Source organism: Coregonus lavaretus (genome assembly GCF_964263955.1).
Source record: "Coregonus lavaretus genome assembly, contig: HAP1_SCAFFOLD_3073, whole genome shotgun sequence".
In the NCBI taxonomy this organism is placed as follows: domain Eukaryota; kingdom Metazoa; phylum Chordata; class Actinopteri; order Salmoniformes; family Salmonidae; genus Coregonus; species Coregonus lavaretus.
Window position 1 is genome coordinate 1 of NW_028160835.1, and position 69,239 is coordinate 69,239.

At 44.9% G+C, this 69,239-nt stretch overlaps 2 protein-coding genes across 2 annotated transcripts; both read left to right on the forward strand.

Moving 5' to 3' along the window:
- Positions 1-192: 192 nt before the first annotated feature.
- On the forward strand, positions 193-19,347 carry LOC311121398 (serine/threonine-protein kinase WNK2-like; the record flags this gene model as incomplete). Its single annotated transcript, XM_084195896.1, is given in 18 exon segments — positions 193-353; positions 782-1,002; positions 1,004-1,307; positions 6,113-6,448; positions 7,512-7,561; positions 8,275-8,437; positions 8,524-8,640; positions 9,290-9,460; positions 9,822-9,873; positions 10,482-10,580; positions 10,962-11,737; positions 12,131-12,182; positions 12,329-12,402; positions 12,641-13,278; positions 13,599-13,831; positions 14,107-14,325; positions 18,160-18,458; positions 18,628-19,347. Coding segments are annotated over 18 exon segments (4,286 nt in total), but the record flags the coding sequence as incomplete, so codon positions are not given.
- Positions 19,348-26,257: 6,910 nt separating this feature from the next.
- On the forward strand, positions 26,258-38,304 carry LOC311121400 (peregrin-like). The gene is made up of 16 exons (XM_084195897.1): positions 26,258-26,446; positions 27,785-28,563; positions 29,419-29,608; positions 29,926-30,213; positions 30,440-30,957; positions 31,119-31,353; positions 31,671-31,802; positions 31,949-32,077; positions 32,183-32,582; positions 32,741-33,049; positions 33,222-33,491; positions 33,669-33,816; positions 34,040-34,173; positions 35,846-35,958; positions 36,128-36,282; positions 38,074-38,304. The coding sequence occupies exons 2-16, from the start codon at positions 27,830-27,832 to the stop codon at positions 38,255-38,257; spliced, it is 3,939 nt and encodes a 1,312-aa protein (XP_084052023.1). The 5' UTR covers positions 26,258-26,446; positions 27,785-27,829; the 3' UTR covers positions 38,258-38,304.
- Positions 38,305-69,239: the final 30,935 nt, after the last annotated feature.

The following is a 69,239-nucleotide window of genomic DNA, read 5'->3' on the forward strand; positions in this document are numbered from 1 at the left end:
CTCTCTCTGTGTTTCGCTCTCTCTCTCTCTCTCTCTCTCTCTCTCTGTGTTTCGCTCTCTCTCTCTCTCTCTCTCTCTCTCTCTCTCTCTCTCTCTCTCTGTGTTTCGCTCTCTCTCTCTCTCTCTCTCTCTGTCTGTCTGTCTGTCTGTGTTTCGTTCTCTCTTGTTCGCACTCTCGTACTCTGTCTGTAGAATCTCCCTGCGGTCAAAGCCTTCCCCAGCACCACCAATCATTATGTAGTCTGCCTGCCCAGGCACTGCCTCCTCAGCAGCCATTGGCTCAGGCCTCTGTCCCTCTGCAGTTGCAGCCACTACAGATGTCCACTTCTCTGCCACCAACACACCTTTCCCAGGTAACCCCTCCCTCTCAATTTCACTGCTACCTGGGATGGATTGTCCTTTATTCATTGTCTCTCTTTTTTTGGTACCATACTGTATGTAGCCAACTCTATGTACGTAGATGTGCTAATTACATTTGGCCACTAAAGTTGATCTTTTTAACTGTTGACCTCTCAAGCTTAGAGGACTTTGGTTCTTAGTTGAGTATAGCTTGGGGTATCTCTTGCTTTGTGTCTAATGGCATACTATACCCAATATAGTGCAGTGCTTTGGTCAAAAGCTGTGCACTATATTAGGAATATGGTATTTTTTGCAATTTGCCTTTTGCTTGCCTGATCGGTTTGCAGTATAGAACATAATTGGAAATGCTAATGGGTTCCATACTCCAGACCCTGGTGTCTGATTGCTTTCATATTCTACCCTTTTCTTCTCCTCCTCCCAGTTTCCCTCACCGTATCCCAACATCCAAGTGGTGACCTCTCTGGCTGGATGTGACTCCTACCCTCACCCCTGCCCTGTTCCCCAGTCCTACCCCTCCTCCACTGCCCCCTCTCTGCCCCCTCTCTACCTCTCCACAGGCCAGCCTGCCACTCTGCCCCCCTCTGTCTCGCCCCTCGCCACCCTGCATATAGGGAATGCTCTGGTGCCGCCCACCTCAGTGCCCTATACCCTCACCCAAAACCCTGCTGGCCATGGCAGCACCCACACTGCCACAGCACCTGCAGATGTACCCCGCTGTTTTGCAACAGTGTGTTATGCCACACACACAGCCACACACACAGCTCCCCACTCACACACACCCTGACTCACTGCCTGAACAACAGAACACACAACTGCAGAATACACACCACAAGAACCCAAACCCTGCTGCCATATCCCTACCTGTTCAACACAACACACACCCCACATACTCACACCCTGCCGCTGCACCTGAGCTTGCTCTGCACAGCTCGCAGCCATTAAGACAGGTAAATATGCAGTGCCTTCAGAAGGTATTCATACCCCTTAATGTATTCCACATTTTGTTGTTACAGCCTGAATTCAAAATTGATTAAATATATTTTTTTCTCTCACCCATCTACCCAAATACATACATACCTAATTTGCATAAAGTTTTCACACTCCTGAGTCAATACTTCGTAGAAGAACCTTTGGTAGCGATTACAGCTGTGAGTCTTTCTGGGTAAGTCTCTAAGGGCTTTCCACACCTGGATTGTGCAATGTAAAATTCTTCAAGCTCTGTCAAGTTGGTTGTTGATCATTGCAGCCATTTTCAAGTCTTGCCATAGATTTTCAAGTAGATTTACATTACCAGTCAAAAGTTTTAGAACACCTACTCATTCCAGGATTTTTCTTTATTTTTACTATTTTCTACATTGTAGAATAATAGTGAAGACATCAAAACTATGAAATAACACATGGAATCATATAGTAACCAAAAAAGTGTTAAACAAATCAAAATATATTTTATATTTGAGATTCTTCAAAGTAGCCACCCTTTGCCTTGCTGACAGCTTTGCACACTCTTGGCATTCTCTCAACCAGCTTCATGAGGTAGTCAACTGGAATGCATTTCAATTAACAGGTGTGCCTTGTTAAAAGTTAATTTGTGGAATTTCTTTCCTTCTTAATGCATTTGAGCCAATCAGTTGTGTTGTGACAAGGTAGGGGGGGTATACAGAAGATAGCCCTATTTGGTAAAAGACCAAGTCCATATTATGGCAAGAACAGCTCAAATAAGCAAAGAGAAACTACAGTCCATCATTACTTTAAGACATGAAGGTCAGTTAATCCGGAAAATTTCAAGAACTTTGAAAGTTTCTTCAAGTGCAGTCGCAAAAACCATCAAGCGCTATGATGAAACTGACTCTCATGAGGACCGCCACAGGAAAGGAAGACCCAGAGTTACCTCTGCTGCAGAGGATAAGTTCATTAGAGTTAACTGCACCTCAGATTGTAGCCCAAATAAATGCTTCACAGAGTTCAAGTAGCAGACACATCTCAACATCAACTGTTCAGAGGAAACTGCGTGAATCAGGCCTTCATGGTCGAATTGCTGCAAAGAAACCACTACTAAAGGACACCAATAAGAAGAAGAGACTTGTTTGGGCCAAGAAACACGAGCAATGGACATTAGACCGGTGGAAATCTATCCTTTGGTCTGATTCCAACCGCTGTGTCTTTGTGAGACGCAGAGTAGGTGAATGGATGATCTCCGCATGTGTGGTTCCCACCGTGAAGCATGGAGGAGGAGGTGTGGTGGTGCTTTACTGGTGACAATGTGATTTATTTAGAATTCAAGGCACACTTAACCAGCATGGCTATCACAGCATACTGCAGCGATACGCCATCCCATCAGGTTTGTGCTTAGTAGGACTAGCATTGGTTTTTCAACAGGACAATGACCCAATACACCTCCAGGCTGTGTAAGGGCTATTTGACCAAGAAGGCGAGTGATGGAGTGCTGCATCAGATGACCTGGCCTCCACAATCACCCGACCTCAAAACCCAATTGAGATGGTTTGGGATGAGTTGGACCGCAGAGTGAAGGAAAAGCAGCTAACAAGTGTTCAGCATATGTGGGAACTCCTTCAAGACTGTTGGAAAAGCATTCCTTATGAAGCTGGTTGAGAGAAGGCCAAGAGTGTGCAAAGCTGTCATCAAGGCAAAGGGTGGCTACTTTGAAGAATCTAAATATTTATATTTGATTTGTTTAACACTTTTTGGGTTACTAGATGATTCCATATGTGTTATTTCATAGATTTGATGTCTTCACTATTATTCTACAATGTAGAAAATAGTAAAAATAAAGAAAAACCCTTGAATCAGTAGGTGTGTCCAAACTTTTCACTGGTACTGTAAGTCAAAACTGTATCTCGGCCACTCAGGGACAGTCACTGTCTTCTTGGTAAGCAACTCCAGTGTAGATTAGGCCTTGTGTTTTAGGTTATTGTCCTGCTGGCTGAACTCCAGTGTAGATTTGGCCTTGTGTTTTAGGTTATTGTCCTGCTGAAAGGTGAATTTATCTCCCAGAGTCTGGTGGGAAGCAGACTGAACCAGGTTTTCCTCTAGGATTTTGCCTTTGCTTAGCTTCATTCCGTTTCTTTTTTATCCTGAAAAACTCCCCAGTCCTTAGTGATTACAAGTATACCCATAATATGACTATGCTTGGAAATATGGATGGTGGTACTCAGTAATGTGTTGAATTGTATTTGCCCCAAACATAACATTTGTATTCAGGACAAAAAGTTAATTGCTTTACCACATTTTTTGCAGTATTACTTTAATACCTTTTTTCAAACAGGATGATATGTTTTGGAATATGTAACTACAATGTTGTTGATCCATTCTTAGTATTCTCCTATCACAGCCATTTAACTCTGTAACTGTTTTAAAGTCACCACTGGCCTCATGGTGAAATCCCTGAGCGGTTTCCTTCCTCTCTGGCAACTGTGTTAGGAGAGACGCCTGTATCTTTGTAGTGACTGGGTGTATTGATAAACCATCAAAAGTGTAAATAATAACTTCACCATGCTCAAAGGCATATTCAATGTATTTTTTTATTTGTATCCATCTACCAATGGATGCTCTTCTTTGCGAGGCATTGGAAAACCTCCCTGGTCTTTGTGGTTGAATCTGTGTTTGAAATTCACAGCTTGATTGCGGGACCTTACAGATCATTGTATGTGTAGGGTACAGAGATGAGGTAGTCATTCAAAAATCATGTTAAACACTATTATTGCACACAGTGAGTCCATGCAACTTATTATGACTTGTTAAGCAAATGTTTTATCCTGAACTTATTTAGGCTTGCCATAACAAAGCGGTTGAATAGGTATTGACTTGACATTTTAGCTTTTCATTTTTAATTAACTAATTAAATTTCTAAAAACATAATTCCACTTTGACATTATGGGATATTGTGTGTAGGCCAGTGAAAACAAATCTCAATTTAATCAATTTTATATTCAGGCTGTAACACAACAAAATGTGGAAAAAAATCAAGGGGGTTGAATACTTTCTGAAGGCACTGTAAGAGGGCTGGAATTGAACAAAGGTTTTTGTGGTATAACGGGAGTCGGGAACCGCATCTGTGTTTTTGCATACCTACAGTTGAAGTCGGAAGTTTACATACACCTTCGCCAAATACATTTAAACTCAGTTTTTCACAATTCTTGACATAATCCTAGTAAAAAGTCCCTGTCTTAGGTCAGTTAGGATCACCACTTTATTTTAAGAATGTGAAATGTCAGAATAATAGTAGAGTGATTTATTTCAGCTTTTATTTCTTTCATCACATTCCCAGTGGGTCAGAAGTTTACATACACTCAATTAGTATTTGGTAGCATTGCCTATAAATTGTTTAACTTGGGTCAAACGTTTTGGGTAGCCTTCCACAAGCTTCCCACAATAAGTTGGGGGAATTTTGGCCCATTCCTCCTGACAGAGCTGATATAACTGAGTCAGGTTTGTAGGCCTCCTTGCTCGCACATTCCTTTTCAGTTCTGCCCACACATTTTCTATAGGGCTTTGTGATGGCCACTCCAATACCTTGGCTTTGTTGTCCTTAAGCCATTTTGCCACAACTTTGGAAGTATGCTTGGGGTCATTGTCCATTTGGAAGACCCATTTACGACCAAGCTTTAACTTCCTGACTGATGTCTTGAGATGTTGCTTCAATATATCCACATAATTTTCCTTCCTTATGATGCCATCTATTTTGTGAAGTGCACGAGTCCCTCCTGCAGCAAAGCACCCCCACAGCATGATGCTGCCAGCCCGGTGCTTCACGGTTGGGATGGTGTTCTTCGCCTTGCAAGCTACCCCCCTTTTCCTCCAAACACAATTATGGTCATTATGGCCATAGGACATTTCTCCAAAAAGTAGGATCTTTGTCCCCATGTGCAGTTGCAAACCGTAGTCTGGCTTTTTTTATGGCGGATTTGGAGTAGTGGCTTCTTCCTTGCTGAGCGGCCTTTCAGGTTATGACGATATAGGACTCGTTTACTGTGGATATAGATACTTTTGTACCTGTTCCCTCCAGCATCTTCACAAGGTCCTTTGCTGTTGTTCTGGGATTGATTTGCACTTTTCGCACCAAAGTACGTTCATCTCTAGGAGACAGAACGCGTCTCCTTCCTGAGTGGTATGACGGCTGCGTGGTCCCATGGTGTTTATACTTGTGTACTATTGTTTGTACAGATGAATGTGGTACCTTCAGGCGTTTGGAAATTGCTCCGAAGGATGAACCAGACTTGTGGAGGTCTACAATTTATTTTCTGAGGTCTTGGCTGATTTATTTTGATTTTCCCATGATGTCAAGCAAAGAGGCACTGAGTTTGAATGTAGGCCTTGAAATACATCCACAGGTACACCTCCAATTGACTCAAATTACGTCAATTAGCCTATCAGAAGCTTCTAAAGCCATGACATCATTTTCTGGAATTTTCCAAGCTGTTTAAAGGCACAGTCAACTTAGTGTATGTAAACTTCTGACCCACTGGAATTGTGATACAGTGGATTCTAAGTGAAATAATCTGTGTGTAAACAATTGTTTGAAAAATTACTTGTGTCATCCACAAAGTAGATGTCCTAACCGACTTGCCAAAACGAGTTTTAATGACTCCAACCTAAGTGTATGTAAACTTCCGACTTCAACTGTAGCTATTATTTTTGTGTGTATATTTTTGTAGACATGATAATGTGAACGCATGTTCATGTGGCGTCCTCCCCTACTATAATATATTTAGTGTGTTCCCCTCTACCTCAGCAGGTCCAGCAGCAGACCCAGCTTCCAGATCCACTCCCCCCCTCCCAGCCTACCCAGCCTGCAGTTTTCTCCTCTCCCATACATAGTGGGCTGGGCACAGTCACTGTCGCAGCCCAGCTTGACCTGAAGCAGAACGTCAGCCAAACCCAGTCTCAGCTTCAGGCGCAAGGCCACAACCAGAGCCAACCCCAGGTTCCAGTGCCGCAGCCACCTGTCTCCCAGACTGCAGGCCCTGGGCCTGCCATCACCAGCTTGACTCAGCAGAACCAGGCCAGTGCCAGCAGCAGCACAGGGACCACGGTCACCTCGGCACAGCCTCTAACAGAGTCCAATCTGGAGGTATGGAGGACTGACCTGACCTATACGTCCACACCCTAAGCCCTCAAATCTCCCCCCTCTCAGTCCTTCAAATCTCCCTTCTCTCAGCCCCTCCGACCCTCCCTCTACCTGTTCCTCAAACAACATCACCAATATCCCTGCACGCCAAATATCCTCCCCAACCATCCGTTGGTTAAGTTGTGCCTTTTTGGTTGCGTATGCTCCTAAAATATTTTGCTGTGCGACCTGGAATTGTTATTTTGGAGCACCAGTGCACCTAGAAAAAAAATCACCCAGATAATAATTGTTGTAATGATTAGGCTTCGCTGTGCCACTGTTTCCGAGTTCCCTAAAGAAAAAAAGTGCTACAAATAATAGGCTTGTTTCTAGCCCAAAACTTGTCCCATATTATCACGCATAAACCATGACGTGGGCCATTCTAAAACTAATCGCGGGACATTAACCATTTGTTTACACCTTATTCAAATCAAATCAAGTTGTATTTGTCACATGCGCCGAATACAACAGGTGCAGACCTTACAGTAAAATGCTTACTTACAAGACCTAACCAACAATGCAGTTTTAAGATAAATAAGTGTTAAGTAAACAATAGATAAGAAAAAAGTAAAAGCAGTAAAATAACAGTAACAATAACAGTAGCGAGGCCATATACAGGGGGTACCGGTACAGAGTCAATGTGCGGGGGCACCGGTTATCAGTCATGTTATCTCATTGGCTAACTAGCTAACAACCTGGTAACTTTACCAGTATATCTAAACATTTGGGGGCACAGAATGAAAGGATAGCTTCTTTTCAGGAGATCAATAATCATAGCAAGCTGACAGATCTCTTGCGCGTCGTCACTCTTAAATAGACGGTGTAACATTTTAAATGTAATGCATCTCAATAGGAAATTGTGCTTTTTACACGTTGTAGAAACTTAATATTCCACAACTCTCCCTCATGTCCGTTTCTGACCTAACTAATAATGACACATTCCATGTTCCCACTCTCTGTTCACAGCATGAACAGCCCTTCATCCTGTTGGACTGACTTTGTTTGTTTGTTTTTGTTTTGTCTGCAGGATCCTGGTGCAGAGAAGCAGGCTTCAGGGGCCAGCTACTCCTACGACAGGTAGGATGGCTATCTTCTGATGGCTATCTGGTGCAGAGATTTGGTGGTGTGGTAGGAGACTTTTTCAGTGATGCCTATCATCCTCCTCTCTCAGGATGAGGGTAATCTAACAACCATGGTAAGAGGTTCGGTGGTGTGGCATCAGTGGTAGTTGCTTAGCAACGGGCATCCCAGAGACCTCACTTAGGGTTTTGGTGAGTGCTAGCAGAGAGCGAGTGTTGCCCAGGCTTGTTGTGGTGGTTGATGAATGAGATGAACAGAGGGATTGAGTGTTGTGTACCGCAGGGAATGCAGCCTGGTTTTCTGGGCATGTGTTCTGAGCTGTTCCATTGTCTAGGACTATAGTATATAGGCCTACCAATTTGGCAACGGGGAAATCTGGATACTGTTTCTGCTCCCTAATTGAATTGTTAAGAACTGTGTGTAACAAGACCCTTGTATCGTTTTATGATGAACAATTTCCCTTGAAGCAGAAAGTGTGTGCAGGCTTTCCCTCATTCCACCACCTGGTTTAGTTTTGATTTTGATATGCATAGATCGTTAACTTTTGGTGCACAGCTGACCCTTAAAGTGCATATCGGAGAAGTGTGCACACTGTTCAATGCTCTGGTTTAGTGCAGGATTTTAGGACTGTCTCAACCCATTGCATTTGAGTTTATGCATGAGTTGGTTGATTTTTCCATAACATGGTCTCCCGCTCTTCTGTAACCCAGTGTGAACTCAGATGCCACCTCAGGGAAGGAGATGAGCGACGGTAATGAGGGGACACACGGGTCAGGGAAGGGCGAGGGGAAGGTCCGGAAACCCCACCGCCGCTCCACACGCACCCGCTCACGCCAGGAGAAGATCAACAAGCCCAAACTCAGCATGCTCAACGTGAGTACAGCACACACATACAGAGTCTAGGATCAATCTGCACACCACACATCCATGTCTCTGACCTCTGTTCCTCCCTGGTACAGTTGTGTAACACAGGGGATAAGATGGTGGAGTGTCAGCTGGAGACCCACAATCACAAGATGGTCACCTTCAAGTTTGACCTGGACGGAGACGCACCTGAGGAGATTGCCACTTACATGGTACCATTAGTGGAAACACTTGCAATGGCACATAAGCCATGAGAATTGTGGATAAAAAAAAGTATTTGTTCCTTACATACACTTCTACAGGCTTTTGAAACACAAGCACAGACACACTGACTGACACCCCCACACACAAACTTGTGTACTCCTGAATATCCTTATAAACATCCACTTGTGACGTGGGGCTGCTGCACCTACACAGATGCACAGAGTAGCTCCAAAAAATTTCCACGACGCCCCAGAGCTACCCAAACTGTGTGTGTGCTCTCTCTGCCTGCTAGCTCTTAGTGAGGGAGATGCTCTTTCATGTCTCAAGGCACTGAAACTCCCTATGATGCTGTTCTTTTCCACTGCATTGCAGCAAAACTCTCTCCTCTCTCTCTAAAAATTCCAGCCCTGTTCATTTTTTGTACGTGGATTAATATTTTATTGCACATAATTTTTTTGTTTCATTCCCCCAACATCTATAGAGGTTTCCAAAACTGATGCCTCTGGCCCAGTTTTGGAAAGGCAGGTTTCAAACACTTTTTAGTGACTTATTCAATTCACGTAGGCCTAGTCCAATATTTATCGAAGAAAAGTATTTTTATTATCAACTTTTAAGGGGATCTAATACTGACGGATGGTCTCTCTCTCGGTCTGTCAGGTGGAGAATGACTTCATCCTGCTCCTGGAGAAGGAGATGTTTATAGAGCAGCTGAAGGACATTGTGGACAAGGCTGAGGATATGCTGAGTGAAGACACTGAGGGGGAGAGGAGCTCTGACCACGCGGGCAGTCCTCAACAGAGCCACGGAGCAGTCATACTGGGGGGAGAGGTGAGGAGGGGGGGACAGGGGATTTAGGGCTAACAGAGTTGGAGTAAAGGTAATGGTGCAGGATGGGGGAGAGTTGGGGGGATTTGGGGATAACAGAGTTTGGGGGAGAGTTAAGGGTGCAGGATGGGGGGAGATGGCAGGTGGCATCTTTAAAACACTCTCAAGATGACTGTGAGCAGGGCTGCCAACAAACCACTGCCACGATAGAACCGTTGTTGCTGATGAGACACTTTTAGCTAACCTAATTTGTCATTCGGGGGCCAACATGGTGACATTGTTGAGAGAATCCTTTCAAGCTTCATTGTCTAGAAGTTATACTCTTTTAGCACCAGCCATTTATAACGATACTCTCCCTTTCTAGGGTTCAAAGACTGCTACACCTAATTCACCACAGCTTGTTTACCAGCAGAACGGTAAGGCTTCGTTACCTCCTGGCCACATTGTGTGCAGGCTTTTGCTCAAGCCCAGCTGTAACACATCGATTCAGAAAATCAACTAATCATGGTCTTCAAATGAGTTTTAATTATGTATGTTAGAGATAAGCGGGAACAAAATCCCTGCACTCGCTGAGTTCTTCCAGGACCACTAATCTTCTAGCTTATCTCAACCCACTACAGATGCATTACATAGCACATTACAGCCTCTCTGTGAACCTCAGACACAGCAGATTAGAATGTTCTGGGAGGTTATTGTTGTCAGGAGTGGAGATGATGAGGGTGACTGGTTGTTTCATAGGGACTTCAATCTCTCTTTAGCTCTCAATCGCTCTCTTTCACATCTCTCTGTCCTATCGTCCCTCAGTCCTATCTTTTCATGTCTCCCCCAATCAATCTCTCTATCCCCCCATTCTCTTCCTCTGAACATAATTTGATAGTTGATAGACATTTGTGAGCATCTCTCTTTTTCTCCCTCTATTTGCAGTTAATCTGAATTTGAGTGCATGTTTCTCATTCTCTAACTCTATTCTGTTGCTAGTAGATCTGTGTCTATGAGTGTGTCTTTGTCTCTGTGTACTTGGCAGTCCTCCACACTGGGAAGCGCTGGTTCATTATCTGCCCCGTGGCCGAAACGCCCACACCAGACAGGGAGAAGACCTCATCAGACACCTCTACAGCCAAGGGTACACACACACACACACACACACACACACACACACACACACACACACACACACACACACACACACCTGGGTGAATAAAGCAGCATATTAGTGTCTTTGTGTAGTGCTGTGTGTGTCTGTGTGAATGAACTAATGAGTGTGTGTTGTATGTGCTGTGTAGGGGTCAGTTATGTAATGCCAGTGTTGCAGTGGCTCTGAGCTGTGGTGAAGGGCAGGCTTTGTGCTCCAACTGACAGAGCTCTGATGGGGGAAGACAAGTGATGATGTAATACCCTCACACAACCACAGGACATCCATCTCCTTGACGCCACTCTTTTATTTCATCATTTCTCTTTCTTTAACTCCTTCTCTTCTCTCTCTTCCCTGCTCTCTCCGCTACAGAGGCTCCTGTTACGTCATTGTCTAGGTCCAGCTGCAGTACTACTCCTCCTGTTCCTGCCCTGACCACCATAGCCCCTACTCCAGCCCCCTCTGCCCTCCCTGCACCTCAGAGCTCTGCCCAGCCTCAGGGCCCCAATGTGGGCATGGCCAGAATGCAACAGCCCCAGGCCTCTGGAACCAAATCCACCACCACCAATACTACCACTGCTGCCATGGGCCGCCACGCGCCCTGTGTCTCCATGGTAACAGACATCCCATGTTGCCCCATCGTTCCACCTGTGTCCCTGGACGTGAATGGGGCGGGACATAAAGGGGCAAGCGGCACTTCCTCCTGTCTACCCAATCAGGGGGCCAGCCTGTCAGGAGACCCGCCCCCTCCGCTGGGCTCCCACCAACCAGTGGTCTTGCAGCAGCCCTACGCCACACCCAGCATGGTGGGTGGAGGAGGTGGAGCCACAACACCGTCACAGCCCCAGAGTCCCGCCCAGCAGGCCTTCCAGCAGCAGGATGGACCTGGTGGATCCGGGAGTGGAGGTGGTGGGGGCCTGGGGGAGTCTGACGGAGAGGGCCCCCCCAGGGTGGAATTTGTGGACCGCACCATCAAGACTCTGGATGAGAAGCTGAGGAACCTGCTGTACCAGGAGTACGCCCCATCTGCTCCCTCCAGCACTGCCTCAGACCTCCAGGGCTCTAGCACAGAGGGGGTTAGCTCTCCCCCTGTCTCTGACAGCCAGACCACCACAGAGGAGGGGCTCCCCAGGAAGGGAGAGCTGCTGGTAAAGATGCACTGTGTGTGTGCGCATGCGTATTCCGATTAGGGCAGCCGCAGCGTTTGATCTGATGTCTGGGTCTGTGTGTGAATCCCTCATGTGAAATTGATTCAGCCATTGACTGTAATCACTGCCAATTATAACTCTGCCTTTAGTGAGACTGATACTACGTTTAGCAGAGGAAGTAGAGCTCAGGGTTGCTGGCCAGATAATCCATTATACTCTGCACCCATGGCAGTTTGATCTCTGATGGGCCCTGATGCGGGTTGTGTGGGTGGGATGGTAATTGATATATTTAGACACGGCAGGGGTCAGAGAAGGACAATGGCTAGACAAACACCCTGTAACCCTCATATACTATTGACCAAATAGTTTCCCCCCCTTTCTTTCCGCTCTCAGCCTCAGATCCCTGAGCGTACAGATAGTTTGGATACCCTGAGAGACTCTGCAGGTAAATAACATCCCAAAACACACTTTTTATATTAAATTATATTATCCTATGTATTGTGTGTCTATTTGGATTTGTATCCATTTCTGACTATTTAGGGTAGACCCTAAAGTGATTCAAATGTTTTAATGTTTCAATATTTTGTCAAGCCTGTAAAGGAGTGCTGAACAGAATAGACTTTATGGGCAGTTCCAGTTCCTATGGCTCCAAGAGCCGTTTTCAGGTAACTTTCTTCATCTCACTTTACCATAGCTAAACATTCTGAAATGAGAGACAAACTATCTTGAGTAAACCAAAGTTGACTTTTATTTTATTAAATGGAATTATTCTTTTGACGTATGTAATATTGTTCTCAAGATTTAGATCTAGTAAACAATGGAATCAGTTTATTCAATACGATATTAAATATTTAAATAGTTTATTAAGTTTCAATTTGATCATGGTCTTAACTCCACCTCCAGATCGTCCCCACTCCTCCGGATGTCATCCGTCGTTTAGAGAAGGGCAGAAGTCGCAGCACCTGCAGCTCCACGGCTCCCTCTAGTGGCTCGGGGGACTCTCACGCTGCAGCTGAGGGGGAGGGACGGCGAGACCAGGGGTGTTTGGCCGTGGGCAGGTTCTCAGTGATAACCACCGAAGAGGGGCCGGAAAACGCCCCCAAACCTCACTGTAGCCACCGCTACTCAGCCCCCCCAGACTTCTACCAGGACACCTCCAGCCCCAACGCCACCCCCACCCTGCTCCCACGCGCCCGCACTGCTGACGCTGCTACCAACTACTCCTTCCACTTCGACTCTGAGTCGGGGGAGGAGGACACCAGTAGTTTAGCCCCTCCCCCTGCACACCACAAGCCTCCGACCCAAGCACTCTCGGAACACAGCGGAAGTGACCTCATGAAGAGGGCGGTGGCCTTCCTGCGCCGCACGGGCCGCAGCAGCAGTGTGCATAGCTCTGATTCGCCGAGCCGGCAACCCGTGGTAGCGAACGGCCACGCCCTCTCGCCGCCTGGACCCGGCCACGCATCGTATGTCAGCAGTGACAACGATTCTGAGTTTGAGGACGCGGACATGAGGAAGGAGTTGCAGAGGCTGAGGGAAAGGTATGTGAACACACACACACACACACAAACACAAACACAAACACACACACACAAATATGAATTCATACATGCACAGGGTCAATGTTAACCCATGGAAATATAGCAAACTATCAACCACTGTAACCTTCATAGCCCTGGATAGGTTTGTAGCCCATTAAACACTGCAGAGAGGTTTAACTGCTAGTTATTATTATTACTACTAAGTTAGTGACATTTTAAAATTGTACGAGTCAATATAAACAACAGTTCCTCCCCCAGTTGGAGAGAAATGGAAAACATTCTTCTATATTATTGCATGTACATTTTATCTTCCTCCCCAGACACATAAAGGAGATCTCAGAGCTGCAGGCGTTCCAGAGGAGTGAGATAGAGCGTCTGTATAAAGAGCTGGGGAAAGCCCTGCCGCCTGGTTTAGGCCTGCTGCACGCTGCGCCCCCTAGTGGCCGCAGACGCAGGGCCAGTAAACACAAGCTGAAGGCGGGCAAGCTGCTCAACCCCACGGTGCAGCAGCTGAAAAACAACCTGAACGCCACCACTGCCGGTGAGAGGAAAGGTGTGTGTGGATGTGTCAGACTGTGGTAAGAAGAGGGGAGAGAGGTGTGATTGATAGAGGGGGATGAGGATAGGTGTGAGTGAGGAGGGAAAGAGTGAAAAATGTGAGTGTGAGGGGAGCGAGAGAAAGGTGTGTTTGTGAGCAGTCCTGAGAAATGGGAAATGAGTCTTGAGGCAGATTTGGGAGGATTGGAAATGTGGTAATAATAAAGAAAAATGTATCCCCAATTCACCATAAAGCTGGCTCTATGGCTTATCCAGTATTTCTCTCTGAAGGTGAGAGTGCACCGGGCTTGTCTGGCTCTCCAGCTAAGAGCTCCATTGTGTCTGACGGCTTGGCCCGCTCCAGTGGCAGCAGCAGTAGTACCAGCAGCACTCTGCCCAGCACGGCCCCAGAGCCCGTCCAAACCCAGCAGCCCTGCTCCCTCAAGGGCTCCCTCTCCTCTGACAGCATCTATGGTGGCGGCATGGCCACACACGAAGGCCCAGGGCAAGGTACCTACACATACATAAAGGACAAGGTATACACACTGTGGCATAGCACACACAGTACACATCCACATTGACGAATATCACACACATTTGGTGCATATCCGTACCTAAGAATGCGTCACACACACACACACACACACACACACACACACACACACACACACACACACACAGGATTCAATCAATATACCAAAAGCAAACACGCCCAAACACGTGTCACTCACTGAGGTGTGGACACATACTCAACACACTCATTTGTCCTGAGGAACACCTGAACAAGACCAACACAAGACCATCAGCTTAATCTGCTGTAGTATTCTAAACTCTAATATTCTAAGCTGCCTACATCGGAGGTCTCATAAGGGGACATGGTAATTGCTGCATTGCAAATAGTCATGTCTGTCAGTCTTTCATCCAAAGCAAATTTTTTTAGGCAAATATACATAAGGTGAGAGTTGCACCACACATGTCCCCTGTGCCAAAATACTGCCACTTACTGCATGACTGCTGAGGTGTCAATGGAAGCTATATTCAAGCACTGGTCCCAGATCAGTTTAACTCTCCTCATGGTAAAGTTCCGGATGGATTGGGGAAAGGTAACCTGCTCTCAGACCAGTGTATAGTGACAACTTGTCCCTATAGTGAATGTGAGGGCGGTCTCCTGTTGCTGGTTTAGCCCATGTGGCTGTACCCTGTACTGGTGCTGCTGCTGTTAGTGGTGGGGGTTTCTCATCCCAAGTCTCTGTGCACTTTTACAGAAGTGTCTCTCTTTGTTTCTTCTCTTCTTCCCTGTTATATTAATTTTGACAGGCTGGACGGTATACCACCAAACATCAGAGAGAGTGACCTATAAATCTAGTAGCAAACCACGTGCTAGATTCCTCAGTGGACCCGTGTCTCTGTCCATCTGTTTGTATTTGTTGTTTTCTACTTTTCCTCACACATCCCATCCCTCTCTCCTCTCTTTATTTCACCTCTTTATCTTTTCTCTCGACCAGATTGTTCTTTTGTATGTTTTTAGATAGTGGATCCTCCCCCCTCTTCCTCACGCTCTTCACCACTCCCTGTCCCCAACACAAGCATATGTTGGCCATTTTGTGTCCCTAACACAAGCCATTTTTTGTTTTGTCTTCATAGCTTTCTCCCCTCAGCCATAAGTTGTTTTGGGTTTAGACCTCCCTCCATACAAACGCTTTGTGCACTGCTTTAAACAGACTCCAAAAGCATCCCAGCTAACAACAAATATTCCCACAACTTTAGAGAACCTTCCCTTAAGAGTCTCATTAGGTAATTAACTAACGTTTTCATAGGAATGTTCCCGTGATGTGCAAGTAATATTTCCAAGAGAATATTCCTTTAATGTCAAATAGAACTTACCCCAGAACGTGGTTACCATGTTCTCAGAATATAAGATATTAATGTTCTAGACACGTTAAATGAGTATGTTCCAAGAATATTAATGTGTCCTGTTTTCTGTGGGTTAGGAGAATATTCCATCAACGTCCCACCAAACATACACAGCAACCATGTTCTGTGTATGTTTGATGTGACGTTGATGGAATATTCTCCTAACCCTCACAAAACTGGACACAGGAATGTTCTTGCAACATTCTCATGAAACGTGTCTAGAATATTAATATTGGCAACCATGTTCAGTGTATGTTTGGTGGAACGTTGGAATATTCTCATAACCCTCTGAAAACTGGACACATTAATGTTATTGCAACCTCCCATAAAACACGCCTAGAACATTAATGTTGTATATTCTGACAACATTGAAACCACATTCTAGATAAGTTCTCCTTGACATTAAGGGGATGTTCTAACTTTAACACCAAAACATGGTAAAAAGGTTCTCAGAAGGTTTTTGCTAACATAGTTAAAAGGAACATTCGATCTAACGAAAAACTGGACACTCAAACATTATGGGAACATTATGGGTTACATTACAAAAATATTCTCTCCTCCCTAGAATTGTTAGCTGGGATACTGTATTGTCATAGAGCTAGTCTTCTCCAAACATGGGCGATGCTAGATCCGAAACCTGAGTGAGAGTGTATCCTATGTGTGTGTGTTTTCATTTACTCACTTCCTTAATTATATATCTCGAATTGAGGCGCATCGGCCCACAACCCCTCTGTATACCAAGAGAAAAGCCAGCCCTCCCCCTGATAGCCCAGCCAGGTTCCAGAGAGGCTTGTGTTGGTTGCGGTCCCTCTCTCTGTCTCTCATATTTGGACTGGGAGGACGGTGCATGGTGCAGGCAGGGCACTGATGGAGACTGGCTCCTGCAAAAGGGCTGTATCATCAATATTATCTACTTTCTCCTCCTCTTCTTCTTCTCCCGCTTTACCTGCATGTCTTGATAAGTGCTGACTGATGTGCTCCGGCTATAGTATCTCTGTGCTCTTCAGTTTTGATTTTTTTGGTTCCTTTGTTATGTTTCACAGGCATTGTTGTACTTACTGGTAGTTGAACTGTTTTTAGAAATGAGCTTCAGGGGACTTGTTACTCAAGTAATTACAGTATTGATGATTCTGTGATTCAGCTCTCTACTCATCCAAAATATATATGAGAACAGCATAGCTTTACTATCAACACTGCATTGTAGAGTTGTATTTTCCATTGTAACCTTTAACATACCATGTAAAAATGTAAATAATACAAGCCTGGAGCCTAAAATATTGACAGTATTACTGAAACAATGACTTATTCCAAGTAAGTTTAAAGAAAAGTTTGAGACATGACAATAGGACAGGACAAGGATACTAGGAGCATAGAATGTGAAGGTCTGTTCAGGTACAGTGTTGACCTGCCCCACCTTACTGTGGACCAGTCTTCTTTAAACCCCCTGTACTGTACTCTACCACCATACCCAGGGCCTAGATCTCTCTTTCTGTTCTGTGCCTCGTTTATTTTATTTCCGTTAATGTTTTGGAATGACCGCACAATTGAATAGGAGCTAGTCTTTCCCCCACTCCCATTATGTCTCACTGATTTTAAACCCCCTTCTCCTTCTCTCCTCTCCACTCCTTTCTTCCTCTCCTCTCTCTCCCTAACTGATTTGATAGCTGTGTGTGGCTTTGAAGCAGCTTGTCCAGAGACCTGTGGTGTTTAGTGTGTCCCGGCCTAACTGTTTCTGTCTCTGTGCTGTTTTACCTTCTTATAGGGTCCACACTGAAACGACTATGTCTAGGCAAAGAGCGCAGTAGTAGTAACTATCTCATTTACTTTCTTCTTTCTCTGTCTTCGCTCTTTTTTTCTGTTTGCATGAGCACCCGTTTATATTCACGTGTTGAGTTTGGCACCGGAAATAAAACATAGCAGATGTTGTTGAAAATGTTGGGCACTGTTGCACAAGGAGTGTCACCATAGATTGATTTGAATCGTTTTTTGTATTTGGTAGTGCATGGCAGTGTTTGGCCTAAATGTCAGTGCGCTGAACAATGTGACTTGGTTGTTTGTATTAGCGTTAATGGTTTCTGTTTGTCTTACTGTGGTGGATCGGTTGGGTGGGTGGGTGGTTGGGATTCAACCATGCTGTAATCCTTTGGCTGCTAGGTTTGAGGAAAGAAATAACATTTGCTGACCAGTAAAATGAGATCACATTTCAACTTTCTCCAGAAAACGATTACCAATCAAAGGGACCTTTTTGAGGTCCACTGAAAAACAAAGAAACCAATTGTAGTTGGCCTATTTGATATTTGAGTAAATATACAGGCTGAAGGTAGTTAAAAGTGCCATAATGGACAACTGTAAAAGGCCTAACAAACAGCAGCCAATCGATTCCATCAGTAGGGTCTAACTGGGCAGAGTTTACAAATATTTCTGTTCTAGGGTCTTCTCACGGCGCCAGTGCAACTCAGACAGTGTCCAATCAGCAACAGCCACCAGCTGTTCCCACCCCTTCATCATCTCCTCAACCAATGGCGGCGCTAGCTCAGGTCCAGACGAACAACAGCAACAACAAGAAGCCAGGCACCTTCACGGATGACCTGCACAAGCTGGTAGATGATTGGACGAAGGAGACGCTGGCGGCCAATCAGCCACGGCCCTCTCTGAACCAGATCAAACAGCAGAGACGCAGGCAGGACCTGGAGGTCCGAGCCACGCCCCTGGGAGGAGCCACACAGGAGGTAAATGGCATAGAAAAACACATCAAAAGTCTGAAGAAGAGTATCACCAGTGTGATAAAACACTTTTGGAAGTTGCAGCTTACCTCGCTCTCTTTTACATTTTCATGCGAAAAACAGTTGACAAAAGTCCATGTACACAATGTTAAACATCCCCTTTTGGTTCTTCCAGGTGAGATGTGCCATCCTTCCAAACAAGTTCCAGCTGCCTCTGTCCTGCCCGCTGACAGCTGTAGGCCCAGCCATGCCCACTGACCTGGGCTCCAACCCCTCTGCCATGCTCCAGCCCGGGTACCTGGTACCAGCAGGTCCTTTTGGAGGGGTTGTGCCCGGCCCCCTGTACCCCCAGCAGTGGTCTAGTATGTCCAGCCCTGTGGGGATGATGGGGGCAACGGGAGGGATGCCCTACCCCACCATGGCCAACCCAGGGTTGCAGGCATACCCCCTTACCCTGCACAGCCCTGAGAACGGCCTTAACACCAGGACTACCTAATGTGACAGACAGCACTTTCCTGCACCGAGTAAACCCCCACCCCATCGCACCTGACGCTTAAAACAGACTGCCCCCGACTTTCCCCTCTATCCCAGCACCCTCACATCAGGACTGTCTAACTAACAGGTCTTACCTAATTCTGTGCTGATAACCTAACTCCACTCTGTCCCCCCTGGTTCTCACTCAAGGGTTACAATTGTAATGAAATCAAACTCTAATCACTTTTAATGGGGTGATGGGCCAGAAAATAGAATAAAGTAGGGTCTACACATTTAGATGCACCAACAAATGGCTTATGGGTCGTTCCACCTCAAAGCACAAGAAAGAGGATTTCGACAACCACCATCTCAGATTGTGCTAAAATAATTTATGTAGTTAGAAACGGATAAGATTAGCATTCCTGAAACATTTAGTTGAAGTATAATTTGATCTCTGAGAAATTAAGCTAATTAATTGCACACAAATTGGCCATTTTAATGTATAGGATTAATATCATCTTCAATAAATATAGGAGCTAACATCTGATTTGGACCATAATTATTCCTAACAATGAGTTAGACATGAGGAATCCAATAAGATTATCGAAGGCCACCCACGGACCCCCCACATCCCACCCCAACAACCAGTATACCCTATCAGTTCTCTATGTCTGACAAGTAGTATGGAGCTGTGGCTTGGATTATTGCTTCTTCATCCTATGTAATTTATTATTCCCTGTGAATCTATTGTTTTTTTCCCCTGCAGAGAAATGTGCCTTTTGAAGTTGCCTGCATTATTTACCATAAATTAGTGTGAAAGTACCAGGTTTTGCTCTCTAGATCCAACTGTTCCTGTTACAGCCACACCCTTTTATCAATTTCACTGGTATTTAGTGTTTATTAAAAGGATCACAACATTTTCTTTGCAACTTTGGGTAGAAAACCAAAAGCTTTTGCTTATGATGAAAATAAATTATGTGGTCATCCTCACAATTCAAGCCAGTCCTCCATGAAAGCAATTCAGTTTGTCCTTGTTTTCGGCTTAATATGTGTCCAGGAAACGGCACCTCAGTGTGTGGTTTATTCCCTTCCAAAAAGGTCTGGATTAGTTACTTGTGAACAAGCAAACCATTAGGCTACAGCAGTTGTAAAGGATTTCAATGTTATGGTCTCTAATGGTCTTCAATAGTAAAAGTGCCAAACACACTGTATAGTGTTTTGCAATGTTAATGGTGTTGCATTTAATGGAAATGTCACTTATCACACTACATATAGAGATGTTTTCTAATAATTGTATTGAAAAGCATACGACTGCCATGCAATGGTTTATAATTGTATTATTTTATTAGAGTTGTGACATTTGTCACTAGACCATTTCTCCATCAGTTTCTGCCTTGTAGGAAAAGTCTTCATATGAGAATTGCACCACAGGGATAGCCCTCTGAGAGCTGACATTTGTTGGACTATTTAAGGAGAGCTTGGTTGAAGCATTAGGTTGCTGAGAGAAAGACAAACTGAATTGCTTTCATGGAGGACTGGCTTGACTTATTTTCATCATGAGCAAAAGCTGTTGGTTTTCTATCTAAAGTTGCAAAGAAAATGTTGTGATCCATTTTATAAAAACAAGACACCAGAAAATTGATAAAGGGGTGTGGCAGGAGCAGGAATAGTGGCATCTAGTGGGCAAAACCTGGTACTTTCACACTAATTTATTACATTTACATTTTAGTCATTTAGCAGACGCTCTTATCCAGAGCGACTTACAGTTAGTGAGTGCATACATTAAAAAAAAATTGTTTTTCTCATACTGGCCCCCTGTGGGAATCGAACCCACAACCCTGGCGTTGCAAGCGCCATGCTCTACCAACTTAGCTACACGGGGCCCATGGTAAATAATGCAAGCAATGGCTAATTTCTCTGCAGGGAAAAAAACCCACCAGATTCACAGGGAATACATTACATAGGATGAAGAAGCAATACTCCAAGCCGCAGCTCAATACTACTTGTCAGACATAGAGAACTGATGCTGTATACTGGGTGGGATTGGTGTGGGGGGTCTGTGGGTAGCTTTTGACCATTTTATTGGATTCCTCATGTCTTACTCAAGACGTTTGACCCAAATCGGATGTTGGGTACTATGTATTGAATATTATGTGAATCCTATAAATTAAAAGGGCCAATTTGGGTGTAATCAATTAGCTTAATTTCTCAGAAATTTCAACAAAGTTGCAGGAATGCCAATCTTATCTGTTTCTAACTACAGAAACGATTTCAGAACAATCTGAGATAATGGTGTCATGGCTTTGCTGAAATGACATAGAACGACTCTTATGTGTTGGAGTACACATAAGTGTGTCTGAATACTGGCCCCTACTTGACTGTACTACTCAACCCCTCCAGTGTTCCTATATGCAGGATAGTCCTGCCGCACTCTGCTCTGATTATCTGGTCTGATGCTTTATCAAAGAGCAACATGCATGTACATAACCTGTGAGCTTGTAAATCTCCAGTGTGCTGGTAGATATACTTTATACAGCACCTGAAGTTTTCCTGTGCGTGCGTGCGCACAGTATAAATGTCCTTTAGTGTGTGTGTCGGAGTACCTACTGCTTTTGGCTTTGGTCTTGACTTAACTCACAGCCATACAAATAATATTAGCAGTCACCAATATGATGTTTTCACCAAATCCGTCATAACCAATAAGCAGTCATGTTTTCAGATTGCTTTTTATCGTTTACTAACAATTTGTCAACCTTAATACACTACATTAGAAATCAAAATACAAGGGTTTAAGATGACAGGATACCTGTATTTAAGGTGAAGTTCTCTGGAGGAGTGTAGTGCCTTGAACATTGTTTTTTCTGTGAAACGAAGCATGTCCAAATACAATAGATTTTATTTCATGGTGGCTCGAGTGCCACTTCTGAATTGCAGACACTTTTTATTTTCTTGTTGGTTTACATTTGAATGCCCTTATAGCGCTGCACTATTAACACAGTATAAGCTTTTATTTGAGTAATAAAATCATGTTTTTAATCTTTGTTTACTCCACCCCTGTGAAATTTAGAACGCCATAGAGGTGAAATGTACAGTTGCCTTGTGAGAACAGGCAGTTGATGTAGCTACAGTTAATAAAAGAGAGTAAAACATAAAATAAAAGTCAAAACCCACTCATTGGGCAATGGGTAGTGTCATAGGCATAGTTAGAATTCCTAGAATTAACATTCCTATTCAAGTCAACGTTCCCCAATGGATGGACAAATTGAATTCTCATTCTATATTTGTAGGTCTGTTTTTTGAGGGGAGCCAGTAGTGTCCAGCTCAGAATGTAGCAGAGAGGCAGGTTTGCCGAGCAAGTCTTAAAGTGCAATTTCACCCATCCACCTAGCTTTCGTAGTGGCCTTGCCACAAGCCTTACCCAGGAACCTGCAACGGGAGCTAGTTTCTTTTGTTGCCTTTTTAGTTCAACGTAAGTTACAAATCACAAAGAAAACACTAACAGCATTTACAACTGCAAAATATTTTCTGTTGGGCCAAGAACATGGCTCTCCTATTATTATGCACATCATGTGATTTATTTAGTGCAATCGCCAGTTATTATTTACTTGTCTAAAGTATTGTCATTGTTTTGTGTTTCTTGAGCTTGATGTCAATGCTGCTAGTGTGTCTGTGGTGGATCCATTAAGTAGGAAAGGAGTTGTTAGGATGTGTGTTATCTGGTCGTGGTACTTGATAACACGACACACAAGATAATACGCATCCCTCCAGTAATAAATACAATTTTCAGATGGTGAGTTTTCTCAATAAGATGTTCATGTGAAGCAGTGTTATTATATTGCCTTGTTGAAATTATTAATAAACTATGTATCATTTCCCAGGTGGTTGTTGATGATACCCTGGCTTTCTTTTCTTTGTTTATGGTTTTGAGTGTTTGATTCCTCTGTTCAGAATGAAACATGCTAAATGCAGATGGATACTTGATTGGGGAGAATTGCACATGGCATGACCTGTGTTCTAACCATAGACTGTATAAAATGGGTTCCAACCTGTAAAAATATGATGATAATAAAAATAATATATGCCATTTACAGACGCTTTTATCCAAACCAACTAAGTCATGCGCGCATACATTTTTATGTATGAGTGGTCCCGGGAATCGAACCCACTATACCTGTACATAATGGGATGAACCTCCCCCTTATCCTCCTGACTACTGAAGAGCAGTCCAACTGTTCAAATATTTTCCATTCAGCAAGATTATTATACTGCCTGTTAGAAATCTCACAACCATCACACCAGTTAAAGGTTGCAGCACTCCAGTCCTGCCAAGCTGTGAATTGTACAGTTTTCCTGTAATTAGTATTTCTACATTTTCTTTGTCTGTTTTGGGATTTCACATCAGTGTTTGTTATTCCATCAATTCGGTTTGAATTGGACTTTTATAGGATATTATGCAGAGTCTTCTGCTTTGGTGAAATACTTCTAGTAGTGAGAGATTTCTGTTCTCTGTTCTCTGTTACTTGTATCTGACAGTAATGCTACACCTCCCTGTCTGTTATGCTTAGTGAGCAGATTTGGGAATACCTCTGTTGGAATATTCACTGGGAGGCAACATTCAGATCCATAGAAATGGATTGTATAGAGCAGATACGATTATCTGAGGAATAGAGAACTGTGCCTCTTCTGATCATTGCTTTCTATCAGTTCTGAGCAACATTGCCTCCTATTGAATATGCCCCCCCCCCCCCCCCATTGAAGGCTTGCAATAAAGCTCTGCGTGGGATTGCGTCTGCCTGCTGTGCATTTCCCACTATATTACCTTACCAACCCAGTCAGCCGCACTCTAATCACAAAGACTGTACCTGTTTAAAGAGAAATAAACATTATTTTGTGCTTGATGATGACTCCTCCTTTATTCCTCTAGAATCTATATCTATTAAATTTAACTCTTTCAGGCTGTTTTTATTGAGTAAAGATTAATCCTATATTACTGTACAGATGTGATCAATTATTGCGTTCCCTTCTTACCCTCCATCATTAACACTTTATTGGGGAAAATGCACTATGTTATGCGCATTGCTTATTTTCACAGGTTCTGGGTGGTGATTTGTCCATCTGACGCACCAGCCGTTTTCGTCTGCATTGTGTAAACCATTCCACTTCAAATCCTTGACCAATGACTTCAATTCATTGATGTTAATTACACTGAACAAAAATATAAATGCAACATGCAGCAATTTCAAAGATTTTACTCCGTTACAGTACATATAAGGAAATCAGTCAATTGAAATGAATTCATTAGGCAATAATGTAAGGATTTCACATTACTGGAAATACAGATATGCATCTGTTTGTCACAGATACCTTAAAAAAATAAAAGGTAGGGGTGTGGACCAGAAAACCAGTCTGTATCTGGTGTGACCACCATTTGCCTCCTGCAGCACGATACATCTCCTTCGCATAGAGTTGATCAGGCTGTTGATTGTGGCCTGTGGAATGTTGTCCCACTCCTCTGTGCGAAGTTGCTGGATATTGGCGGGAACTGGAACATGCTGTCGTACACATCAATCCAGAGCATCCCAAACGTGCTCATTGGGTGACATGTCTGGTGAGTATGCAGCCATGGAAGAACTAGGACATTTTTAGCTTCCAGGAATTCTCTAAAACAACGTTGGAGGCGGCTTATGGTAGAGAAATAAACATTCAATTTTCTGACAACAGCTCTGGTGGAGATTCCTGCAGTCAGCATGCCAATTTCATGCTCCCTCAAAACTTGAGACATCTGTGGTATTGTATTGTGTGACAAAACTGCACATTTTAGAGTGGCCTTTTATTGTCCCGAGCACAAGGTGCACCTGTGTAATGATCATGCTGTTTAATAAGCTTCTTGATATGCCATACCTGTCAGGTGGATGTATTATCTTGGCAAAGGAGAAATGCTCACTAACAGGGATGTAAACAAATGTGTGCACAACATTTGAGAGAAATAAGCTTGCATATGGAAAAGTTCTGGGATCTTTTATTTCAGCTCATGAAACATGGGACCAACACTTTACATTTATTTATTTTATTATTATTTTTTTCACCAAAGAAAACAAGTGATAGACACAATACAGATTTTAAAAAATGTAATTACATTTAACGGTGTGCAGGTGTGGTTGGAAGCCTTGTAAAAATCACACCACAAAAAAACTATATCAAATACAAAAATAAATACAATACATCAGTATATTTCTAGGCCTGATTATCTTTCATCTAGAAAAGAAAGAGTGGCGCAGTGGTCAAAGGCACTGCATCGCAGTGCTAGCTGTGCCACTAGAGATCCTGGTTCGAATCCAGGCTCTGTCGTAGCCGGCCGCGACCGGGAGACCCATGGGGCGGCGCAAGGTAGGGGAGAGAATGGCCGGCAGGGATGTAGCTCAGTTGGTAGAGCATGGTGTTTACAACGCCAGGGTTGTGGGTTCGATTCCCACGGGGGGGCAGTATGAAGGGAAAAAAAATTATATATAATGTATGCCCTCAGTAACTGTAAGTCGCTCTGGATAAGAGCGTCTGCTAAATGACTAAAATGTAAATGAGTCTGTTCAAATTGACCTCCAATGAAAATTCAGTCCACCTCCACTTTTTGATTGTATGACATGTTTTTTGTATTAGCACCATGATAAAATTACATTTGGCCTACATTACTACTGTATAAATGTCAAATTACCGTAATCACAATAGATTATTGGCATTAGGCCTATAACAAACAGACATAGCCTATAGTGAACAATTAAAATCTACATTTGACTGTATAACTATATATTTTTTTATTTTATTCATTTGACAGGCTATAATGATCAAATAATCAATTTCAAACCTACCCGGCACGTTTTCATATTCAAATTTATGGCGCAAACCCTCCATACATGATTCACGTTTCCATATTGGCAGATTCGCAAATTACAAAAATAAAAAAACATAATGATCTTAGACGTTTTCATAAAATGTAATGCAGCCTATTTTATCCGTATGTTTTTCGTCTTTGGACATTCTTTATAGTGCATATTTATCCAGATGTATATTAAAAGATGTGAAACTGATAGTTAGATTCGCCACACAGACAAATAACAACAAAAGGAACCAAATTACATTTAACGGTGAAAATGTGACGCCACTTCACTAGGCGTCCATTGACTTCAGAATTACACCTTCCTCAAACACCAAAGAATGGTACACATCGAAATTAGAGCCTTATTTCGACAAATACACCATAGAACAAATCCTTCTCTATTTGACGAAAGTGCCCACACGCGCCTGTGGCGTACAGCAGTGGCTGCACCTTTTGTTCGCTGGAGTTCCTGAATTATTCCCATCACAATGAAATTACTAGGATATTGTGTTGTTGTGTAAACCATTGACCCCACATTTCTTGTGATTAGATAGGGTTTTATATAATTAATAAATCGATCTGCAATCGTCCCATTTACTGAGCTGTAGTGAGAGATTTTGCAGAACGCAAGCTTGAGGAGCCCTGAGCAGTAAGTGTTTATTAATTCAGAGCTACATTGGCTATGTATTCGTGGTGTCTAGAGAGAAATAGGTTAACATTTGTAAGGTGTTTTATTAATTGTTTTAATTGCAATGTATTTGTGCTTTGATTTATGTTACAATTTGCTTTTCGAATCGTTTCTTATCCTATGTCGCTAGCGACACAAGAAGACCCAGGATTCTGAGTTCTACATTATCATAAGTATGATATATTTATCTTTCCCTGTAAGTAAATGTAATTCCCCTAGAACGACATTGTTGACTAAGGAAATGGTTTTGCTTTAGTTACATTAATAGGTTGCGATCAGGTAACACAGGGTGTTATTTTGTAGTGGCTTGGTTGATCAGGGTGAGGTCTAAACCATGTGGAGGGAAACATTGTATCAAGCTGATACATCATTTGAGCTGTTACATTGTATCACCTCGGGTTGTTGTCACCCGTAAGAATGGTTACAATGTTACTCAGGCTTCTATAGATACACATGTATCATTTTGCTGCAAACTAGCAACAATGGTTGCAATCTAGTGGATATGGCTATCTGGTTGCACTTGCAAGCTAGTTGCTACATATTTCCTTGGATCTTTGAGCACGTGAATAGAACAACATGATATTACGCTATCCAAATGAATACAGGGGCTAAACATTCGATCGATCTAGAGTCATTCATATGATTTATTATCTTATACGTTGATTAGCTTGCCAGAGTTTTATCTGGTACTTCTGGTAAATATGTTTTTTCAGTGAGAGTGGAGGCTATGGGCAGGTGTTTAGAAGTCTGTTTTTTTATTTATATAACGCATCTGGTCGAATCAACCTTGAATTTATCCGTTATCTGTAATCCAACATTCCAAACGTGTAAATTATCTCGGCTGTCAAATCGATCCGGTTACTAACTATCTAGCTAGCTTTTTGTGTCTTCAGTTTAAGATTTTAATCAATATTTTATTCGAAAACATTGTTACTTGTAACGGTAAGTAAGCAGTATGATGAGCAATGTTGCAAGTAAAATATAATTTGCATTGATTTAGCTAGCAAGAAAAATGGTCAGATGCAGCTGTCGTTGCCATGGTAAAGTTGACAGCTATCCAGCCACGTGCCTGCTGTTTGCAGGGTTTTGTTTCCTTGAAATCAGCAAGACAACATGGAATAGCTTTTAGGATTCCAAAGGGCTAAAGGCAATGGACACAACTTTGTTGTTTTCAACATAGACTGACTACTATATTGACATAATACCCACTGGCATGTCTGTGTTTCAATTAATGTTGGAGTGAGAGATGCCAACATTTATTTAGTGCAAATTTACACCCTCCCCCCCTCTGTGTCTCAGATGTAAGCTTGAACAGCTCCTGTCCCAGCAGTGGCCATCGGCACAATGGGGCTGGACTTTGACGTGAAGACTTTCTGCCACAACCTCCGAGCCACCAAGCCCCCTTACGAGTGCCCCGTGGAGACCTGTCGCAAGGTCTACAAGAGCTACAGCGGCATCGAGTACCACCTCTACCACTACGACCATGACAACCCCATGCCCGCACAGGGCATGCCCCAGAAGAAGAGGAAGGGGCGCCCCCCTCGGGTGTCCCTGGTGGGGACCGGGGACGGGGAGGGAGGGGTGGGAAAGGGATGTGGGCCAGGGCAGGGAGGGAACACCCCTGGGAGTCCTAACCAGTCAGAGCACTCCCACTCCCCAGGCAGAGAGACAATGACATATGCCCAGGCCCAGCGCATGGTGGAGCTGGAGATCCATGGACGCATCCACCGCATCAGCATCTTTGAGAACATTGACGTCGTGTCGGAGGACGACAGCGGGGCAGAGGACCCTCCGTCCTCGGGCGGAAGTGGGGGAGGGGCGTGTAATGGGGGTGACAGCGGGGGAGGAGGGAGTGAGGTGGGGGGCAACGGCAAGGACAGGCCAGATACCCCTGCTGCTAACGGGGGTAAGGCCACACCCAAGTCTGGGAAGCACAAGAGTAAAGAGAAAAAGAAGGAGGGATCGTCGCACCACCACAGCACTTCCTCTGGCCCGGCGGTCAAACTGCCTGAGGTGGTGTACAGAGAGCTTGACCAGGAGAGGCCCGACGCTCCCACACGACACACATCCTACTACAGGTCAGTCACAGTACCACACGACACTCATCCTATTACAGGTCAGTCACAGTACCACATGACACTCATCCTATTACAGGTCAGTCACAGTACCACACGACACTCATCCCATTACAGGTCAGTCACAGTACCACACGACACTCATCCTATTACAGGTCAGTCACAGTACCACACGGCACTCATCCTATTACAGGTCAGTCACAGTACCACACGACACTCATCCTATTACAGGTCAGTTACAGTACCACACGACACACATCCTACTACAGGTCAGTCACAGTACCACACGACACTCATCCTATTACAGGTCAGTCACAGTACCACACGACACTCATCCTATTACAGGTCAGTCACAGTACCACACGACACTCATCCTATTACAGGTCAGTCACAGTACCACACGGCACTCATCCTATTACAGGTCAGTCACAGTACCACACGACACTCATCCTACTACAGGTCAGTCACAGTACCACATGACACTCATCCTACTACAGGTCAGTCACAGTGCCCCACGACACTCATCCTATCACAGGTCAGTCACAGTACCACACAACACTCATCCTACTACAGGTCAGTCAGTCAGTTAGTCCTCTGTAGCTTAGTTGGTAGAGCATGGCTCTTGCAACACCAGGATAGTGGGTTCGATTCCCGGGACCACCCATACTTAAACAATGTATGCACTCATGACTGTAAGTCGCTTTGGATAAAAGCATCTGCTAAATGGCATATATTATCATATTATAGTCAGTCACAGTACCCTGCCTCAGCTGGTGGTATTGGAGGTCTCAATTTCCATACTCTCTCACTCCATTCTTCTCTGCTCTCTCTCTCCCCCCACACTTTCCTCTCCCTCAGGTACATAGATAAGTCAGTGGAGGAGCTGGATGAGGAGGTGGAGTATGACATTGATGAGGAGGACTATATCTGGCTGGACATCATGAATGACAAGCGGCGTAGTGACGGGGTGACGCCCATCCCCCAGGAAGTGTTTGAGTACCTCATGGACCGGCTGGAGAAGGAGTCCTACTTCGAGAGCCACAACAAGGTGACACACTAGATTCTCTCTCTCTCTCTCTCTCTCTCTCTCTCTCTCTCTCTCTCTCTCTCTCTCTCTCTCTCTCTCTCTGTCTATCTCTCTCTGTCTCGCTCTCTCTGTGACAGCTTTTGTGTCAGTCCAGCTTTCCAGACATGTGATGTTGACTTGCTTTATCTGTCACCTTCTGTTGGGTGTGTAGTGTACTGTACTGAGTGAGCAGTAGGATGTAAAACGGCATTAGCTGTGTGAGTCTGTTCCCCTAAATAGTTATCCCCTTACTTACCCTCTGGTCCATTTTCTTCTCCCACTTTCCCCTCCTCTTCCAGACGGACCCCAGCGCCCTGATCGACGAGGACGCCGTCTGCTGCATCTGTAACGACGGCGAGTGTCAGAACAGCAACGTGATCCTGTTCTGTGACATGTGTAACCTGGCCGTGCACCAGGAGTGTTACGGCGTGCCCTACATCCCTGAGGGCCAGTGGCTGTGTCGCCGCTGCCTCCAGTCCCCCAGCCGCGCCGTCGACTGTGCCCTCTGCCCCAACAAGGGTGGGGCCTTTAAACAGACGGACGACGCACGCTGGGCCCACGTGGTGTGTGCACTCTGGATCCCCGAGGTAAGAGTGTGTGTGAGGGTAGGAGTGTGTGCAACGGTAGGAGTGTGTGTGTGTGTGAGGGTAGGAGTGTGTGAGGGTAGGAGAGTGTGTGCATGCTGTGCTTGTATGTATCAACAAAGTTTTGATGCTGTGCATGTCTGTATCTAGTCTGTCCTGTTGACAGTCCTGTTGTACTGAATGTGGCTGATCTCCTCACCCCTTTCTCCCTCTCCTTCTCTCTCCCCAGGTGTGTTTTGCCAACACAGTCTTCCTGGAGCCCATCGACAGCATCGAGCACATCCCCCCGGCGCGCTGGAAGCTCACCTGCTACATCTGCAAGCAGCGCGGCTCAGGGGCCTGCATCCAGTGCCACAAGGCCAACTGCTACACAGCCTTCCACGTCACCTGTGCCCAGCAGGCCGGCCTCTACATGAAGATGGAGCCCGTCAGGGAGACCGGCGCCAACGGCACCTCATTCAGCGTCCGCAAGACCGCCTACTGCGACATCCACACCCCGCCCGGCTTAGCACGCCCCCTCGGGGGGGTGGGAGGGACTAGCATGGGCTCCTCCCACAGTGAAGGCGAGCTGGAGGAAGACGATGAGCCCAGTATAGGTCACGATGACGACACCAAGGGCTGGAGCTCAGAGCGGGCCAAGAGGGCCAAGGCCAAGTCCAGACTGAAGATGAAGAGAGCTAGGAAGATACTGGCTGAGAAGAGGAACGCCGCGCCCGTGGTGTCTGTGCCCTGTATACCCCCACACAGGTACACACTCACTCACTCTCTCTCTCATACACACACACACACACACACACACACACACACATACTCATACTCACTGCAGACACAAAGGCATACAGATTCAGACTTCACATACTCTCCCAGTCTCGTCAGTCCTACCATCTCCCCTGTGTGTTCCTCCCCAGGCTCAGTAAGATCACCAGTAACCTGACAGTGCCCAGGAAGAGCCAGTTTATGCAGCGACTGCACAGTTACTGGACCCTGAAGAGGCAGAGCCGGAATGGCGTCCCTCTGCTGCGCCGGCTCCAGACCCACCTGCAGTCACAGCGCAACACGGAGCAGCTACAGCCGCAGGCGCCACAGTCACAGGTTCCCACGGTAACCACCACACAGGCTCTGTCTGGTGTTGTTATCACAGCGGTAGGGAGAATACTACTGGAAGCTCTGCATGTGTTTGGACTGAAGTGTGCCGGCTTTTCAGAGAGAGAAGGAAAGAGGGAGTGTGTGCTCTGTTTATGTAAATGATAGGGTTGCATTGTCTCAGGCGATTGCTTTGTTTGATTCTGCTGTGATGTAGTGGGTGTGGTGCTGCATCCTGATGAACTGTGTAGGCTTACTGGTGTGTAACACTACCAAACTAACCAGTTTGTGTCTTTGTGTGCATTTATTTTGTGTGTGTGTGTGTATTTGTGTGTGTTACATTGCCAATCTAACATGTGTGTGTGTTGGGGCCCCAGAAGGACAGTGAGGAGAATAACTTGGCTCTGAAGGAGCAGCTGAAGGCATGGCAGAGACTGAGACATGACCTGGAGAGAGCCAGACTACTGGTGGAGCTCATCCGCAAGAGAGAGAAGCTCAAAAGGGAGACGGTGAGACACACACACACTACTCACATCCATACTTCAAGCATATCTTTGAATATTGACACACAAACACACACTTGACATCTTGCAGTTTGCACAGTGAGCAGGTGTGCTTAGAGTCTGTTCTGATGTTGATCTGTGTGTGTGTTCAGATCAAGGTGCAGCAGATGGCGCTAGAGATGCAGCTGACTCCCTTCTTGGTCCTGCTGAGGAACACACTGGAACAGCTCCAGGACAGAGACACCAGCAACTTCTTCACTGAGCCTGTCCCCCTGGCTGAGGTAACACACACACTTTTTTGGGGGGAAAACTCTGACACCCCTTTGTGTTATCTCACACACACTGTGGCTGGTGGGGTTTAACCCCTAACCTCTCTCTCTCCTCAGGTGCCAGACTACCTGGACCACATCGAGAGGCCAATGGACTTCCAGACCATGTGGAACCTACTAGAGGCTCACTGCTACCTCAGCTTCGAATCCTTTGAGGCAGACTTCGGCCTCATCGTCAACAATTGCCTCAAATACAACGCCAAGGACACAGTGTTCTACCGTGCTGCTCTGCGCCTCCGGGAGATGGGTGGGGCCGTGATCAGGACCGCTCGCAGACAGGCCGAGCGAATCGGCTTGGACTATGACACAGGTATGCACCTCCCTCGAGAGCCCAGCCCGGACAGCCAGCGTGACAGAGAGAGAGACCGAGAGAGGGAGAGAGAGAGGGACAGGGACCGAGAACGAGAACGAGAGAGGGACCGAGACGGAGACAGGCCGCTGTCTTCCAATGAGGAGGGTGAGTGGCTTGGAGTCCTGTTTTATCACCAGATGTTCTACTCCCGCCTCTCCCCCTTTCTCCCTTTCCTACATTTGTACTCTTCCACTTAAGTTATTATGTTGCTGTATAGCCGTGTGGGATTCTGTAGTTGTGTTACATTTCTCTCTGTTTCTTAGACCTGCTCTTACCAGAGAACAGGCGGCGGCTGCCATTGGAGGAGCAGCTGTGTTTCCTGCAGGCGCGCTTTGATGAGGTCAACTCGGGGAAGCACAGCATTGGTCAGTCGCGGCGTGCCAAAGCCCTGAGGAAGGAGATGACTGTCATCAAGAGGAAACTTGCCCACCAGAGAGAGGGTGGCTCGGGCATGGGGGGTAGGGATTCAGGTGGCGGGGGGGACAGGGGACCATCCCTCCCCCATCACCCCTCCTCCACGGGACGCCACGACGAGGGGGAAGAGAGCAGCAGTCAGGAGATCAGTGGCAAGGGTGAGACTGAGGGGATATCTAAACTAAACTCAGTGTACATGCTCCAGTATTCATTTACAAATAGATCTCACATAGGCCTACCCATACTGTTCATGTCCAACTCTCATTATGTTAGATATATGATATACAATTTTCAGTCTCCCTGCTTCTCCCTCCTCCTCTCTCTCTGTAGATCTAAGTGCATCATCCTCAGCTCTAGCTCCAGAGGTGGGACGTCGTACCTCTGTCCTTTTCTCCAAGAAGAACCCCAAAATGGCCGGACCCCCCAAGAGGCCGGGCCGTCCCCCTAAGAACAGAGACACGGGACACAGAGGGGCAGGGGTGAGCCCCAGTCCAATAGGTCCCCCTCAGCTGGCCCTCTTGTCTCCCCCTCGGCAGAGGAAGAGACCCCACAGCAGCTCCAGCTCCGAGAGCGACAGTGACATCGACGACCTCCTCCCGAGTAAGACACACACACACACACACACACAATCAAACCAATCACATACACAATCACACTAGGTCTGTAACAACATTGTCTTTTAATGGTTACGACTCTCTAAGGTCAGTCTAGTAACTGTAACGGTTACAACTCTCTAAGGTCAGTCTAGTAACTAACGGTTATGACGCTGTCTCCTAGGCCTGCCCACTAACGGTTTTGGCGGGGCCAACCAGCCGGTGACGGAGAGTTTTCGGGTGTACAGAAACGAGAGGAGCCTCCCTCGATCCAGCTCTGACTCTGAATCCACCACTAGCAGCAGCAGTAGTGCTGCCTCTGACAGAACCAGGTCATTATAATAACCACACACAGACAGACACACACAATGGTATTTATACACAGCCACATAGTCAAACACAACTACACTGTCTATGTGCACACATTGGGTTTAGGATGAATGAAGGACTCTCTTTTTGTCTCTCTCTCTCTCTCTCTCTCTCTCTCTCTCTCTCTCTGTCTCTCTCTGTCTCTCTCTGTGTCTGTCTCTGTGTCTCTGTCTCTCTCTCTCTCAGTACCACTCCGTCTAAGCAGGGCCGGGGGAAGCAGTCGTTCTCTCGTTCGGCCTTCCAGGAGGACAGCAGTGAGGAGACATCAGGGACAGAGAACGACTCCTACTCTGTGGGAGGGTCACGCAGCGTCTCACACTGTGAGTGACACACATACGACACACACATATAGGCATGCATGCACTTCTCCGTCTTTGTCCATCTCATCTATCGCGCCACCTCTACCTCTCCTTTTCCCAAAGGGTGTGTGTTTAGGAGGTATATACAGTGCCTTCTGAAAGTATTCAGACCCCTTGACTTTTTCCACATTTTGTTAGGTTACAGCCGTATTCTAAAATGTATTACATTGTTTTTTTCCCTCATCAATCTACACACAATACCCCATAATGACAAAGCAAAAACAGATTTGTAGAAATGTTTGCTAATTGATTATAAATAACAAAAACGTAAATATAACATTTACATAAGTATTCAGACCCTTTACTCTTACTTTATTGAAGCACCTTTGGCAGCAATTATAGCCTCGAGTCTTCTTGGGTATGACGCTACAAGCTTGGCACACCTGTATTTAGGAAGTTTCTCCCATTCTGCTCTGCAGATCCTCTCAAGCTCTGTCAGCTTGGATGGGGAACGTTGCTGCGCAACTAATTTCAGGTCTCCAGAGATTTTTGATCGGGTTCAAGTCTGGCTCTGGCTGGGCCACTCAAGGACATTCAGAGACTTGTCCTGAAGCCACTCCTGCGTTGTCTTGGCTGTGTGCTTAGGGTCGTTGTCCTGTTGGAAGGTGAACCTTCGCCCCAGTCTGAGGTCCTGAGCGCTCTGGAGCAGGTTTTCATCGAGGATCTCTCTGTACTTTGCTCCGTTCATCTTTTCTTCAATCCTGACTAGTCTCCCAGTCCCTGCCGCTGAAGAACACCCCCACAGCATGATGCTGCCACCACCATGCTTCACCATAGGGATGGTGCCAGGTTTCCTCCAGAAGTGACACTTGGCATTCAGGTCAAATAGTTCAATCTTGGTTTCAGCAGACCAGAGAATCTTGTTTCTCATGGTCTGAGAGTCTTTAGGTGCCTTTTGGCAAACTCCAAGCGGGCTGTCATGTGCCTTTTTCTGTCTGGCCACTCTATCATAAAGGCCTGAAAGGTTCTCCCATCTCCACAGAGGAACTCTAGAGCTCTGTCAGAGTGACCATTGGGTTCTTGATCACCTCCCTGAACAAGGCCCTTCTCCCCCCAGCTCTAGGAAGAATCTTGGTGGTTCCAAATGTCTTCCATTTAAGAATGATGGAGGCCACTGTGTTCTTGGAGACCTTCAGTGCTGCAGAATATTTATGGTAACCTTCCCCAAATCTGTCTCAGAACTCTACGGACAATTCCTTCGACCTCATGGCTTGGTTTTTGCTCTGACATGCACTTATATAGACAGGTGTGTGCCTTTCCAAATCATGTCAAATCAATTGAATTTACCACAGGTGGACTCCAATCAAGTTGTAGAAACATCTCAAGATTGATCAATGGAAACAGGATGCACCTGAGCTAAATTTTGAGTCTCATAGCAAAGGGTCTGAATACTTATGTAAATAAGGTATTTCAGTTATTATTATTTTGTAAATTAGCAAAAATGTCTAAAAACCTGTTTTCACTTTGTCATAATGGGGTATTGTGTGTAGATTTCTGAGGATTATAATTGTTTTAGTCCATTTTAGAATAAGGCTGTAACGTAACAAAATGTGGAAAAAGTCAAGGGGTCTCAATACTTTCTGAAGGCACTGTATGTGTGTGATTCTGATGTATCGTGTGTTTCTCTCAGTAGGGTGGGGCCGGGGCCGATCAGGTTGTAGGACGCCATCAGATGACTACTCTTCCCTTGACGCTCTGGACCTGGTGTGGGCCAAATGTAGAGGCTATCCTTCATATCCTGCTCTGGTAATCCAGCCATGGATGGACACACACACACATTAGGATAAACTATGGTTGAAATGTCCATTCGGCCACAAGTTGCTAGTATCTCATACCAACCCATACCATAAAAGTTAAAACTATTGTATTTACCCGTCCTGTACCCTCCCTCTAACCCTCCCCCTCACCCCTGTAGATCATAGATCCTAAGATGCCCAGGGAGGGGGTATTCCACAGAGGGGTTCCTATCCCCGTGCCCCCCCTGGACGTCCTGAAGTTGGGGGAGCAGATGACCCAAGAGGCCCGGGAACACCTCTTCCTGGTACTCTTTTTCGACAACAAGAGAACCTGGTCAGTACACTGTCTGTCTCACTCTGTCTGTCTGTCTCTGTCTCTGTCCTCTGTGTTTGTCTTTCTCTGCTCCTCGCTCTCTCTTCCCCCTCTCTCTCTCTCTCTCTCTCTCTCGCTCTCTCTTTCTCTCTCCTTTCCTCTCTCTCTCCTTTCCTCTCTCTCTCTCTCTCTCTCTCTCTCTCTCTCTCTCTCTCTCTCTCTCTCTCTCTCTCTCTCTCTCTTTGTTCCCACTCATTTTCATATTTTCCCCCTTCTCTCTCCCATGTGAACCTCTATCCCTCTCACACTCTGGTAGAGAAGTGTTGATTTGAAGGCCTCCCCAGTGGAGGCAGCGGAGAACCCAGAATCAGAGTGTAGCAGCAAACCTCCGTCTGTAGTCAACAACGTGCAGCTCAGCAGCATTACATCAGTTCAGAAGGCTGTCTGCACGTAGTACAATAGCAAAGGAAACTGTTATTTACATAGAAATGCAAGAAAGAAAAGAAAAGCCATCGCTCGCTAGCAGAAGTGGGTCAGGAGTGATTGAAGAGGACGCTCTGAAAGAGAACAAAGAGAGAGAAAATACACTTTGTTTTAGGTCACAACACACGATACAACTCACAACAGTTGCTGCTGCACTGTGGATGTGGGTGGATAATAATGACCTGTGTGAGAAAGTGGATCTAACCCTGTATGTCCCTGTGTTTTTTAAAACCGTGTCTCTGTGTGTGTTTCTGACCCTGTGTCTCTGTGTGTGTTTCTGACCCTGTGTCTCTGTGTGTGTTTCTGACCCTGTGTCTCTGTGTGTATTTCTGACCCTGTGTCTCTGTGTGTATTTCTGACCCTGTGTCTCTGTGTGTGTTTCTGACCCTGTGTTTCTGACCCTGTGTTTCTGACCCTGTGTCTCTGTGTGTGTTTCTGACCCTGTGTCTCTGTGTGTGTTTCTGACCCTGTGTCTCTGTGTGTATTTCTGACCTTGTGTCTCTGTGTGTGTTTCTGACCCTGTGTTTCTGACCCTGTGTCTCTGTGTGTGTTTCTGACCCTGTGTTTCTGACCCTGTGTTTCTGACCCTGTGTCTCTGTGTGTGTTTCTGACCCTGTGTCTCTGTGTGTGTTTCTGACCCTGTGTCTCTGTGTGTGTTTCTGACCCTGTGTTTCTGACCCTGTGTCTCTGTGTGTGTTTCTGACCCTGTGTCTCTGTGTGTGTTTCTGACCCTGTGTTTCTAACCCTGTGTCTCTGTGTGTGTTTCTAACCCTGTGTTTCTGACCCTGTGTCTCTGTGTGTGTTTCTGACCCTGTGTCTCTGTGTGTGTTTCTGACCCTGTGTCTCTGTGTGTGTTTCTGACCCTGTGTTTCTGTGTGTGTTTGTGACCCTGTGTCTCTGTGTGTGTTTCTAACCCTGTGTCTCTGTGTGTGTTTCTAACCCTGTGTTTCTGACCCTGTGTTTCTGACCCTGTGTCTCTGTGTGTGTTTCTGACCCTGTGTCTCTGTGTGTGTTTCTGACCCTGTGTCTCTGTGTGTGTTTCTGACCCTGTGTCTCTGTGTGTGTTTCTGACCCTGTGTCTCTGTATGTGTTTCTAACCCTGTGTCTCTGTGTGTGTTTCTAACCCTGTGTTTCTGACCCTGTGTCTCTGTGTGTGTTTCTGACCCTGTGTCTCTGTGTGTGTTTCTGACCCTGTGTCTCTGTGTGTGTTTCTGACCCTGTGTTTCTGTGTGTGTTTCTGACCCTGTGTCTCTGTGTGTGTTTCTAACCCTGTGTCTCTGTGTTTGTTTCTAACCCTGTGTCTCTGTCTGTATGTCTGTCTGTCTGTAGGCAGTGGCTGCCGCGTTCTAAGCTGGTTCCTCTGGGGGTGGACCGGGAGCTGGACAAGGAGAAAATGCTGGAGGGAAGGAAGTCCAACATCCGCAAGTCAGTGCAGGTGGCCTACCACCGTGCCATGCAGCACCGCAACAAGGTCCAGGGAGACCCCAGTAGCGACACCAGCGACAGCGACTGAGCACACGCACCCACATGCACAGGATGCACACACAGGCTGCACACTCCCGCAGATATGCCGAACACACACATAGACAGACACACAAACCCACACGTCTTTGCTGGCCAACCCCTCGTATTGATAGGGTATTGGTTTCAGATCTGTGGCCTTGGAGAGCCTAGCACCCAGCACATAGGAGAATATGCCAGTAGTACCTATTGGAAAGCACATGCAACACCCTCTCTCCAACACACACACACATTGTTGGCACACACAGTGGTATTTAATCTGAGATGTAAAATATGTATTTAAGAGAATTGAAACAAAAAGGGTATTAAGAAAAAAATGTATTCCCGGCATCATGATTGAGAATTGTCCTTGCATATGGTTGATATGAGTGTTTACCAGCGACTGAAGAACATGGTCTGCAGAAGGTCGTATAACACAAATATGCACATACACACACATATACATTCAAACAGGGAAATGCATATACACACACAAAGCTCTTCTCACAGGAAAATATGCACACACACACATCCACACACCACATGGTGTGCACTTATGTTTCCACAGTATCACTGGTCCAACACCCCCTCTACGCAACTCCCCCTGCAGCCCCCTCGGATCCCCGTGTCCAATCACGGCTTAGTGGAGCACGGGGTCGGACGGTATTGGGCAATCGACTGTGAGCAAAGCAGCTTCCTCTGTTATTTATTCCGTCTCCCAAGGACCTCCAGTCTTCTTCTATCTAGTCTGATGGACCGTCTCCACAACATTGCATTTTGCAGTCGTTTCCTCTACTCTTCTGTATGTGTTTATTTGGTCTGTTTGTACTATTCTGGCCGCTGGTGAATAATGAAGACTAATGTAAATGTGATGAGAAACACACGCCAGCCTCACTGTCTGTTCTAGTCTCGGGCCAATGGCTTTAGAATTTTTATATATACAGATTACATGAAATAGAAATTTAATAAAATAATTGAGTTTTGTACACCATGGTCCTGGTCAACTCTCTTTTGCCTGTGTTTGTGCATCTGTGTTTGTCAGTGTGTGTGTGTGTACAACACTGCTGCCTTTCCCTGTTAAGTTCAAAGGTTCTCTCAGTCAAAATATTTTTGCAGAGATGATATCTAATCACAATGAATTACATGAGTACATAGCTCAGTGCCTGGACTTGTTGCTCAACCTTCATTTCCCAGTTGTGAGCAGGAAGTTATGTGGAATACCCCTGTGTGTTCTAAGGAAGCCCTGTTCTGCCTTTCAACCAGGATGAATCATGAGTGAGTGTATTTAGTTACCGCCATAACTGGGAGAAACGGCTCAATATCAGTATAACTTTACCTACACTACCAGTCAAAAGTTTGGACACACCTACTCATTCCATGGTTTTTCTTTATTTTTACTATTTTCTATATTGTAGAATAATAGTGAAGACCTCAAAACTATGAAATAACATATGGAATCATGTAGTTACCAAAAAAGTGTTAAACAAATCAAAATATATTTTATATTTGAGATTCTTCAAAGTAGCCACCCTTTGCCTTGATGACAGCTTTGCACACTTGGCATTCTCTCAAACAGCTTCATGAGGTAGTCACATGGAATGCAGTTCAATTAACAGGGGTGCCTTGTTAAAAGTTAATTTGTGGAATTTATTTCCTTCTTAATGCATTTGAGCCTATCAGTTCTGTTTTGACAAGGTAGGGGTGGTATCCAGAAGATAGCCCTATTTGGTAAAGACCAAGTCCATATTATGGCAAGAACAGCTCAAATAAGCAAAGAGAAATGACAGTCCATCATTACTTTAAAACATGAAGGTCAGACAATCTGGAACATTTCAAGAACTTTTAACGTTTCTTCAAGTGCAGTCGCAAAAACCATCAAGCGCTATGATGAAACTGGCTCTCATGAGGACCGCCACAGGAAAGGAAGACCCAGAGTTACCTATGCTGCAGAGGATAAGTTCATTAGAGTTACCAGCCTCAGAAATTGCAGACCAAATAAATGCTTCACAGAGTTCAAGTAACAGACACATCTCAACATAAACTGTTCAGAGGAGACTGCATGAATCAGGCCTTCATGGTCGAATTGCTGCAAAGAAACCACTACTATAGTCCACCAATAAGAAGAGACTTGCTTGGGCCAAGAAACACGAGCAATGGACCTTAGACCAGTGGAAATCTGTCCTTTGGTCTGATGAGTCCAAATTTGAGATTTTTGGTTCCAACCGCCGTGTCTTTGTGAGATGCGGAGTAGGTGAGTGGATGATCTCCGCATGTGTGGTTCCCACCGTAAAGCACGGAGGAGGTGTGATGGTGTGGGGGTGCTTTGCTGGTGACACTGTCTGTGATTTATTTTGAATTCAAGGCACACTTAACCAGCATGGCTACCACAGCATTCTGCAGCGATACGCCATCCCATCTGGTTTGCGCTTAGTGGGACTATCATTTTTTTTTCAACAGGACAATGACCCAACACACCTCCAGGCTGTGTAAGGGCTATTTGACCAAGAAGGAGAGTGATGGAGTGCTGTATCAGATGACCTGGCCTTCACAATCACCCGACCTCAACCCAATTGAGATGGTTTGGGATGAGTTGGACCGCAGAGTGAAGGAAAAGCAGCCAACAAGTGCTCAGCATATGTAGGAAATCCTTCAAGAATGTTGGAAAAACATTCCAGGTGAAGCTGGTTGAGAGAATGCCAAGAGTGTGCGAAGCTTTCATCAAGGCAAAGGGTGGCTACTTTGAAGAATCTAAAATAAAAAATATATTTTGATTTGTTTAACACTTTTTTAGTTACTACATGATTCCATATGTGTAAAAATGCATAATTTCAATAGATATCCTTACATGATATGTAATATTCATATATATATTTTTTTTGTCATTTAGCAGACGCTCTTATCCAGAGCGACTGCATACATTTTTTCCATACTGGCCCCCCGTGGGAATCGAACCCAAAACCCTGGCGTTGCAAGCACCATGCTCTACCAACTGAGCTACACAGGACCATTCATCCTCGTATATCAGATCCGACTCATGATCAATGTCCAGCGCACAAATTATTTTACCTATTCAGGCACCGAAAATCTTTGCACTTCTTCATATGAAGGTGACATATCTGAGCATACATTTGCACGATATTCAGTAGTAGGCTACAAGGCACGCAAAGGCAAACATCGTCATCACAACACCAATCACAACACGTTTTCTTTAACCTCTACGGGATCGGTGTCCATTACATGGGATGGTTGAGCTAAAGTGCGCTAATGTGATTAGCATGACTGATGTAAGTAACAGCAAACTTTCCAGGACATAGACATGTCTTAAATTATTGTTAATCTAACTGCACTGCCCAATTTACAGTACCTATTACAGTGAAAAAAGACCATGCTATTGTTTGAGGAGAGTGCACAACAACAAAAAACTTATCACGGCAACTGGTTTTCACCTCTGAAGGTAAATAATGTACTTACATTCAGTAATCTTGCTCTGATTTGTCATCCTAAGGGTCCCAGAGATAAAATGTAGCATAGTTTTGTTTGATAAAATCAATTTTTATATTCAAATGTAGGAACTGGGTTCTACAGTTTGAACCCCTGCTGTCTCTGGCTCCACACCCACCCTGCCCGGCCATCTAGATGTGTGTTAGTGTATAAGCTAATGATCCATCATGTATGACATTCCTGGGAGTGTGTAAACTTACATTTTGTATTACCATATCATTTTTGTATGTTCTCTATAGTTATGTACTTGAAAATGTATCAATTGACCAATTCGGCACATTTGGGCGGACTTGATACAAAATAGTCCAGTATTGCAATGCTTCACTGGATCAATCTGAAACTTTGCACACACACTGCTGCCATCTAGTGGCCAAAATCTAAATTGCGCCTAAACTGCAATATTATATTGTGGCCTTTCTCTTGCATTTAAAATATGACGAAAAATATAAATAAAAACAAAATGCATGTTTTTTTGTTTGTATTATCTTTTACCAGATCTAATGTGTTATATTCTCCTACATTAATTTTACATTTCCACAAACTTCGAAGTGTTTCCTTTCAAATGGTATCAAGAATATGCATATCCTTGCTTCAGGTCCTGAGCTACAGGCAGTTAGATTTGGGTATGTCATTTTAGGCGAAATTGGAAAAAAAGGGTTAAACCCTTATGAGGTTAAAGATTCAAAGGTAGGCCAATCTTTGGTAAACATTTATTTTATTTATATTGAACAAAAATATAAACGAAACATGCAACAATTTAAACGATTTTACTGAGTTACAGTTCATCTAAGGAAATCAGTCAATGGAAATTAATTAATTAGGCCCTACCTAATCTAGGGATTTCACATGACTGGGCAGGGGCGTAGCCATGGGTGGGCCTGGGAGGGCATAGGCCCACCCACTTGGGAGCAAGGCCCACCCACTGGGAATCCAGGCCCAGCCAATCAGAATGAGTTTTTCCCCACGAAAGGGCTTTATTACAGACAGAAATACTCCTCCGTTTCATCAGCTGTCCGGGTGGCTGGTCTCAGATGATCCCACAGGTGAAGAAGCCAGATGTCGAGGTCCTGGGCTACCGTGGCTACACGTGGTCTGCGGTTGTGAGGCCGGTTGGACGTACTGCCAAATTCTCTAAAACAACGTTGGAGGCGGCTTATGGTAGATAAATTAACATTAAATTTTCTGGCAACAGCTCTGGTGGACATTCCTGCGGTCAGCATGCCAATTGCACACTCCCTCAAAACTTGAGACATCTGTGGCATTGTGTTGTGTGACAAAACTGCACATTTTAGAGTGGCCTTTTATTGTCCCCAGCACAAGGTGCACCTGTGTAATGATCATGCTGTTTAATTAGCTTCTTGATATGCCACAGCTGTCAGGTGGATGGATTATCTTGGCAAAGGAGAAATGCTCACTAACAGGGATGTAAACAAATTTGTGCACAACATTTGAGAGAAATAAGCTTTTTGTCCGTATGGAAAGTTTCTGGGATCTTTTATTTCAGCTCATGAAACATGGGACCAACACTTTACACGTTGCGTTAATATTTTTGTTCAGTATATTTAACAGAAAATAAAAGTTGCACACCCTCAATACCCCTGCCTGCCCTGTTTGTTATGGTCGATGGATGCAGATTGGGTCGTCACTTCAGCGGTGGTCCCTCGCAGTCCAGACCCAACATAGTGGTAGTGTTGGTCTGTGATCCACTCCAAACTGTCAATGCATAAATCATGAATAATTTCACGTAACCATACCACAAGGTAGCTACTCTACCTGTTTCATTCATGACGAGAAAACTATCTGGAACAAGCTAGCTAGCTAGCCAAGTTAGTTAGCTAGCTTATACTAACCAGTAATACAAAATACGCCTAAACTTTTTAAAACGTTAGCTGTCACCTTGAGGCTTGATAGGGGGTAAACATTTTTAGCCTGAAGGGAAGCCAATTTTGTTATTTGTTAGCTAGCTAGGCTACCAGTTAGCTTTTACCCCCCTATCAAGCCTAGCTAGCTAGCCCTATTGGCTGCTGGCCTATTAGCTAACTTTCGTGATTCTAGTTATTAAGATAAATAAATTAGCTACTCAGTTTTGCGTTAACTTATTTGAGGTATTTTCTGAACAGCTTCTCACTTCTTTGTTTCTCCAGTTATGAGTTCAACCACACATCGTTTACACACTCATTTGTGGTGCCCAAATTCAAAAATTACAGTTCGAACTCCACAGAAGAAAATAGGGCTGTCCTAAAAGTCGCTAGAAGTCGCTAAATGACGTCATCGCCTAATTTGCATCATTGGCCATGTGCATGTAATTGTGATGGATGCTGTAGGAGAGAAGGAATAATGTTGTGGGAGAGACAAAAAGTGAGTAAAAAACACCCTAAATATGTTTAGATCTACAAATGAGCTTTCTTCTGTCGATTCTTGTTTTTTTTTTATGTCACAATTCCAACCCTCCTCCTTTATCCGTGCTTGGGACCGGCAAAAGTGACCCAAAAGAGACACTCTGGTGGAGTTACTTTTTATTATTATTATTATTATTATTATTATTTATTTTTTAGTTTGGTTTGGTTTTTAACCTTATGGTCCACTTAGGAGCCTACAACAAGTCACAGTAAAACATGATTTTTTTTTTGTATACAATCTACATTAACAATCGAAATGGACCAAAAAGAGACAATAGAAAAAACTGTCAATGGCAATGTGAGAAAATTATGGTAACTAGTGTGAGAATCTATTTTCTTATAACTAGATGTGATGCCTAGCTTAGAAAGAATGCATTAATGATTAAACATAATAGGTTTGTACTGTACTGATATAAATTGTTTAACATAACAAGCTGTGATTCATGTGAGGAATGTTAGGGAGTAGGGTGAGACAGACTTGAGATTCTCACAGACACATACACACTGCCTCTTTGTTAAACCGCGCTCAAGGACATGTGTTCTGCTACAGTGGAGAGGAACAGACTATGTCTGAAGTTGCAAAACAACTAAACACCTGGCAACAGTGAAGCGCCAAGGGGCTGGAACCAGCCTGTGCGCCAACGATAGGCTGAGTAAGTCTAAACCACGCTCAGTCTGTACTCTGATTGAACAGCAGGGAGCGGGAACTATCTCTGTCAGAGTATTTGGAGAAGAACTTAGAAAAATGGATCAGTTCTCTGAGTGCCCTGCGTGGTATTTCGGTGGACCCGTATATACGAACATCATATTTACCATTGAAGTGTTTTGCATTAATTAAAATACTAGTCTATTTTAGAAGACGTGTATTGACCTCTTTTGTTCCTAATACCAGATTTGAAATGACACAACTTAACACTAGTCTGGCCCTAATTCAGGTTAATTGTGTTTTTTTTCCAGACCCCCCCTCCACACACACACAGGCTGTGCTCACAGAAAGAGTGGGTCATCGTCATTTTGGTCAAGGCTCTCTATGGCAGGTTCAGCAACTGAGGGAGCTGACTTAAATGAGTAAGCAGCTGATGTGCCAAAAAGCTGCAAAACATTATCAGGCAGCTGGTGCTCATAGCAAGCCTCACCAGACAGCTTCAGTCCATATTGAATGTATAGGATGGAGTTAAGGGTTTGCAAGGACATCCGATTTCTAAATTTGCTTTTTACCACACTCATCTGGCTGAATACTCTCTCGACTTCAGCATTCGAGTGTGGCAAGGACAACACAGACACAGCAGCCATGGCAAGTTCTTGAAACGGGTTGATATCAGCTGCATCCCTGAACTTCCAAATCTCACTCCAGAAGCTCAGTGTGTTTTTTGTCTCATTCCATTTACTAAGATGGATGGCACGCCATTGCTGGACAATCTTGTCTATCTCTGCAGGGGAGTAGCCAAGGAGCTTGGCTATTTTTTCTATTTCTCCAGGGCTCTTATTGTGCTTTAGAGTTTCCTCCACATTGAAACCTGACATGTACTGCAATGCTTCGATGTTGTCCGGCAGTCTCACCCTCAACTCATTAGTGAGGGAGATGGTGAAGGCTACACACCGCTTTCGGACATTGTTTTCATCCTCAGGCGCAAGCTGGAGCTCAGCTGCCTTTGACTCAAAAAGGTAACCAAGGTACGGTTTGGGACTGATGTATCCATCTATTGGCCCTTTGAGTACATCAACATTTGCCAGTGGATTCAGCACCCTGCTGCTCACAGACTTGATCAGGCTAACCAAGCTGTCAAGTAGCTTAAGAGGATCTACTTGCTCTCCTTCAAAAGCCTTGATGGCCAACTGTACCTCATCCAGCACTGACTTCAAAAAAGTCAGATACAATATGTTTTGAGGATCACTGTACATGGAGTATAAAACCTCAGCCATGTAGCAGTGTTCACTGGACTTGGTGACTGCGAAATGCAGCCTAAGCTCCTCCCACTGGTCCAAAATGCGTGAAACCGCGGGTGCAATGGAGAGCCAATGTGTGGCACACACCTTGGTTATCTGTAAAGGTTTCTCCCCACAGTTGATGGTCTCATATATGGCCTTGTAGGCCTCCCTGCGCTTTGGAGACACTGAAAACCAGTTATAAGTCTCTCGTACCAAGTACTCCACACTACGGGGGATGGTGTCATTGGAAGCATGACTTACAGCAAGCTGCAGAGAGTGGCACACACAGCGAATAAGAACCAGATCTTTGAGGCCATACTCCTCCTTCAGCACTTTATGGACCCCATTGTTAATCCCCGTCATAACAGAGGCATTGTCAGTCCATATCCCCAGGAGTTTCTCTTTTTTTTTTTTTAAGACAACACTTCTCGAGGAAAGCCACAACAGCACGGGCTATAGATTTGGCATCTCCTCCCTCCAACTCAACAAGCCCCAGAAATGTTGATACAATTGTCTGCTTGGTGTCACTAAAGTACCTTATCACAACCCCCAGGTACTTAGAAACACTTACATCCGTGGACTCATCGAGGAGGAGGCTGAAACGCTGGTCACCCACATCTGCGACCAACTTTTTCAGAAAGGATGGTGCTAGAACACCATTGATCATTTCTGTGCACTTTGTCCTGTGCATTTTGAAGTGGGTAGCAGCAGTGGAGTCTGAGAAACAGCTCTACATGCTTCTCCAATGTGATCACATGCCAGCATGGAACAGTGTTCAGCGATAGCTAATGCCATGGTGGCCTCAGCCTTTTTTGCAGAGTAAATTTTTTAAACCATAAATGGCAGCTTGTTTTGGGTGGAACTGTTATAAGGCTTTGCCTTTTGAGTATGTTTTTGAGTGTGTTTTTTTACATCACTAAGTTTGGCGTAGAAATCAGCCTTACAATACAGGCAGTATGCCTGTGTATCATCTCCAATAAACGGCTTCAACCAGCCTTTGAATTCAGGGTTTGATTCCCACTCCTTTCTGTATTTTTGAGTGTACAGTTTAGACTGAGACATGATGAGCTAGCCAGCTAGATGTTTAGCTTATGTCACAGAGAGGCACAAGCACAGTGGACGAGGTAAGTAAGTGACTGAGGCTGTGTGAGTCAAATGCAGTGATTTATTTTTGTGCAGTGATTTATTTTAGACAAAGAACATTTTACATTTACAACCCGCCCTGAATGTAAGCCAGGGCGGGATCAGCCAGCGGCGGCTTCCCGCATGTGCGATTCATTTGCAGTCTGGATGCGGAGGGGTGAACATCTCCTGCTCTGACTGCAGCTGGGAGGGACTGCTGCGCGAGGACTGGGCCGTCTGTGAGTGCTTTGGGACGGTGGTGGGGCCCACGGCAGCACCCGCTGCACATTGAGAAGAGTAAGAAAGATACGTGCTGTTGGGTTTTATTTTTTAATTGGATCTGTATGTGATGAATAGCTTGGAAGGAATGCATTAATGAGGAGCACTGTACTGATATGGATTGTTTCACATAACAGGCTGATAAGAACACTCTCTCTTTGTTGTCTGTGAAACTGTCCTTGAACATGGCTACAGTGGATTTGTGTATTTTCGGTGCTGACTCCGCAGGTTATTATCATAGCAACTATGCCTGGCAACAAATGGAACGGATTGGCTGAAATGGAGTCTGGACCACACTCAGTCCTTTGCTCTGGTTGGCCAACAGAAGAGGTGGAGGCTTTCTGTCAGAGTATTTGAAGAAGAGCTTAGAACAATGGATCAGTTCTCTGTCGGCCCTGCGTGGTTTTTCAGTGAGCCCGTATACGAACCTTCATACTTATCATACATACATTTTGCATATAATAAATTAAGCTTGGATTGAAGATCTCTTGATTCTTATTCCAATACCAGATTTGAATTACGCAATTTCTAACAGTGCTTTCACGTCACAGTCTCCAAAAGTCTCCAATAACACCAGAAAAAGTCGCTAGATTTGTCGCTAGTCGATCTTTTGAAAATGTGTCGCTAGAGGGGTATGAATACTCGCTAAATATAGCGACAAAGTCGCTAAGTTGGCAACACTGTATCAGTTACAGTGCTTTTAGCACAGATAGAACAATGAGACAGATATTTCACCGGATGAATAAATGTGAAGCATCCGCTTGGCGTTTCCACTCACTACAAAATATGGTAGTGAAGGGAAGCAAAACAGACCGACAAGACCCGAAGGGCTGAAGGTGGAGATGGACGGCTGTCTGAGAGAGCTGGCTGCACTCCGGACTGAGGTGAGAGAACTTAAGGAGGAGAGAGAAGAACACATGGCACAGCTAAATGCAGTGAAGGAGGAGAGAGAAGAACACATGGCACAGCTAACAGCAGTGAAGGAGGAGGGAGAGAAACACATGGCACAGCTAACAGAACTAAAGGAGGAGGAGGAACACATGGCACAGCTAACAGCACTAAAGGAGGAGGAGGAACACATGGCACAGCTAACATAACTAAAGGAGGAGGAGGAACACATGGCACAGCTAACAGCACTAAAGGAGGAGGAGGAACACATGGCACAGCTAACAGCAGTGAAGGAGGAGGAGGAACACATGGCACAGCTAACAGAACTAAAGGAGGAGGAGGAACACATGGCACAACTAACAGCACTGAAGGAGGAGGAGGAACACATGGCACAGCTAACAGAACTAAAGCAGGAGGAGGAACACATGGCACAGCTAACAGAACTAAAGGAGGAGGAGGAACACATGGCACAGCTAACATAACTAAAGGAGGAGGAGGAACACATGGCACAGCTAACAGCACTAAAGGAGGAGGAGGAACACATGGCACAGCTAACAGAACTAAAGGAGGAGGAGGAACACATGGCACAGCTAACAGCACTGAAGGAGGAGGAGGAACACATGGCACAGCTAACAGAACTAAAGGAGGAGGAGGAACACATGGCACAACTAACAGCACTGAAGGAGGAGGAGGAACACATGGCACAGCTAACAGAACGAAAGGAGGAGGAGGAACACATGGCACAGCTAACAGAACTAAAGGAGGAGGAGGAACACATGGCACAGCTAACAGAACTAAAGGAGGAGGAGGAACACATGGCACAGCTAACAGCACTGAAGGAGGAGGAGGAACACATGGCACAGCTAACAGCAGTGAAGGAGGAGGGAGAGACACACATGGCACAACTAACAGAACTGAAGGAGGAGGTGAGAAAGCTGAGGTGTGACAGAGAGCAGGACACTCCCCCAGAGTAGCCAGCAGAACAGCCCACCTCAAGCACGGACCCAGACCACAACCTCAACACCACAATGGGACAGAAAACACAGGACCCACAAACTCAACAGACCTCACCCCCTCCTAACAGCCCCCCTGTCAGCTCCCCCGATAGCTCTCCTGACAACCCCCACACATCCACTGAGGACACACAAAAGCCAGAAATTGTGCTCCTCATTGACTCAAATGGCAAATACATTCAAGAGAATAAACTTTTTCCCAAACACAAAGTGGCTCAACTCTGGTGCCCAAACACTAGGCATGCCCTGGAGCTGTTGTCAGAGGACAGACTAGGGTCCCCCAGCCACATTATAATTCACACGGGCACAAATGACCTGAGGGCCCAGCAGGAAAGTGTGGCCACAGCACTCAAGAGAGTGATTGAAAAAGCTTCTTCCACTTTCCCCAACGCACAAGTGGTTATCTCCACCCTGCTACCTCGAAAATACATTCACCTTGCCACCATACAGCGGATGAACGCAAGCATTTCCCGGGACTGTGCCTCAAAACCTAATGTTTACCTGGCCCACCACTCCACCCTAGACTTGCACAGCCTTTACGACCAGGTCCACCTCTACAAGGCAGCAATCCCAACTTTGCCAGGACCTTGAAGGACGTCCCCTTCAACCGCAGCCCCAGCACCTCACACAGGAGCAACAGAGCAACGGACACCCCCGCCCATACCAGCGAGACACCCTCCCAGACCTGCAAGATCCCCTCCCGAAGGACCTGCACCGAGATAACCCATGCCAAGAGGACCTAAACCCAGACCACAGCTTCACCAGCCACATCCCAACTAGCTGAGACCACCCCAAACAAACCCTGGCCACACCCGATATAGGCCCCCCCAGATCAGAACAAAAATGTCCTCATGTGTGCTACCTACAGTTGAAGTCGGAAGTTTACATACGCTTAGGTTGGAGTCATTAAAACTCGTTTTTCAACCACTCCACAAATTTCTTGTTAACAAACTATAGTTTTGGCAAGTCGGTTAGGACATCTACTTTGTGCATGACACGAGTAATTTTTCCAACAATTGTTTACAGACAGATTATTTCACTTATAATTCACTGTATCACAATTCCAGTGGGTCAGAAGTTTACATACACTAAGTTGACTGTGCCTTAAACAGCAATTGGAGTCAATTGGTGCGACAGGTAGCTTAGTGGTTAAGAGCGTTGTGGCAGTAATCGAAAGGTCGCTGGTTCTTATCCCAGAGCTGACTAGGTGAAAAATCTGTCGATGTGCCCTTGAGCAAGGCACTTAACCCTAATTGCTCCTGTAAGTCGCTCTGGATAAGAGCGTCTGCTAAATGACTAAAATGTAAATGTAAATTGGAGGTGTACCTGTGGATGTATTTCAAGGCCTAACTTCAAACTCAGTGCCTTTTTGCTTGACATCATGGGAAAATCAAAAGAAATCAGCCAAGACCTCAGATTTTTTTTTTTAGACCTCCATAAATCAGGTTCAGCCTTGGGAGCAATTTCCAAACGCCTGAAGGTACCACGTTCATCTGTACAAACAATAGTACGCAAGTATAAACACCATGGGACCACGCAGCCGTCATACCGCTCAGGAAGGAGACACGTTCTGTCTCCTAGAGATGAACGTACTTTGGTGCGAAAAGTGCAAATCAATCCCAGAACAACAGCAAAGGACCTTGTGAAGATGCTGGAGGAAACAGGTACAATAGTATCTATATCGACAGTAAAACAAGTCCTATATCGACATAACCTGAAAGGCCGCTCAGCAAGGAAGAAGCCACTGCTCCAAAACCGCCATAAAAAAGCCAGACTACGGTTTGCAACTGCACATGGGGACAAAGATCGTACTTTTTGGAGAAATGTCCTCTGGTCTGATGAAACAAATATGGAACTGTTTGGCCATAATGACCATTGTTATGTTTGGAGGAAAAAGGGGGACACTTGCAAGCCGAAGAACACCATCCCAACCGTGAAGCACGGGGGTGGCAGCATCATGCTGTGGGGGTGCTTTGCTGCAGGAGGGACTGGTGCACTTCACAAAATAGATGGCATCATGAGGAAGGAAAATTATGTGGATATATTGAAGCAACATCTCAAGACATCAGTCAGGAAGTTAAAGCTTGGTCGCAAATGGGTCTTCCAAATGGACAATGACCCCAAGCACATTTCCAAAGTTGTGGCAAAATGGCTTAAGGACAACAAAGTCAAGGTAATGGAGTGGCCATCACAAAGCCCTGACCTCAATCCTATAGAAAATGTGTTGTCAGAACTGAAAAAGCGTGTGTGAGCAAGGAGGCCTACAAACCTGACTCAGTTACACCAGCTCTGTCAGGAGGAATGGGCCAAAATTCACCCAACTTATTGTGGGAAGCTTGTGGAAGGCTACCCGAAACATTTGACCCAAGTTAAACAATTTAAAGGCAATGCTACCAAATACTAATTGAGTGTATGTAAACTTCTGAACCACTGGGAATTATGATGAAAGAAATACAAACTGAAATAAATCCCTCTCTACAATTATTCTGACATTTCACATTCTTAAAATAAAGTGGTGATCCTAACTGACCTAAGACAGGGAGTTCTTACTAGGATTAAATGTCAGGAATTGTGAAAAAACTGAGTTTAAATGTATTTGGCTAAGGTGTCTGTAAACTTCCGACTTCAACTGTATATCGCCCCAATAGAATCCCCATACTTTAACGATGACAGCTTCTCCATCCTAGAGGGGGAGATCAACTATTTCTAGGCCCAGGGCATGTACTAGTCTGTGGCGACCTAAAGGCCAGAACTGGACAAGAACCTGACACTCTCAGCACACAGGGGGACAAACACCTACCTGGAGGTGACAGTATTCCCTCCCAAATATGCCCCCCTAGACACAACTATGACAAAACAACCAACAAAAATGGGTCACAACTCCTGCAGCTCTGTCGCACACTGGGTCTGTACATAGTCAATGGTAGGCTTCGAGGAGACTCTTACGGTAGGTACACCTACAGCTCATCCCTTGGCAGTAGTACTGTAGATTACTTTATCACTGACCTCAACCCAGAGTCTCTCAGAGTGTTCACAGTCAGCCCACTAACACCCCTATCAGACCACAGTCAGCCCACTGACACCCCTATCAGACCACAGTCAGCCCACTGACACCCCTCTCAGATCACAGTCAGCCCACTGACACCCCTATCAGACCACAGTCAGCCCACTGACACCCCTATCAGACCACAGTCAGCCCACTAACACCCCTATCAGATCACAGCAAAATCACAGGCTACCTGAACAAGGCAATACTCAATCATGAGACATGAAAGCCAAAGGAATTGCACAATATTAAGAAATGCTATAGATGGAAGGAAAGTAGTGTAGAAACCTACCAAAAAACAATTAGGCAACAACAAATTCAATCCCTTTTAGACAACTTCCTGGACAAAACATTTAACTGTAATAGTGAAGGTGTAAACTTGGCAGTAGAAAGCCTAAACAGTATATTTTACCTTTCAAATTCCCTATCAAATCTAAAAATGTCAAGCAGACAACCTAAGAAAATTAACAACAATGACAAATGGTTTGATGAAGAATGCAAAAACCTAAGAAAGAAATTGAGAAACCTATCCAACCAAAAACATAGAGACACAGAAAACCTGAGTCTACTCCTTCACTATGGTGAATCAATAAAACAATACAGAAATACACTACGGAAAAAGAAGGAACAGCACATCAGAAGTCAGCTCAATGTAATTGAAGAATCCATAGAATCTAGCCACTTCTGGGAAAATTGGAACAGACTAAACAAACAACAACACGAAGAGTTATCTATCCAAAATGGAGATGTGTGGATAAACCACTTCTCCAATCTTTTTGGCTCTATAACAAAGAACAAACAGCAAAAACATATATATAATCAATTACAAATCTTAGAATCAGCTATTAAAGACTACCAGAACCCACTCCAATTACATTGAATGAACTACAGGACAAAATACAAACCCTCCAAACCAAAAAGGCCTGTGGGGTTGATGGTATCCTAAATGAAATGATCAAATATACAGACCACAAATTCCAATTGGCTATACTTAAACTCTTTAACATCGTCCTTAGCTCTGGCATATTCCCCAATATTTGGAACCAAGGACTGATCACCCCAATCCACAAACGTGGAGACAAATTTGACCCCAATAACTACCGCGGGATATGCGTCAACAGCAACCTTGGGAAAATCCACTGCATTATCATTAACAGCATACTAGTTCATTTCCTCAGTGAAAACAATGTACTGAGCAAATGTAAAATTGGCGTTTTACCAGATGACCGTACGACAGACCACGTATTTACCCTGCACACCCTAACTGACAAATAAACAAACCAAAACAAAGGCAAAGTCTTCTCATGCTTTGTTGACTTCAAAAAAGCTTTTGACTCAATTTGGCAAGAGGGTCTACTATACAAATTGATGGAAAGTGGTGTTGGGGGAAAAACATACGACATTATAAAATCCATGTACACAAACAAAAGGAACATAACATTTGACATACCAATTAGGATCTGGCTAAAAATACTTGAATCAGTTATAGAACCCATTGCCCTTTATGGTTGTGAGGTCTGGGGTCTGCTCACCAACCAAGAATTCACAAAATGGGACAAACACCAAATTGAGACTCTGCATGCAGAATTCTGCAAAAAAAATGTATCTGTGTACAACGTAAAACACCAAATAATGCATGCAGAGCAGAATTAGGCCGATTCCCGCTAATTATCAAAATCCAGAAAAGAGCTGTTAAATTCTACAACCACCTAAAGGGAAGCGATTCCCAAACCTTCCATAACAAAGCCCTCACCTACAGAGAGATGAACCTGGAGAAGAGCCCCCTAAGCAAACTGGTACTGGGGCTCTGTTCACAAACACAATCAGACCCCACAGAGCCCCAGGACATCAACACAATTAGACCCAAGCAAATCATGAGAAAATTAAAAGATAATTACTTGACACATTGGAAAGAATTAAGAACAGAGCAAACTAGAATGCTATTTGGCCCTAAACAGAGAGTACACAGTGGCAGAATACCTGACCACTGTGACTGACCCAAAAGTAAGGAAAGCTTTGACTATGTACAGACTCAGTGAGCATAGCCTTGCTATTGAGAAAGGTCGCCATAGGCAGACCTGGCTCTCAAGAGAAGACAGGCTATGTGCACACTGCCCACAAAATGAGGTGGAAATGAGGTGTATCCATTTCACTTGCTTTGGCAATGTAAACATATGTTTCCCATGCCAATAAAGCCCCTTGAATTTAATTTAATTTAATTGGAAGCCCAGTGGCCGGCAGGGGGAGAAGATGGAACGAGATGTATTTTGGCCGACATTCTGCACATTTTCTCATCAATGAAACATTTGATCTCAATACAGTTTTCTGTTACCAAAACTTGTTACGAACAGTGTGGACTAAGTCTTGTAGACTTTACCCTTCGCCAAAGTTTCAAAAAATAGCGTTGTTTAGGAGTGCAAAGGCAAATTTAGTTATTGCACACGCACACTTCACAGAGTAGGCGTTTCCTAATGGAAATATGCAAATAGATGCTAGAACACGCCAAAAGGATCTCGCTAGCTCATGCTTGGCTCTGCCCACCTCCTTGCTTGTTCTGCCCACTATGACCCATTTGTTCAGGCTGTGGTCTATCTTGGTTTAGTTATAAAAACCTTTGTTTTTAGCTTGCGGTTTGCGCGTGCCTTTATGCAGAGGAATACAAAAATTATAGCTGGTGTCTGAAAGAATGATATGGATTTAATATTTTTCACATTATTGAGCATCTCCTCAATTCAAACAAGCATCAGAAATTGTCCTTAATTAGCATATCAAAAAGCATATCAAGATCTGGAAATGGACCTCAGCCAAGAGAAGCATATCTGGAATCAATATTGATCGCTTGATGTATTGAATGTGCTGAGAAAACACAGATATGCTATGTATACAGTCAGAATCGACTGATTCCAAGATGGCGTAGCAGTGTGGTCGTGTTCTCTTGTGTGTCCATGTAAATAGCCAGTTTTTTGTATTTTTTTTGTATTTTACGTATACATTTCCCTATCACACTTTTCATCCTTCTACTAAATATACTTTCCTGCAACCCGCCTCACTCAATGTAGAACGGATTTTATTATTTACCCACCTTTATCTAGAATCTCCAGTTGAAACTAGCCAGCCAGCCAGCTAACTAGCTAACTAGCTACTTGCTATTAGCCACCGTTAGCGGTTTTCACCCAGAACATCGGATTTTCTGCCGGAATAACTGAATCACTGGACCTTAACACCTGATCGCAACTAGCTAGCCGCAACCGAATGGATGTCGAATGGATGTTGCTGTAGGCTAATCACCACTGCCCCCGAAGCAAGCATCAGTTAGCCTTGAGCTAGCCTCGAGCAGGCCCATATCCCGGCTATCTACCTCTCTGTCTACCGGACGAGAGTAGCCAGCTAACCAGCTAATTAGCTACTTGCTATTAGCCACCGTTAGCGGTTTTTCACCATTTTCCGTGACCTGCACTACCTACCAGCCAGCTCTAGCCTGGACTATTATCGGCCAGTCTGCACTGTCTGCACAGCGTGTTATCGACCCAGAACCTATCGGATTTTCTGCCGGAATCACTGAATCACTGGACCTTTAACACTGGATAATTGCAACTAGCTAGCTGCAACCAAATGAACGTTGTTGTTGGCTAATCAGCCTTGAGCTAGCCTTGAGTCAGGCACATCTCCCGGCTATCTACCTCTCTGTCAACCGGACGGGACCTCCTAGAGTCGACACGGAGCCCCGCTGATCCATCACGACTGGTCTGCCAACGTAATCGTCTGTGGTTTCAACAGGCTTCCCATTGCCACGACCACGAAGATCCATCTGCTAGCCCCGGCCCGCTAGCACACGCAAACGACAGCCGTGTTTCCTGATCGCTGTGCTGTAGTAACAATTCGAACTGCTTTCGGACTCACATTTTGCTGTTCACTGGACCTTATGATCACTCAGCTGCACAGCTGATGCCTGCTGGATTGTTCCATTACACTGTACCCTGTCCTGTTTATCTGTTTAGCCTCAGCCCAAACTTTATCGCCATTACCAGTTGTTGTCTTAGCTCTCTCTAATAACACCTGTGATTGCTATATGCCTCTCTCCCATGTCAATATGCCTTGCCTATTGCTGTTCCAGTTAGTTCTTATTATACAATTTCACTGTAGAACCCCAAGTCCCTCAAATAGTTCCTTTGTTCCACCCCCCATACACGCGGAGACCGGCTCAATCGGTGCCTCCAGTGATGCTATCTCTTTCATTGTTACCCAACGCTTAGGTTTACCTCCACTGTACTCATATCCTTCCATATCCTTGTTTGTACATAATGCCCTGAATCTATGCTACAACGCCCGGAAATCTGCCCCCTTTATTCTCTGTACCCAACGCACTAGAAGACCAGTTCTTAAAGCCTTTAGCCGTATCCTTATTCTAGTCCTCCTCTGTTCCTCTGGTGATGTAGAGGCTAACCCAGGCCCTGCAGCCCCCAGTATCACTCCTACTCCCCAGGAGCTATCATTTGTTGACTTCTGTAACCGTAAAAGCCTTGGTTTTCTGCACGTTAACATCAGAAGCCTCCTTCCTAAGTTTGAGTTATTCACTGTGTTAGCACACTCCGCCAACCCTGATGTTCTAGCAGTGTCTGAATCCTGGCTTAGGATGGCCACCAAAAATTCTGAAATGTCCATCCCCAACTACAACATTTTCCGTCTAGATAGAACTGCCAAAGGGGGTGGAGTTGCAATCTACTGTAGAGATAGCATGCAGAGCTCTATCATACTATCCAGGTCTGTGCCCAAACAGTTTGAGCTTCTACTTCTAAAAATCCACCTTTCCAGAAATAAGTCTCTCACTGTTGCCGCTTGCTACAGACCCCCCTCAGCCCCCAGCTGTGCCCTGGACACCATATGTCTCCCGAGTGGCGCAGTGGTCTAAGGCACTGCATCGCAGTGTTAGCTGTGCCACTAGAGATCCTGGTTCGAATCCAGGCTCTGTCGTAGCCGGCCGCGACCGGGAGACCCATGGGGCGGCGCATAATTGGCCCAGCGTCGTCCAGGGTAGGGGAGGGAATGGCTGGCAGGGATGTAGCTCAGTTGGTAGAGCATGGCGTTTGCAACGCCAGGGTTGTGGGTTCGATTCCCATGGGGGGCCAGTATGATAAATATAAAATAATGTATGCACTAACTGTAAGTCGCTCTGGATAAGAGCGTCTGCTAAATGACTAAAATGTAAAAAAATATGTGAATTGATTTCCCCCCATTTATCCTCAGAGTTCGTACTGCTTGGTGACCTAAATTGGGATACGCTTAACACCCCGGCCATCCTACAATCCAAACCAGATGCCCTCAATCTCACACAAATTATCAACGAACCTACCAGGTACAACCCTAAATCCGTAAACATGGGCACCCTCATAGATATCATCCTGACTAACTTACCCTCTAAATACACCTCCGCTGTCTTCAACCGCGATCACTGCCTTATTGCCTGCGTCCGTAACGGGTCCGCGGTCAAACGACCACCCCTCATCACTGTCAAACGCTCCCTAAAACACTTTAGCGAGCAGGCCTTCCTAATTGACCTGGCCCAGGTATCCTGGATGGATATCAATCTCATTCCGTCAGTAGAGGATGCCTGGTTGTTCTTTAAAAGTAATTTCCTCTCAATCTTAAATAAACATGCCCCATTCAAAAAATACAGAACTAAGAACAGATATAGCCCCTGGTTCTCCTCAGACTTGACTGCCCTTGACCAGCACAAAAACATCCTGTGGTGTACTGCATTAGCATCGAATAGCCCCCGCGATATGCAACTTTTCAGGGAAGTTAGGAACCAATATACACAAGCAGTTAGGAAAGCAAAGGCTAGCTTTTTCAAACAGAAATGTGCATCCTGTAGCACTAACTCCAAAATAATTTGGGACACTGTAAAGTCCATGGAGAATAAGAGCACCTCCTCCCAGCTGCCCACTGCACTGAGGCTAGGAAACACTATCACCACCGATAAATCTACAATAATCGAGAATTTCAACAAGCATTTTGCTACAGCTGGCCATGCTTTCCACCTGGCTACCACCACCAGCTCTGCACCCTCCGCTGCAACTTGCCCATGCCCCCCCTGCTTCTCCTTCACACAAATTCATACAGCTGATGTTCTGAAAGAGCTGCAAAATCTGGACCCCTACAAATCATCTGGGCTAGACAATCTGGACCCTTTCTTTCTAAAACTAGCCGCCGAAATTGTCGCAACCCCTATTACTAGCCTGTTCAACCTCTCTTTCGTAACGTCTGAGATCCCTAGAGATTGGAAAGCTGCCGCGGTCATCGCCCTCTTACATTTTACATTTTAGTCATTTAGCAGACGCTCTTATCCAGAGCGACTTACAGTTAGTGAATACATATTTTTTTTATACTGGCTCCCCGTGGGAATCGAACCCACAACCCTGGCGTTGCAAACGCCATGCTCTATCAACTGAGCTATATCCCTGCCGGCCATTCCCTCCCCTACCCTGGACGACGCTGGGCCAATTGTGCGCCGCCCATGAGTCTCCCGGTCGCGGCCGGCGGTGACAGAGCCTGGATTCGAACCAGGATCTCTAGTGGCACAGTTAGCACTGCGATACACTCTAGATCCAAACTGTTACAGACCTATATCCATCCTGCCCTGCCATTCGAAAGTTTTTGAAAGCCAAGTTAACAAACAGATCACCGACCATTTCGAATCCCACCGTACCTTCTCCGCTATGCAATCCGGTTTCCGAGCTGGTCATGGGTGCACCTCAGCCACGCTCAAGGTCCTAAACGATATTATAACCGCAATCGATAATAGACAGTACTGTGCAGCCGTCTTCATCGACCTGGCCAAAGTCTCAAATGACTGCCTCGCCTGGTTCACCAACTACTTCTCAGAGAGAGTTCAATGTGTCAAATCGGAGGGCCTGTTGTCTGGACCTATGGCAGTCTCTATGGGGGTGCCACAGGGTTCAATTCTTGGGCCGACTCTATTCTCCGTGTATATCAATGATGTCGCTCTTGCTGCTGGTGACTCTCAGATCCACCTCTACGCAGACGACACCATTTTGTATACATCTGGCCCTTCATTGGACACTGTGTTAACAAACCTCCAAATGAGCTTCAATGCCATACAACACTCCTTCAGTAGCCTCCAACTGCTCTTAAACACTAGTAAAACTAAATGCATGCTCTTCAATCGAACGCTGCTGGCACCCGCCCACCCGACTAGAATCACTACTCTCGACGGTCTGACCTAGAGTATGTGGACAACTACAAATACCTAGGTGTCTGGTTAGACTGTAAACTCTCCTTCCAGACTCACATTAAGCATCTCCAATCCAAAGTTCAATCTAGAATCGGCTTCATATTTCGCAACAAAGCCTCCTTCACTCATGCTGCCAAACATGCCCTCGTAAAACGGACTATCCTACCGATCCTTGACTTCGGCGATGTCATTTACAAAATAGCCTCCAACACTCTACTCAGCAAATTGGATGTAGTCTATCACAGTGCCATCCGTTTTGTCACCAAAGCCCCATATACTACCCACCACTGTGACCTGTACGCTCTTGTTGGCTGGTCCTCACTACATATTCGTCGCCAAACCCACTGGCTCCAGGCCATCTATAAATCACTGCTAGGCAAATCCCCGCCTTATCTTAGCTCATTGGTCACCATAGCAACACCCACCCGTAGTATGCGCTCCAGCAGGTACATGTATATCTCACTGGTCATCGCCAAAGCCAACACCTCCTTTGGCCGCTATTCCTTCCAGTTCTCTGCTGCCAATGACTGGAGCGAAATGCAAAAATCTCTGAAGCTGGAGACTCTTATCTCCCTCACTAACTTTAAGCATCAGTTGTCAGAGCACCTTACCGATCACTGCACCTGTACACAGCCCATCTGAAATTAGCCCACCCAACTACCTCATCCCCATATTGTTATTTATTTTGCTAATTTGCACCCCAGTATCTCTATTTGCACATCATCTCTTGCACATCTATCATTCCAATGTTAATACTAATTGTAATTATTTTGCACTATAGCCTATTTATTGCCTTACCTCCATAACTTGCTACATTTGAACACACTGTATATATATTTTCTGTTGTATTTTTGACTTTATGTTTTGTTTTACCCCATATGTAACTCTGTGTTGTTGTTTTTATCGCACTGCTTTGCTTTATCTTGGCCAGGTCACAGTTGTAAATGAGAACTTGTTCTCAACTGGCTTACCTGGTTAAATAAAGGTGAAATCAAAACAATTAAAAAAAGTATTTGTCAACATGAAGAGAGAAAATAGGATGTCACATATCTCAGGATATTCTGGCCATATGAAATGTCCATGTGTGATATTCGGAGTAATCGCAATCATTGCTTGTCTTGGACTAAAATAGGTGCCGGTACTCATTTTGGGTGCCTGTACTGTTTATTTTTAGGTGCAGGAGCTCCACAATACTTTTGTGAATATCAAGAATATCAAAAATGTGTACTGTAAAGATATCCCCTGAAATGGACCCTTTTCGCCCAGTGCATGCCTGACATACAGTACACTCCCCCTGACCTCTTTCATAGTGTGTCTCTCTCTGTCTGCCTATCACTCACACACTGACGCACTGAGAGATGACAGGACGTCCAAACCAGGCCATTGGAGCTGGTACAACTGGTTAGTATTTCCTGTTAACACCAGGGATTCCTTCGTTGTAGGCCCTGTATATCATGTCAGATTTACAGTCTGTCAAAACACAGTCTTACAGGGATATTCAGATTATCTTTTCGATAAGCAGGGTTGGACTTTTAGCCACATGCAATGTATCGCAGTAGAAATCCCCAAGGCTTGTCCCCCCATGCCCTGCATACTGATTCTTATCAGCATGTGTGGGCATATGTGTGTCACATTTTCTTTACAGGTTAAAGATCCCCCAGCCACCCAGATCACCCACTCAACTCAACTTCACAGGTTTAAGATCCCCAGCCACCCAGATCACCCACTCAACTTAACTTCCCTTAGTATTTCCATTCAGGCTAAAGACTCACAGATAACTAGACAGCCCACCTCTCTAAAGATCGCTGTTTCCTGCCCTAAACCCCCCACACCTGTTTACAGTCATGGGGAGGATGACTGGGAGCTGGAAGAACTGATAGATATCACCCAGTAGTTTGGTGAAAGGAGAGATGAGATGAGAGATAAGCTCAGCATGTCGACACTGATGTTTTTCTTCAGTTGACAGTTCATGAGTTCTTTGATCTCTCTATGCAAACATACACCCTGCTACCATTTCCACAACAGTTCTCTCTCTCTCTCTCTGTGTTTGTGTGTGTTTGTGTGTGTTTGTGTGTGTGTGTGTGTGTGTGTGTGTGTGTGTGTGGAAACCTGAGAACGTAAGCCTGTTGTCACGAATTCCGCCGAGACTGCTCCTCCTCCTTGTTCGGGCAGGCTTCGGCGTTCGTCGTCCCCGGAGTACTAGCTGCTACCGTTTGATGTTCTCTATGTTTGTTTGGTTTTGTCTGTTTGGTGCACCTGTGTCTTATCACTTATTGATTATGTCACCTATAAGTTTCCTTTGGTTTTGTTTGTAGTTGTGTGTTGTTGTCCGCCTGTCCGTTGGGGTTTTGGATTTTGCTCTGGTGTATCTAAGTGTATTGACCCAGTGTTTGCGCATCGCTTATATTTCATGTTTTACGCACTGTTTGCGTATCGCTCGCCTCCGTTGCTTGAGGCCCGTTCTTTTGTATTGTCATATTTCTGACTAGTAAAGTCTGTTGGACTAAGCTTCTGTGTCCTGCGCCTGACTCCAACACCACATCCACTTCAAACACTGACACCTGTGATGTTATGTTTTAATGTTCTCTCACAGCAGCAATAGCCCATCCTGAAGTGAAACTCAAAGGGTCAGGAGTCTTAAAACACTCAGCAGTGTTTGTCTCCTAGCTGTTAGAATTAGGTGGTCCTGAGTTAGTAGTGCATTGTTATCAACTTTTGCGGGGGATTCTTTTGGGCTCTTGTTGGGTGTAGATGGTTGTGGGTTGGGGATGTTGGGTAGAGTGTGGAGGTGAAGTAGGTTGTAGATCCAGGCGTTGTTAGTAGATCCAGGCGTTGTTTTGTGCACATGTGTGTGAGACACACACATACACACATACAAGTGTGTGTGTGTGTGTGTGTGTGTGTGTGTGTGTGTGTGTGTGTGTGTGTGTGTGTGTGTGTGTGTGTGTGTGTGTGTGTGCAAGCAAGTGTGGGGTGTCCTCAAGGGCACAGAAGGGATGGGGGTAAAAGCAGTAAGTCTCTCACTGTGAGGAGGAAACCCCACCCCACCCACACACATACATACACTGCATTTGGAAAGTATTCAGACCCGTTGACATTTTTAACACTTTATGTTACGGCCTTGTATTTAAAAAAAAATCCCCTCTTCAATCTACACACAATACCCCATAATGACAAAGCAAAAACAGGTTTCTGTTTCTCATGGTCTGAGAGTTCTTTAGATGCCTTTCGGCAAACTCCAAGCGGTCTGTCATGTGCCTTTTACTGAGGAGTGTCTTCCGTCTGGCCAATCTACCATAAAGGCCTGATTGGTGGAGTGCTGCAGAGATGGTTGTCCTTCTGGAAGTTTCTCCCATCTCCACAGAGGAACTCTGGAGCTCTGTCAGAGTGACCATCGGGTTCTTGGTCACCTCCCTGACCAAGGCCCTTCTCCCCCGATTGCTTAGTTTGGCCGGGCGGCCAGCTCTAGGAAGAGTCTTGGTGGTTCCAAACTTCTTCCATTTAAGAATGATGGAGGCCACTGTGTTCTTGGGGACCTTCAATGCTGCAGAATGTTTTTGACACCCTTCCCCAGATCTGTGCCTCGACACAATCCTGTCTCGGAGCTCTACGGACAATTCCTTCGACCTTGTGGCTTGGTTTTTGCTCTGACATGCACTGTCAACTGTGGGACCTTATATAGACAGGTGTGTGCCTTTCCAAATAAAGCCCAATCAATTGAATTTACCACAGGTGGACTCCAATGAAGTTGTACAAACATCTCAAGGATGATCAATGGAAACAGGATGTACCTGAGCTCAATTTCGAGTCTCATAGGAAAGGGTCTGAATACTTATGTAAATTAGGTATTTCTAAAACCTGTTTTTGCTTTGTCATTATGGGGTATTGTGTGTAGATTGATGAGGAAAACAATTAATTTAAATTTTTTTTGAATAAAGCTGTAACGTAACAAAATTTTGAAAAAGTCAAGGGGTCTGAATACTTCAGAATGCACTGTATTGTGAGAATCAGCACCTTGGACTCACTATGAAACCTTGACGGAGTTAGAGACCCTGCTTACCGTAACTACAGTTAACAATTTATGAGCGTTATAGTGTGTGTTTGAGAGAGATGGAGTTGAAAAAACCCTGACTATTTCGGTACAAAAGCACAACTGATAGACAGAAACTTGCCCACACATCATATATTGTTAGAAGACCTATAGATGGGTTGGGTAGCTGACCTCACAAAAACGATGTGCCCGCTTCCATGGGCAGAAGTCAGCATGTTGTTGGGTGGCCAGATTGCTAGCAATAATGACAAGAAACTGCCATGTGGGGATTCGTAAGTGGCTCGTTTCAGCTCGTTTCATATTGATACCATATCTTGTTTTAAAGTGTTTTAACTGGCTAAAATTCGCTAGCTAGCTGACCAATAACTGTAATGATGTATTTGAGAGACAACAAGTGTTCATTGTGCAAATGTATTCATGTTTTCAATAAACATTGGAGATGAAATATAGCTTACATATTGTCAACAATCTATGCCAACCCTGTCTGTGTTGGCCCATAGTTGTGCATGCCTCGGTTTTGTTGCTAAACAACCAACAGTCTATATAACATTATAAACTGGGTGGTTCAAGCCCTGAATGCTGATTGGCTGACAGCCATGGTATATCAGACTGTATACCACAGGTATGACAAAATATTTATTTTTACTGGTCTAATTACATCAGTAACCCGTTTATAATAGCAATAAGGCACTTCGGGGATTTGTGGTATATGGCCAATATACCACGGCTAAGGGCTGTATCCAGGCACTCCGCGTTGAAGCAAGATGGCGCCGACAGACATGGCAGCTCTGCTTCTAGGTCCTAAGCAACTTTGCAGTATTTTGTTTTTTTGTGTGTTTTTTCTTACATTATTAGCCCAGAATGTTTTTTGTGTTATTACATACAGCTGGAAATGACTTTTGGATATCAGAGCGGTGGTAACTCACCAGCATTACGACCAGAAATACGACTTTCACGAATTGGATCCTTTGTTCATACCCCTCAGGGCAATTTAACTTATCCCAGAGGCTGCTCCTAGACGCCGCCGGCGGAGAAGAGGTATTTGGAGTGGACTTGTAGTCCGACTCAGGAGGCGGGCACACCATCCACCGCTTCCGAGTATATTACTCGCCAATGTTCAGTCTCTGGACAATAAAGTAGACGAGCTCAGGGCGAGGATCTCCTTCCAGACAGACATCAGGGACTGTAACATACTCTGTTTCACGGAATCATGGCACTCTCGGGATATACTGTCCCCGTCCATACAGCCAGCTGGGTTCTCAGTTCATCGGCACAGACAGGAATAAAGAACTCTCTTGGAAGAAGAAAGGTGGGGGTGTATGTTTCATGATTAACTACTCATGGTGTGATTATGATAACATACAGAAACTCAAGTCCTTTTGTTCACCCGACCTAGAATATCTCACAATCAAATGCCCACCGTATTACCTCCCAAGAGAATTCTCTTCGGTTATAGTCACAGCCGTGTATATTCCCCCTCAAGCCGATACCACGACGGCCCTCAAGGAACTACACTGGACTTTTTGCAAACTGGAAACCACATATCCTGAGGCCGCATTTATTGTAAATGGGGATTTTAACAAAGCAGATTTGAGAAAAACGCTACTGAAGTTCTATCAACACATTGACTGTAGTACTCGCTTAGGAAAAACACTAGACCACTAAACTGCTACTTGCCTTTTCGAGATGCCTACATGCCTACCCAAACCAGAAACCGTGGATAGATGGCAGCATTCGCGCAAAACTGAAAGCGCGAACCACCGCATTTAACCATGGTAGTTATTCCCTCTGCAAGGCAATCAAACAGGCAAAACGTCAGTACAGAGACAAAGTGGAGTCGCAATTTAACGGCTCAGACACGAGACCTATGTGGCAGGGTCTACAGACAATCACAGATTACAAAGGGAAAACCAGCCACGTCGCAGACACCGACGTCTTGCTCCCAAACAAGCTAAACATCTTCTTCGCCCGCTTTGAGGATAACACAGTGCCACGACGCGGCCTGCTCCCAAGGACTGTGGGCTCTCGTTCTCCGTGGCCGATGTGAGTAAGACGTTTAAGCGTGTTAACCCTCGCAAGGCTGCCGTCCCAGACGGCATCCCTAGCCGTGTCCTCAGAGCATGCGCAGACCAGCTGGCTGGAGTGTTTACGGACATATTCAATCTCTCCCTTTCCCAGTCTGCTGTCCCCACTTGCTTCAAGATGTCCACCATTGTTCCTGTACCCAGGAAAGTAGTCCCCTGTAGCCCCTGTAGCTCAGTTGGTAGAGCATGGCGCTTGCAACGCCAGGGTTGTGGGTTCGTTTCCCACGGGGGGCCAGTATGAAAATGTATACACTCACTAACTGTAAGTCGCTCTTGATAAGAGCGTCTGCTAAATGACTAAAATCTAAATGTAAAATGAAAGCAAAGGTAACTGAACTAAATGACAGTAGCCCCATAGCACTCACTTCTGTCATCATGAAGTGCTTTGAGAGGCTAGTTAAGGATCATATCACCTCTACCTTACCTGACACCCTAGACCCACTTAAATTTGCTTACCGCCCTAATAGATCCACAGACGATGCCATCGCACTGCACACTGCCCTATCCCTTCTGGACAAGAGGAATACAGGGAGGAGGTGAGGGCCCTGGCGGAGTGGTGCCAGGAAAATAACCTCTCCCTCAACGTCAACAAAATGAAGGAGCTGATCGTGGACTTCAGGAAACAGCAGAGGGAGCACGCCCCTATCCACATCGACGGGACCGCAGTGGAGAAGGTGGAAAGCTTCAAATTCCTCTGCGTACACATCACTGACAATCTGAAATGGTCCACCCACACAGACAGTGTGGTGAAGAAGGCGCAACAGCGACAGCACCTCTTCAACCTCAGGAGGCTGAAGAAATTCGTCTTGGCCCCTAAGACCCTCAGAAACGTTTACAGATGCACAATTGAGAGCATCCTGTTGGGCTGTATCACCGCCTGGTATGGCAACTGCACCGCCCGCAACCGCAGGGCTCTCCAGAGGGTGGTGCGGTCTGTCCAACGCGTCACCGGGGGCATACTGCCTGCCCTCCAGGACACCTACAGCACCTGATGTCACAGGAAGGCCAAAAAGATCATCAAGGACATCAACCACCCAAGCCACAGCCTGTTCACCCCGCTATCATCCAGAAGGCGAGGTCAGTACAGGTGCATCAGAGCTGGGACCGAGAGACTGAAAAACAGCTTCTATCTCAAGGCCATCAGACTGTTAAATAGCCATCACTAGCCGGCTACCACCCAGTTACTCAACCCTGCACCTTAGAGGCTGCTGCCCTATATACATAGACATGGAATCACTGGCCACTTTAATAATGGAACACTAGTCACTTTAATAATGTTTACATACTGCATTACTCATCTCATATGTATAACTGTATTCTATTCTATTCTATTCTACTGTATTTTAGTCAATGCCACTACGACATTGCTCGTCCTAATATTTATATATTTCCTAATTCCATTATTTTACTGTTAGATTTGTGTGTATTGTTGTGAATTGTTAGATACTACTGCACTGTTGGAGCTAGGAACACAAGCATTTCGCTACACCCGCAATAACATCTGCTAAACATGTGTATGTGACCAATAAAATTTGATTTGATTTGATATTGGCCATATACCACACCTCCTCGTGCCTTATTGCTTAATTGGAATACAACACATGAGCCTAACCAGATGCTGCTGCAGGCATGGGTTGAATATTAACCTAACGTTTTTTAAAATAATTTTCTATAAATAGCATACTATCTTAAACTACTTTCAAATACTTCTTTCCAAACATTATTTCAAATACCATAAGCAAACAGACCAGGTTCAAATGCATGAGAGTATTTAAATATTTGTATATTTAAAATACATGCCAATACTTTCCAAGTGTATTTCCAAATACATTCCACCTGCTTGTATTTTCAAATAAAAAAGATTCAAATATTCAGGGTGTGTTGGTAAATTCACTCTGGCCATCTACTCCGATTTCAGAGCACTCTCATCTGAGTGTGCCAGAGCGCAGAATAACTGAAGAATTTCAGAACGCGCAACACCTGTTGAATATGACTGGTGTCAGTAAAGTCTGCAAAAAAACGTTATTAAATTGTTGCCAGCAGCACAGTTACAGTCACCAACGCTCTAGATAACATGAAAACAGCCTAACCAGCTCTGATAGGGCGAGTAAAATGGTCAGAGTGAGGTGGTCTCTCATTTGTATCTGGAAGTAGCTAGCAAGCTAGCCAACTTTAGTCAGTTAGCTGCGGTTGTGCGGTCAGAACGCTCGGATCAACCCTACTCCTCCGCCAGAGCGTCCAGTGTGCGCTCTGAACGCTCCGAGAGCCGAAACGCTCTGAATTTACGAACGGACAATCTGACAACGCTCTGAATTTACGAACGCCCAGAGCGCACTCTGAGCGCGATCTGGCACTCCAGAGTGAATGTACGAACACACCCTTAGTTCCAAATGTCTTAGAAAGTTATTGAATTACCCTAAATAGCATTTGAACAAAGGTCTGGTTCAGAAAAGATGCGGTATTTATGATTAACTCAGAAGTGACTGTGCAAGGGGGACTGCAATTTTTACCCATAAACGTTTCCTTCTCGATGCCGCGGTTAAAATAAAAAAGTATTTCTTAGAATAGCCTGACTATTATTTCCTTATTGTTCGTAAAAACACATATCAAACGAGTACACACAGTCTGAGGTAGCTGGAAAGGTGGAGCTAGACTGAACTACCCACTCACTCACTCAATACACAACTTAACACGCATGGAACTATTCTTAATGAGTCATTTTTTTAACGTTCTTATTGGAAACAGACAAAACAACATGGCACTGGAACATATCATCTAGGCTACATTTCCGTTTTCTTGAATTTAATTTCGTTGATTTTAAGATGAACACCAGGCTAAACGTTTAGAGTTTGGTCTGTCGTTCTACTGCATTTTGCGCATTTGCAGTTGTTTGCCCCTAGGGCCAAACTTGTTCTAGCAACATCGGATACGCCGTGACTTTTTCCAAGTGTCTCTGTTGTGAGTAGGCTAGTGGTCAGCGGTGATGATGATGAGACGCGGGAAGGGACCTGCAGGTGCTGTGCTCTTGCTCCTGTTGTGCCTGCTGCAGCTCCTGCGCGCCTCTGAGGAGATAACACGCGCCAAACTAACTGTCACCGAGGTAAGGGATTAATTCATACCATCTTCGGGGTCCACCACCATGGACATAATGTAACTAATATGCAAAAGAGACATTATACTCATACTGCATATAATGGAAATAGTGTATTGGAAATTGATTAGCCTGCATCAATATTCACTTCACATGTCAATAAAAAACTAAAAATAGACATGTTCTGTGTCTTCACTAACCCTGTCTTTTTCTTCTTCTCTCTTTTCCTTTCTCTATTTATCCACAATTTCATCCATAGATTCAATACCAAAATGGTAAGTGTGACTACAGTCCATTGTCCCTATGGGATAGCTCATCTTGTACACAATATGAAGAGGAA

What these genes read in the sequence shown, in the direction of transcription:
- LOC311121400 (XM_084195897.1), top strand. Translation starts at nt 27,830, where the DNA reads ATGGGGCTGGACTTTGACGTGAAGACTTTCTGCCACAACCTCCGAGCC. An exon ending in AGCCTGTCCCCCTGGCTGAG is followed by an intron (nt 32,078 to 32,182) that starts GTAACACACACA and finishes CTCTCTCCTCAG; the next exon opens with GTGCCAGACTACCTGGACCA. An exon ending in ATCCTTCATATCCTGCTCTG is followed by an intron (nt 35,959 to 36,127) that starts GTAATCCAGCCA and finishes TCACCCCTGTAG; the next exon opens with ATCATAGATCCTAAGATGCC.